The sequence below is a fragment of the Hordeum vulgare genome, chromosome 1H, assembly GCF_904849725.1.
Source record: "Hordeum vulgare subsp. vulgare chromosome 1H, MorexV3_pseudomolecules_assembly, whole genome shotgun sequence".
In the NCBI taxonomy this organism is placed as follows: domain Eukaryota; kingdom Viridiplantae; phylum Streptophyta; class Magnoliopsida; order Poales; family Poaceae; genus Hordeum; species Hordeum vulgare.
Window position 1 is genome coordinate 73,035,443 of NC_058518.1, and position 72,089 is coordinate 73,107,531.

At 44.9% G+C, this 72,089-nt stretch overlaps 2 protein-coding genes, 2 long non-coding RNA genes and 2 pseudogenes across 8 annotated transcripts; 1 reads left to right on the top strand and 5 right to left on the bottom strand.

The window, feature by feature from the left end:
- Positions 1-9,419: 9,419 nt before the first annotated feature.
- LOC123396709 lies at positions 9,420-14,905 on the bottom strand (annotated as a pseudogene).
- Positions 14,906-23,338: 8,433 nt separating this feature from the next.
- Positions 23,339-26,181, bottom strand: LOC123396719. Its single transcript, XM_045091575.1, has 3 exons — positions 25,735-26,181; positions 23,755-23,863; positions 23,339-23,623 (listed from the first exon to the last, which is right to left on the bottom strand). The coding sequence occupies exons 1-2, from the start codon at positions 26,179-26,181 to the stop codon at positions 23,771-23,773; spliced, it is 540 nt and encodes a 179-aa protein (XP_044947510.1). The 3' UTR covers positions 23,339-23,623; positions 23,755-23,770.
- A 253-nt stretch (positions 26,182-26,434) lies between these two features.
- Positions 26,435-27,959, top strand: LOC123396730 (putative surface protein SACOL0050). The gene is made up of 2 exons (XM_045091584.1): positions 26,435-27,544; positions 27,641-27,959. Exons 1-2 carry the CDS (start codon positions 26,435-26,437, stop codon positions 27,770-27,772), a joined length of 1,242 nt encoding a protein of 413 aa, XP_044947519.1. The 3' UTR covers positions 27,773-27,959.
- A 1,082-nt stretch (positions 27,960-29,041) lies between these two features.
- LOC123424821 lies at positions 29,042-30,902 on the bottom strand. Its single transcript, XR_006621745.1, has 3 exons — positions 30,349-30,902; positions 29,476-30,030; positions 29,042-29,325 (listed from the first exon to the last, which is right to left on the bottom strand). It is a non-coding gene; the product is annotated as an uncharacterized LOC123424821 (long non-coding RNA).
- Positions 30,903-31,402: 500 nt separating this feature from the next.
- On the bottom strand, positions 31,403-35,830 carry LOC123424827. 5 transcript variants are annotated; one of them, XR_006621752.1, is made up of 5 exons: positions 35,675-35,830; positions 33,184-33,298; positions 32,675-32,764; positions 32,402-32,600; positions 31,403-31,844 (listed from the first exon to the last, which is right to left on the bottom strand). It is a non-coding gene; the product is annotated as an uncharacterized LOC123424827 (long non-coding RNA). The 5 variants fall into 5 exon arrangements; XR_006621746.1 differs by having other exon boundaries at positions 32,402-32,764; positions 33,184-33,256; XR_006621749.1 differs by having other exon boundaries at positions 32,402-32,764; positions 33,184-33,264.
- LOC123424812 lies at positions 33,807-35,678 on the bottom strand (annotated as a pseudogene).
- Positions 35,831-72,089: the final 36,259 nt, after the last annotated feature.

Here is a 72,089-nt window from a genome sequence, read left to right on the forward strand (position 1 = left end):
ATGGGTCTACGATGGTCACTCGCGACGACGGAGACGTACGCTCGTCGCTTGCGTCGGAAGAACATGAAGGCGCCCCGGCTTGCTATTGTGCAGTTGGAGCACGAGGAGAAGGAGGCACTCGAGGAGGCGGCTCGAGCTACGAAGTTGAAGCGGCAACAGGATAGGGTCGTCTGCCGGATGAAGGGGTTGATCATCCTCTCTCACTCTGACTTCGACAACTGTGACGACCAAAGCTCCACCTCCTCCTCCGACGACCAATATCCTCCACCAGCCACCGACGCCCACACATGCATCGACGACCGGAAGGGGAAAGAGCCGATGAGGAAGTGAATTGTTGCTATCTTCGTAAGTAATTTCTGGTTATTTATGTCTCTAGTTAGAACATATCCATCGTATCTGGGTTATGTGAACTTTGATTAGTTTTGGAGATTATGTGCAATTTTTTGGTGATTGTAATATGCATATCTAGTTCCTTTCATAGCGTGTGCAATGATCTACGTAATTTATCTTCATGTCACATGAATAATATGGATATATGGTATCAAATATGAGGAGTGCGGATGTCGAGAACACAAATTAACACTACTAGGGAAAACCCTGGTAAGTAACGTTAGCAGTAGCGTAGCGCTTCCGTGTCCAGCGCTACTGGTAACTATGTTTTTATTTTCAAATCTAGGAATTTTTTTGAATATGTTTTGATTTGTTTTTATGTTTTATTCTAATTTTCATTTCAAATTTGACATCTAATTTTCATTTCAAATCTTTGAATTATTTGGAATTATTTGATAATTTAATCTCTAAGGCCCTGTTTGGAACCATAATAGATTATAATAATCTGGTTTATGAACATAGATTATATAAACTGGTTTATAAAAATAATCTAGGTGGGCATGTTTGGAGGCCAGATTATATAAACTGTAAACCAACTTTTAAATTGTGCAATGACATGTTTGCCCTCTGTTTTTTTTGCGATGGAAAAACGGTGCGGTGGCAGTACCTTGTAAATAGCTCAAAGTTAATAAGGGTAACATGTCTTTATTAATCCATAATCTGATTTTAGCTGGGTTAGAGTAGCTTATGAGTTTTTAATAATCTGGTCATCTAGTTTTTATAATCTATAGTATAAACTGCCCTGTTTGGAAACATAATAGCTTATAAAAACCAGATTATATAAACTGGATGAATCCAAACAGGGCCTAAATCGTCTAACTTCCCGGTCGGTCACCCATCCTCTCAGTGCTTCAGCGCGAGCACGCTTAACTTCCTGGTTCTTTTAATATTGCACTTGTTGTTTTCCTAACAATAGTAAGTTATCAATCCTATTAACCCTTAGGTCTTGATGTCACATGATTTAATTGTTTGAAATCCAAATAATTATTAAAATAAACAAACTAAGTAATAATAATATTGAATTTAAATTGAAAATAATATAAGTATAAAATTTATTTTGATTTTTCTAGAAAAAACTTCTTTTTACCATAACTTTTTTTACATTTGGAATTTTGAGCATCTGGCAAGCCCCGGTGAAATCGAACCCCAATTTTTCTCTAGATTTTTTTATATATTAAACATTTTTTTCCAATGTCGTATGCAAAATGTATGGCCGTTTTACGTTTTTTTCTTCAAAAGTTTTGAAAAATGGTCAAAATTCATATTTTAAATTTTGTATACCAACTAGGCACTAAAACCTAACTACATCTCAAAGGATTTTATTTTTTTGAAGATTTTATCATTTTTTGATTTTATGCAAAACTAGAAAAGGCGGTCCATGGGGTGTGTGTTAAAAATAGCAGTAGCGCTGCATTTTGGGCAACGCTACTACTAAGTGAGGCACTAGCAGCAGCGATGCTGCAAAACAAAGCGCTACCGCTAAACACTTAGCAGTAGCGCTGGATTTTGGGCAATGCTGCTACTACAACTACAGTCGGTTGCGTCGTCTGGTCCCACATAGTAGTAGCGTTTTTTTTTATAAGTAATGCTACTGCTAAGTGTTTGTAGTAGCGCTTGACCGGATCAGCGTTACTGCTAATTTGCAGCAGCGTTTTTGTTTTTCCAGCGCTACTACTAAGGTCCTGCCTATAAAGTTTTTCCTACTAGTGTAAGGAGTGCTAGGTAAGTGCCATGAAAGGGTTCGAATGAGTCCGCGGATGTTTGAGGTGTTGGATTTATCAAGCGTGGCTATAGATGGTCTAAGAGCAACTCCAACCGTGCGACACAAACGGACGCATGTTTGTCCTCCTTTTGTCCGTTTGGGTCATCATGTCCGCCCTCTTTTGCAAATGGGTCGGTCGTGCGTCAAACACACCGTCCCATTGTTCATCCATGCGGTCGGCGAGCATCCATTTTGCTTCATATTTGAACATTATTTTTATTTTATTAAATGAATTTTAAATACATACATTTTTTACTAATTCTTCACAACGAATATAAGACCAAAGAAAACAAGAACCATAATTAGAAATTTGAAAAGATGTCCAACATCCTTAACTACTCCTACTAGTTGAACTAAGATCTTTTCTGTTTCTTCATTGTTGATGTATGGATTCTTGAGCACAACGTTTTTCTACTACGATGTTAAAGAATTAGACGTTGCTTTTCCTTTGGTCTCTTATTTAGTCTCGTTTATACCTTCAATTCTAGATAAAAGAGCATGAACATCTAGCAAAATTCGTGAGATCAATTGATCGATGTATTCTCCTTCCCAATAACAAAAATTACATCCATTTTACACACAATATTTAGCAAATAATAAGCTACCGAAATTGCATCGAATCATCAAAGAGCAAAAGGCACGAAAACCACACCCCATCGTTTTTGCACTTCACAAACGTCCAACCGGGATGTTCCGGCATCAAGAAATGCGTCGGACAACCTGCAACGAGCATTCGTCGCACTTTATGAACGACAAAGATGAGCCAGCAACCTTTTGGGCCGACGCCGAGCCAGGGCGGCGGCCGACCGTGGCCTTGCCGACGAACCTGGGATGGGTCAGACCCGAGCGGCTAGAGGCGGATTGAGCACCTGCATGTGGCACCGAGGGATTGCCCGGACCTGGTGAACCGGCACCCGGTCAGTCCATGGCAAGCGCAGTCCGCTGGTGACCGGATTCATCAAATCCCGCCGGCAGGATGCGCAAAATTTTGCCAAATCCCACCGCCGTTGTAGATCCACCAATAGGACTCCCGCACCGAGGCGAAGGAGGCACCCCGCCGGTGGATTTGTTGCTGGAGAGCTAGGGTGGCCGGGGGAAAATGAGATCGCCGGCCTAGGGTTGTGTGTTTGCGGACGACGGGTGGGCAAAGGGGATAACAAGGAAAGATTGTGACGCCGACTAACGGGTCAGGAAAAGGAGCACATGGAAGAGGCATGTGTCCGTAGCGACGCAAATAACATCTAAATTTATGTCTAGAATAGGTCGCGAGCAGACGAAAAACGGATGCTCGTCTATTTGAATCGACGCATTGGGCCTGTTTTTTTATCGGCCACGGTATAAACGGAGACGCGTGGATGAAGTGGACCGGCGCGTTGGAGTTACTCTAATTAAGGCCGCTTACAAACCTCACGTCGTACACTAAAACATTGACTTAGTGATTTTGAGCATTAAAATGTTATTGATGCGGCGTCGTAAAGCAAAGTTGTTGATACGCGTGTTGGAATAAATCGATATAGGAGAAAAGATGGCACTTTGACATTTTGGAGTTTGGAGTTTGGATGGCATGCAAAGTCTACCGGTTTTCTTTTTCTTTTTTGAGCCAATGCAAAGTCTACCAGCTGCGTCTTGTTTTCTTTGTCCCTATTAAAGGAAACAAGAGTTCCTTTCATGCGTCCATCTGTTGTTCTGAGAGCATCTTCAACAGTCGCGCTTCGCGCCGCGTTCAAAAAATATTTTTACAGTGCGCGCGCCGGCTGGTTTAGCGCAGGGATAGGCGTTGGCTCCAACAACCGCGCTATAATGCAGCGCGCGCCGCGCTCCAGCAGTGCCAAAAAATGCAGCGCACGCAGCAGGCACAAACCACATATACATTTCAAAAAATAGTGAGAAAAACGATCAAACAAACAAAATAAATCAATAATAAATAGTTATTACAACTCAAACAAATAGTTTCTCGTTCAGTACAAGCGCCTGAACGGGGGGCGCGGGCGGCGGCCGCAGCGGAGACAGGCCGGGGAAGCGCAGGCGGGCGCGGGCGGCGACGGCGGCTCGGGGATAGGCCGGGGCAGCGCCGAACAGTGGCGCGAGCGGCGGCGGCGGCGCGGTCGGATGGGGGCGGTCGCGAGAGTGCAGAGCGAGCGCAGAGAGTGCACAGCCAGCGCAGGAGAGAGCAGGAGAGAGCGCAGAAGAAAGAAGGAGCGAGCGCGGGAGAGTCGCGCGCGCGGGAGCCGGCGCAGCAAATAATGAACGCGGGATTGCGTTTCGGCGAGCGCGCTCAATTGAAAATGGCGCGCGCGCTGTTTTTACGCGCCCGCTGGAGCTGCCACTGCGTCGCGCGCGCTAAATACAGTATTTTTTGCGGCACGGCGTTTGTATAACGCGGCTGTTGGAGATGCTCTGAACACGCAGACACGGGTGACAACGGAATAAGAACAGCATTCTTAAACCTGGACGGATAGTTTTCGTACTCGCACCGTCGCACAAGAACGTCTCCCACATCAGGCCATAAAATGTAGTCTATGACATAGAAAAATTATTACTTTTTTAGGGAGTAAAAACACGTCCAATCGTAGAAAAATAAGTGATCGAAAAAAAATGTTTTGATCATGAAGAAAAAATTGTCAATACGAATTGGTCGGATGGTTTCCCTATTGAACCGTATGATTAGCGCACCGATGGCTATTGGATCACAACGACGGCACGGGCAAAACCTTCAACGCATCGCCGTTACAGCCTTGGCAGAGCTCGAACGCAACACCAGCGACATCTAGCGAGCTCCATTACAGCCTCGTCGGAGCTCCAACTTAGCACCGACGGCTCCAGCAAAGCTTCATTGCAACTCAGGCCGAGCTCCAACGCAGCACTGATGGCTCCAACAAAGCTCCGTTGCAACTCTGGCCAAACTCCATTGAAGCCTCGATGAAGCTCAAACACAACACCGATAACTCCGATGAAGCTCCGTTGAAACTCCGGCTAAGCTCAATTGCAACACCGGTTATGCTTCCGTCGGCCCGTCGTTGTTCATTGCAACACCGACGATGTAGTGATCACCCTTGCTGCAGCGGCGGTCGTCGTCGCCCCCTCCGGTTTGTAGCGGCGCCGCTGCTAGGACCACACAATAGAGAGAGACATGCACCTCGCAGTAAGATGTCGTCTCCTAAAGACAAGTGAGGTCTTCTTCGGTACAACCCCCCTCCCCTAAACGTATAAGGGTAGTATGGTCATTGCATGTTCCGTACCTTATACGTCGCGCCGTCCGCCCGCCCATCGTACGCCCGTCCGCCCGTCGTACATACGCCACGTCACCCACGCGTTGGCGGTTTGGCTGAGAAAAAAATCTAACTTCGTCACGCCGACTCCGCCGCCGCGACCTCGCCGACGTGCCCCCCCCCCCACACGTCTCCGACGACGCCGCGAGTCCAGTACACGTCGCCTCCGCCGCCGACGTCTCGTCTCCGCCGCCGCCGGTACGCCGCCGTACACATCTCCACCGGCGACGGGACCTCTCCCTCCGCTTCGACGCCGGCGGTTGCAGTGACCGACGTGGCACCGACGTCGAACGATGTCGATCAACCCTTCGACGACGGACATTAAGTTTTTTCATTGAGTCCATACAATTTTTCACTATTTCATTGTACATTGATACAATACCAATTTCACTATTAATAGATCAAGACAACACCGGATATGCTGGCGATGACTCTAGTAGTGATGATGAATCTTCGTCATTGAATGCAAATAAATCACTCGGACACAACTATATGAGTCAGGATGAATCATATAGTGGTAATGTAAGTGTTGTGTACGTTGACTATAAATAATGAAAATATAAGTTATTACATTAACACTTACAATTGCTATTGAATTTAAATAGGTACATGCTAATGATGACAATGACGATTATGACAGCGATGATCAATCTTATGCTGAAAGTGGAACCCAGGTATGTTTTAAATATGTTGTTGTATTATTACTAACGTACAAATTGTATTATCACTTACACTTTTGAATCTGTACAGAGAAATACCGATGGTGACGCTGAGACAAGAACCTTACATGATGACAATGATGAGAATGATGACAATAATGAGGATGATAACAATGATGAGGATGGTGATAATGATGAGGATGATGATAATGATGAAGATGATGAGAATGATGACGATGATGAGAATGCATCTACTGAAGGAAATATGAGCGAAGTAAGTTATATTACATGTTCAAATTACTCATGAAAACTAACATATCAAAAGACTGACGAACATGGTGATATGTCTTATTTTGCAAGGGGGTGTTGATGGTTCTAATGGGAACGATGAGCATTTTGGCGATCTTGATTTTGACCTTGACATCAGCTATGATGAATATCAGCAAGAGACATTGGATAGGCATTGGGAAGTCATGGCCAAGACATTCAGGTCGGAAGGAGAGGCGTACATGTTCTATAACCAGTACGCCAAAGATCGTGGATTCAGTATCAGGAGGGACTTGAAAAGATTTGGAAAGGGTTCCCAAAAAGTTTTACGCATGAGGAGGTATCTCTGTTCCAGGCCAGGAAAACGACAGGCAAAAATTTTAACCATGGAAGGCCGGACCTGCAGACTGAGACCGGAGAGTCGATGTTTCTGTGAAGCCCATTTAAAAGTGAAGCTTGATAGAAATAGTGGACTTTGGTATGTCAGCAGTTTCTTCGACGATCACAGCCATGTTCTTGCAAAACCGGACGAAGTCCCTTTCCTACGGTCTCACAATGTAATCAAAGATTTCCAGAAAGCAGAGATTTTAGCTATGGCAGGAGCTGGGATAAGAAAGCATAACATTTTTGATAACTTTGTCAGTAGGTACGGTTCGTACGCTAAGACAGGGTTTGGAAGGACGAAATTGTATAATATGTGCTACAGGGAGAAGATGAAACTGCTTGTCCAAGGTGATGCTGACACTGCTATAGGAATCATGTTGGCTAGAAAGGACAAGGATCCAGATTTCTTCTTTGAGCATACCGTTGACGCTGAAGGTAGGCTGAACAACCTGTTCTGGTGCGATTCACAATCACGTCGGGATTATCTTGACTATGGTGATGTCACTGTGTTCGACAGTACGTACAAGATGAATAGGTATAGAATGCCATTTATCCCTTTTGTTGGTCTCAACAATCACCGTTGCACTACGGTTTTTGCATGCGCCATTGTTTCAGATGAGACTGAAGGTACGTATGTTTGGCTGCTACAGACGTTTTTGAAAGCTAACTGCCAGAAGAAGCCCCAGTCTGTAATTACTGATGGAGATGCAGCGATGATAAGGGCTATCAGGAAGGTGCTTCCTGACGTGTGGCATCGTCTATGTTCATGGCATATTGAAAAAAACATGCACAAACACCTCCATCACAAGTCATTGAAGGAATTCAGGTCACTCTTGTACTACGCCACCACACATGCAGTTTTTGAGGAGAGATGGGCCACGTTTGTTCAGAAATGGCAGACGGAGAAAACAAAAACATGGCTCCATAGGATGTACAGGAAGAAGAAGCTTTGGGCTGCATCATATTTGCATAGTGGGTTATTTCTTGGTATGCATAGTAATCAGAGGAGCGAGAGCCTGAACTCATGCATGCACCTACATCTGGACTACGGTATGACAATTGTTGATATGATTGTACACTATGAGAATTGCATCATGCGCCTGCGCGAGAATGAATCACATGACGATTGCGTGGCCTCACAGACTCTACCAGTAGCAGTGACTCAGTGTAAGACCATTGAGGTGTTTGCTGCCAAAGCATTCAGGAAGGCAAACTTTTACATCTTGCAGGAATATTTAAAAAAGGTACATCAGCTTGAGGTAATTGATAGATTAAGAGGAGCAGACAGTCACAGATTCGTGGTTGCTTGGAAAAATAACAGGGATCATAGGTTTAATGTGGACTACGCACCAGGTAACTCTGTAGAAACTATAAAGTGCAGTTGTCGAAGTATGACTCGCAAAGGCCTTCCTTGCAAGCATATTCTTCATGTTTTGAATGCACTCAACTTACCTACAATACCTAAGTGTTGTATCCTGTGACGGTTCACGAAGAAAGCAAGTTCTGGATTGCCCGTGAAGCGCACCAGCAATCTGTTTTCATGGGGTTGGACGGGTAAGGAGGCCAGAGCTAGATATAGTACGTTGAGCAGTGTATCTGCTAAAGCTGCTCATATCGCATGTCATAACCCATTCTTATTCGACAAGATGCTGGCAGCAATGAAAGAAGTTATAGCGAATAAGGACATCTTGAATAATGAAGAACCCAGTCAGCAAAGTTTTGTGAGTAATGATGAATTTCAGCCTAAGCAGAATCATATTCTTATTCGTGATCCAGTGAAGGTGTCCACCAAAGGGGCACCTAAACAGAATATTAGAGGTCAGGGTAAGAATGCTCCTCAGGTGACCAAAAATGGAAGACCAAAAGCATTTAATGAGAAAAGCGGACGTCTATGTAGACTATGCAGACTTCCAGGTCATAACAAGGCCACTTGCAACCAAAATAGAGAGTACGTATATATTTGTTATTTTACTTACGTTGTTTCGTTTTGGTAATTATTTTCTTATAACCTATAATTTTTTTCATGCGGTAATTGGGGTTGAAGACAGAATTGGTGTTATTGTAATCTTTAGAATTTTATATCTACAATAATATTGTGTTACATAAGACAATATGTAGATGTTTTTCTTGTTATTTAAGATAATACATATTTTATATAAGACAATACTACGAGCACTTCAGCAGACATCGATTGTGCTATTTTAAAAATGCAAAAAATGCATGTACCGACGCCATGACGGCACTGTGTGTTCTGGGTGAAAACCCGTCGCATCGACCGCATGCGCCAACGTCACGCGGGAGCAGTTAACCCCGTCGCGCCGACTATGCGGGGCCACCGACCCCGACGTTTCTGGGCAAACGAACGTCGCGCCGACTGCATCCCCTGACGCCACGAGAACGCAGAATGACGTTGGTTTTTCGTGCAAAAAAAAGACGTCGCTCGGACTGCATGCGCCGACGTCGCGCGGGGGCCGTTGACCACGACGTTTTTCGAGCTAAACCCGTCGCGTCGACTGCATGTCCCGACGCCACGCGAACGCAGAAAACGTCGCGCCGACTGTATGCACCAAAACATAGCACAGTTGATAGAATTTTCAACAACAAAGCGTAATATTTAAACACAAAATATGATAAAATCATCTACTCCCGTAGTAAACTCAAACACGCATGAATCTCCTCTGATGTCATCTATTTCTTTCTCCTTGCAATCCTAATAACTTTGTCTTTAATTTCCTCAAGTGTGTTCTTCAAAGCAAAAATCAATTGCCCTATCATTAGCTCCCTCGAACCATCAATTGATCTCTGCAAAGCAACACACAAATTATTTTAGTCCACTATAAATGTTCATAGTAAAGAGTACTAATATTAATTTTGTACCTGTGAAAAAGATCGATGTCATGTATCGCCATTCCAATTTTTAAAGCAATGAAGAACAAATAATCCACATGAGTTCCTGATACATGTAATTAACAATAAATAATTATGCATCACACACATATAATACATCAACGTTATATTCAACTACATACTCACCCATCTTCTTGTTGACTACATACTCACCCATCTTCTTGTTGAGGTATGTCGTAGGTTTTAATAGGCCATGTGGATACATTCGGATACTGCACAGATCCGGTTGCATTTGCTTCTGCAATATCTGCTCCAATTTCTCTTCTCTAAAAATAGCAATAAAACACAAGAAACTTTCAATAAATAATGTAAACACACGATGGTTCCGCAATGCAAATATGTATTAGAACCTACCAAGTCCTCAACGAGTTTTCTAGTTGTACTGTCAAGTTCTTTTTCCATCAACGAGTCTAGAATCTGGAACTCTTCCTTTTCCTTATGCATGACGACCGTAACCCAATGGGTGTTATCCTTGTTAAGAGCCATATAAGTCTGCATAAATAAATAAAAAGAAAATATTAACGAGATCAATGCAACATTTTTAATAGTAGTGCATTATTTGTATACATTACAACCACAAGAACATACCTTAGGTGCTTTGAAATACTCGTTCATACACCTATTTACGGGTTCATTAGAATTTGACACTTTTTGATACTCATTACCGTTTACATTCTTATCCTTTCTCTATTCAAGCAGCCACGTCACTCTCCAAGTAGGTATTATGTATCGGTCGTCTTTACCTTCCTCCAACAAAAAAGATGAGTATGCAATCATAACCTGAAAATAATATAACAAATGTAATAATTGTACTTTGTTGTCAAATATAATGTTAAAAATATGAATAACTTACATCGCCGCTTATCCATTGGCGGTTCAGAATCTGACAAGCTCTCTCTGCAGTCAAAGCGTCGGTCACACCATCATTGAAAATTTGTGTAGCTTTATGTTTCTTTGAGCGCTCACATGCGCGTACAAACATAACACTCGATTTTATTACATCGACGTCAGCACTACTTTTCTTACCATCTACTTTATTAAATAATTCTGCAAATCACAAGTTAAAATTAGTAAGCGCAACTCTACAATAAACTTTGTTCTACGAAAATAAAATTGATTCGTAACAATCTTACTCGCTTTGGCAGAAAGTTTTGCATGCTTGATGGGTTTAACAACAACAAAAGGAGACTTTATGGCTCTTGATGCAGTGCGTTTACGTTTGCCAATCCTCTTTTCCACTTGCTCATCTACTCCATTGTAATGACCCGATTCATGTGATGAAATTTCATTTGTATCTAAAGACGTGACCGCCTTCTCATGTGATACCTCAGGTACTTCGATAGGATCACTCCAATCACCCTTGAAATCTAGAGTGCAATAATAAGGTACATTACCTTCGTCATCGTCCTTTTGCTTATTAATTTTACCTTGAGAAGGTGTGCGATAGTTGTTCTTATCAGACTGATAAACAAACTCCTTATGACCAAATGCACCATCATTTGTAGATTCATTAGTGTCATCATATAGATTCTCTTCTTCTTCCTCCATGTGACCGGTTCTATAGAACACACCAGTTTTGTTCATTTTCTCAATCATCTTCTAAAAAAAATATTTATTAACAAGAGTTATTTAAGTGAATGAAATACATTATGCACGATAGTAAAATAGTGTTGCGTCGTTACCCGTGCGCATAACTCTGGCAAGCGACGCATTTCCTTGCGTATTTCCTTCAGCTCATGCCAAATGCGGTCCATAACATTACTCGCGGAAGCCTCTGATGTGTTGCTCTCTTTCTTCTTTCCACTAACAGTAGATTTTTTTAGTACTTGATTTTTTATTTTTTCAGCTTGTTCTTGAGCAATTTTTTTCACCCTATGCTCATATGTAATATTGTCATCAATCTACAAAAACAATAATTAGAGATTGATAATTATACATCTAATTTAGACAATAAGTCAAACCATGGAAATGTAACATTAAAAAATAAATTTAGAGAATATGGATTACCATTCCAACACCACGACCCTAACCATAGTCGTATTTGTCTCTTTTCTCCGCGACAGGTTCCGTCCAGTTCCTCATCAAGGGGCTCATAAGTGACAACGGATCATATTTTGGACCTATAATTGGTTGTACTTTCTCCCAATAGGCATACTGCAATACACCAAATAATTTAAATAATATATATCATACTGCGGTTGTACTATACATGAGTAATAAATCGAATAATACATACCTGCAAAAGGGCAAGGTTTCCATGTGGCCATTCCCTCACACGGCCATCCTGTAGAACCTTTCCAATCTCCGAAAGAAAGAATTTCAAAGTAAAATCGTTCCAGTTGAACTTACTTATCATCCTTTTGTCCTTAACTAAGGCATAATATTCCTTCGGAATATATTCATGGGAGATTGTGCGATTACTATTCCTAACAAAACTAGAAACGTCATCCGGACAAAGTCATCATCCGTGTTATCATTCTTCACAATTTTATTCATAAGATCATCAATCATGATCTTACCCTTTTTTGTGTCCACAAAACTAGTTGGTATTCTTTTCATACTTTTTTGTCCTTCTATTCTAATAAAACCAACTACATCAACTCCTTAATTTTTCAATCCAAAAATAGATAACACATCATCATACCCTATTGAAATAAGGCCTTTACTACCAGCTGACTCTTGAACCATGAATTTTTTTATGCTGATTATAGCCTTGGATCAAAAAGTGAAGTAAAAATTCACGCATCTTAACGGACGACATTTGTAACATGCCTTGCAAATCCGTTTCATAAAACGTAAATTTTTGACTTGCTCAAAGTTTATCAACAAGACTAACTCACTTCTCAACAGAACATGGAATCACACCGTCGAATTCCATCCTTCATAATTTAAACAATTTGTCACGTACGATGCAATTTACTTGATATTTAAATAATAACATGAACATTATAAACATACTTACCCAATTATAATGCCAATGAATGAAGAACGGACGGACGAACGATGAAGGCCGCGGCGACGCACTGACGTACGGTCAATGCCGACGGCGACGGAAGGTGAAGAACGACGGCGGACGGACGGACGACCGACGGCGGACGGATGGTGACGGTGATGGACGGCGACGCGCGAACGGACGGGCGACGGCCACGGTGACGGAGTTGTGATGGCGCGGCGTCGGGAGGGATGGAGGGCGCGAGATCACGTCGGGTGCAGAGCGAGGCGTCGGGGGGGGGGGGGGGGGTGGGGTGGCGAGACCACGTCGGGTGCAAAGCGAGGCGTCGGGGGCACGGCGGCGGCGAGATCACGTCGCTGTGTCTAGGGTATGCAACGTCGCTAATCCCCGCCGTCGTGGGAAAACAATATCACGACGTCGGGTGTCTTTTTTTTATTTTTTTTCCATATGAATATTTGCAAGTCTCCTACATGAAATCTTTCCATATGAATTTGCAAGTCCCTTGAATGAAAAAATTTCAATTTTTTTCCACGCTTCACGGTGAACTTGACAAGGCGGCACGTCAAATTTTAGAATTTTCTGACAATCCGTGCTTTTTTTATGAATTTCCATTCAAAAATCGGCACAAACAAATGTCGGACGTGACGCAACGTGCGTTTGGTCTCCGATTTCGTTGAAATTTTGCGTGGCATCATTGCATGTCCATTCTGAGGTGCCGGCAAAAGTTGGGTGAATTTCTTGAATGCATGCATGTACTTCATGTGCAACCCATGGGTGTTGGTATGGACGGAAGGGGTGCTACAACGCCATCTTGCAACTACCCTTCATGAAAAAATTTCATTTCTTTTTTCACGCTTCACGATGAACTTGACAAGGCGGCACGTCAAATTTTAGAATTTTCTAACAATCCATGCTTTTTTTTTGAATTTCCATTCAAAAACCGGCACAAACAGATGCCGGATGTGACGCAACGTGCGTTTGGTCTCCGATTTCGTTCAAATTTTGCATGGCATCATTGCATGTCCATTGTCAGGTGCCAGCAAAAGTTGGTGAATTTCATGAATGCATGCATGTACTTCATGTGCAACCCATGGGTGTCGGTATGGACGGAAGGGGTGCTACAACGCCATCTTGCAATTACCCTTCATGAAAATTTTCATTTTTTCCACGCTTCACGATGAACTTGACAAGGCGTCACGTCAAATTTTAGAATTTTATGACAATCCGTGCTTTTTTTATGAATTCCATTCAAAAACCGGCACAAACAGATGCCGGACGTGACGCAACGTGCGTTCGGTCTCCGATTTCGTTGAAATTTTTGCGAGGCATCATTGCATGTCCATTCTCAGGTGCCGAAAAAAGTTGGGTGAATTTCATGAATGCATGCATGTACTTCATGTGCAACCCATGTGTGTCGGTATGGACGGAAGGTGTGCTACAACGCCATCTTGCAACTACCCTTCATTAAAAAAATTCATTTTTTTTCACACTTCACGATGAACTTCACAAGGCGGCACGTCAAATTTTAGAATTTTCTGACAATCTGTGCTTTTTTTATGAATTTCCATTTAAAACCGGCACAAACAGATGCCGGACGTGACGCAACGTGCGTTCGGTCTCCGATTTCGTTGAAATTTTGCGTGGTATCATTGCATGTCCATTATCACGTGCCGGCAAAAGTTGGATGAATTTCATGAATGCATGCATGTACTTCATGTGCAACCCATGGGTGTCGGTATGGACGGAAGGGGTGCTACAACGCCATCTTGCAACTACCCTTCATGAATTTTTTTCATTTGTTTCCAACCTTCACGATGAACTTGACAAGGTGACACGTCAAATTTTAGAATTTTTTGACAATCCGTGTTTTTTGTATGAATTTCCATTCAAAAACCGGCACAAACAAATGCCGGACGTGACGCAACGTGCGTTTGGTCTCCGATTTCGTTGAAATTTTGTGGGTGGGGATCGCCGCCCGACGGCGACGCGGGACGCCCTCGCCACTACCACCGCCGCCTGCCGGCAACGCCTGATGACATCGTTGTAGTTCTTGCCGTCCCAGAAGGCGTGCCGGCAGTGGGTGTTGTAGTGGCCGCCGGGGTGGACCCGGAGCTGCTCCAGCGTCGCGGGGTTGGTCAGCGTCGGGTAGCCGTCCTTGCAAATCCGCTAAGGTTTTGTAAGGCGACAGCTCGGTGGGACGAGGAGGCGAAGTTGAAAAGCTCCTGCATGAGCGGCTTGTCGAGGCTTTGGGCCAGTTGCTCTTCGGCGCGCCGCCGCCGCCGCCGTCGGAGCTGCTGCCGCCGGCATGGTCCATCGCCGGGTCGTCGGAGAACGGGGGAGGGAGGAAGAGAGCTACGGGGCGACGGGGATCTACGGCGGAACGACGAAGAGCGGGGTAGAGAAGGAGAGCAGGGGAGCGACGGGTGTGCCGACGAGCCGCGGGACGACGGGTATATATAGCGCCGCGACGGGAGGGGAGGCGACGGGGCAGCTGGCCGGCGTAACTCCCCCGGAGTGAATGCGCGTCGCCTTGGGAGCCGTCGAACCAACGGGCCAGCGGCGACGACCTCGAGAAACGACGCGACTGGGTTCCGACGACGGGGCCGCCATTAATGGCGTCGCCTCGGGAGCCGTCGAACCAACGGGCTAACGGCGGCATCTGACGACGCTGACGCGGTGGTTAATGGCGGCGGCTTCGGAAACCGACACGGCGAGCTGGCGACGCGGTGGTTTAATGGCGGGGGCTTGGGGAACCGACGCGGACTGGCGACGCAGCGCGGGATTAATGGCGACGGCGTCGGGAACCAACGTGAACTGACGACGCAGCGCGGAATTAATGTCGTGGTCTCGGGAACCGATGGATTGACCGCGGTCAGACCGACGTGGCGACGCCACGTCGCAGCGGGGTGGGACGCGGGTACGACGAGTATACGGGGCTCCTGTACGTCGCCGTTTCGTCAGCTGGCGCCCGTCGGGCTGACGCGCGTACGTCGGGACGGGGGGAAAAGACAATCCTGCCCTTTGTTACGAAGGGGTATCGTTTAATCTCAGCCGTCTTTGTGTTTAGGGGGGGGTCGTACGGAAGAAGAAGTGAAGACAAGTTGCAACAAGGACGCCTTCGCACTACCGGCACTTAGCACGGGGGCTCTGCCCATGACCATGGACGCTGAAACAGTACTCATGAGAGTTGTGAGGACCTCCTTCTCAATCTTGCAGCACCGTGATTTTTTGCAGCGGAATGCAGCGGAAAAAGTCCATTTTAAGACGAAATAAATCCTTAAATCAACATCCCGATCGATTGTACCCTGAATTGTACTATCCCGGTCTAAATCAAACCCTGAACCGGGATTCATCTGATGGCCCGACATGTTCTAATTTTTTTGTTCAAAAATAAAAATTTCGGAGGACATACACCACGATTGGGCCGATCCATCAATTTGTACCACGAGATAAAAAAAAGATAGCAAAATCTAAGGACTACTGAAGAAGGGACGGAGCTCCCTTGTAGGCAATGGGGTCCCCATTAAACTTTTTTTTAAGCTTCCTCATTGTACTGAAGTGAAGATTCGAACACAAGACCTCCTGCTTCAAAGTGCGAGCTCATAGCGATTACATCAGACAAGTTTTCTTGCTTACATAGTAGCGCCCCTAGAGAATTGTATTCGCTCCCTTTCTCTACCGACGAGAAAAAAAAATTCCTTTACATCATCACAGGTTTCACGGCTCGTTCTTCTACCAAGCATCGGGTATTTGTTTGCATATAGGTCCTGGGCCATGCATGAGTTAGTCGTTTTCTAATGGTCCGTTCATAGTATTCACACCCTGGTTGACTCCACCAACAACTTTTAATTTGGTTAGTGGACATTGACCTGGATGCTTAGGAGCTGCGTTTTCTTTGTCAGCGTGCAGTGTAAGGTTTTGAAATGTTTTGAAATGTAGAATGTTGTTGAAACTAGTGAACAATTATACGAACCACACTTTATAAATATATGTGTTGAACAAGTTTTGAATATGCATCGTACATTTTTAATATACGTTGAACAATTTTCAAAACATAGGGAACACTTTCTAATGTACAATGAACATTTCAATAACACACAATAAACTTTGTATAATATAGGGAAAAAGAAAAAGTTAAAATAAAAAAGAAATCATAAAGAGAAAATAATATAGATATAAATAGAAACCGAAAATAAAAAGAAAAACAAAAGGAAAAGACAACCGAAAAAAGATAAATTTAAATGAAAGGAAAAAAACCAGAAAAAAGTAAAAGGAGAAATAAAACGAAAGGAAAAAGAACCAGAAAATAAAAAGAAAATAAATAAATAAAAACAATAGGGAAAAAGAACCAGAAAAGAAAAACAAAAAAAAAGTAAAAGGGAAAAAGAACCAGGAAAAAAGAAAAAAGGGAAATAAAAACGAAAGTAAAAAATAATTAGAAAAGAAAAAGATAAAAGATAAATAAAACGAAAGGAAAAAAGATGACAAAAGAAAAGAAAGATAAATTTAAATGAAAGTAAATAGAACCAAAAAAAACAAAGAAATAAAAACGAAAGGAAAAAAGAACCAAAAAAATGAAACAAAAAAAAACCAGATAAGAAAAACAAAATAAATAAATTTAAATGAAAGAAAAAAAACCCAGAAAAATGAAAGAAAAAATAAAAATAAAAGTGAAAGGAAAATATAACAAGAAAATAAAAATGTCGCCTCCTAAAGACCAGTTGCAACAAGGACGCCTTCGCACTATGGGCACTTAGCATGGGGCTCTGGCTCAGCCTGGACACGATCCGAGCCGATCCGGTCCCGGTTCGAGCCGACGTTTGGACCGGCCGCTGACGGTCCGGTTCGGACCGGACCGAGCAGCGTCGCGGTCCTGTCTTCAGGGACCAGATCGGCAATGGCCAAGCTTGGACCAGACCGAGAGGACCCTGAGGACCGGCGAAGACATGGACCGAGCGCGCTCTAGAGCTCGGGCGACGGCTCATCAAAGCTAGAGGGAGCACAGCTCATCGAAAAGATGTTTGGGGGATTGAGAAGAATCAGAGAAAGCTACATGACCAAAAAGAACACCTAAGGGGGCTCATCGGCAACGAATGTGGCACGACAGCCGATGGACGGAGATGAAAGAGACGATGGTTGATGCGGCGATGTAGGACCTCCCTCGTCAATTTTTTATGGAGATGATAGATCCAAATGAAGCAGGTCTAGTGGACATGATTTCCAGTCCAGAGAGTCCTTGGCTGCGCAGAACCACGAACGGCGGCCACCCCGATGTCGACCACCAATGCCATGCCTGGGCCACCACGTCCTCGTCACACACCTCACGGCTCACACACCATCACCGCGACCCCGGCAAGCCCCAGCCATGCTCCGGCCACGTCCCCGCCATGCTCTCTTCATGCTTTCGCCATGCCACTGGAGCTTCGATTGGTCCGCTCGATCAGGCCGAGCTTTAACCGGACCGTCTCGAAGAATTTTCGGTCCTGTTTTCACGGACCAGACCGGTCGATTTTTTTACCGAGCCTGCCCGGACAGAGCGAGCAACGAGCCGGTCCGAAAGACCGCTCGTCTCGTCCAGGCTGAGCTCTGGCCATGGCGACGGACGCTGTAGCAGTGTTCATGGGAGTTGTGGGGATCTCCTTCTCAATCTTGCAGCACCGCATTTGTTTGCGGCGGAATGCAGCAGCGGTGGGCTCCAACGGCGGGATACACAGGGATATGCTCCGGGGGCAATCTTTGATTTGTAGCAACGGGGATTGACATGAGGGGCCATCTCTTCTCTATCATGGGAGCTTGGGGAACGTGAGAGAAGGGAAAAAGAAGGGAAGAAGATGAGTGGGCGAGAAGGCTTCAGCAAAAGATAAGGTAAAACTGGTTGTTGAGCTGCACTGTCTCTGGCCGGGAAAAAAAATCCTGAACTGCGTCCGTTGCGTCCGTTACAGTACTTCCAATGGGACGCATACCTCCCCGATGCGCTAGGCCGGCCCGTTGCCAATGTGGTAACCCCACTTGGGCCGGAGAAACCGTTTTTTTTTTCTATGTTAAAACTGAACAAAAGGTGCGCGAGGAGGGGCTCAATCCCAGCATCTCCACGTACAGAGAGCAGCCCTCCAACCACAACGACAAGCGCACAGATGCGTTTGCAGCTTCTTTTGCTTTATTTCTTCTTTGTGAAGGTAGCGGAATCCCCCACTTTTGGGAACTTCCATAAGCTTCCCAAACCGATTTTTCTTTTCTTGAAACGGTTTTTAACTTAACTTTACCACTCTTTTTTCCATTATGTGTTTTCTTTTTTTACCAAATGCCTGGACTTTTTACAATTCGTGGTTTTGTTTTTTCAAATATGTGAACTTTTTAAAAATCTATGAATTTTTTAGAAATTGACGAACTTTTTCAAAGTTGATGAACTTATTTTTAAAACACGGTGAACTTTTTACAAAATCAGTGAACTGTTCTGATGAATTTTTTTTCAAACTCGATGAACCTTTTTCAGATTGATGGATTTTTTAAATAGATGATTTTTTTTCAAAATCCTGAACCTTTTATAAAATTCGGCAAAATTTTAAAAAAATTATGAACTTTTTCCAAAAATTGATGACCTTATTTTGGAAATTGACAAACCTTTTCTGTTTTACTCCATCCGTTTCAAAATATAAGACCTTTTAGAGATTACACTAGAAGACTACATACGGAGTAAAATGAGCGAATCTATATTCTAAAATATGTCTATGTACATCCGTATGTAGTTCATAGTGCAATATCTAAAATGTCTTCTATTTAGGAACGGAGGGAGTACCATTTTTTTATTTTTCAAAATCAATGATTTTTTTTGCAAATGCATAAACTTTTTTTAAAGTCAACGTTCAATGCCAAGTCAACATGTCAAGGCATCTACTCAATGAGTTAGTTAACTATGCAACGTCCCATTTGTTTTTTCAACCGGTCGCACTGAAGCACCTCGAGCTGCTCGTGTTTGGTTGGCTGACCCAATGCGGTGCAACAGTGAGCGTCCGAACTGTTCTTGCCGTTGAAGCCGTCCTACAAGGACCCCCCCCCCCCCCTCCCCCTCCCTCAGCCAACGCACAAAAAAGAAGGTGGGAGTGGATGTTTGATTTTTCTCCAAAAGTACAGGATAGGAAACTTTGCAGGGGATTGGAAACGATCGATTCCTACGTCTCGAACGCAGTTACAACACAAAAGCCCATAGGAATCGATTCCTACAATGTTTCCTTCAATTTTCCATATGAATTAAACAGGCCCTAAATATATGGAAGCTGCTAGGCGTTCACCGGTGGATCCGTAGCAAATATCCACCATCCGAATAGCCGTCCGATTACGCATGCGCAGCCGTCCGATTTATCAATTGGGTCGCCTCCTTCGGTCAAATACAACCTGAAACAACAGCCCAGTTGCAGAAACAATAGCTTTGTTGCAAAATAACTTTGGACCCAGCAATTCTTGAAACAACGGTTGAGTTGAAGAAACAATTGCTTTGTCGCAGAATTTTTTTCTTCGTCTTTGTACAGCAGCGAATTTTTTTTGCAACAAAGGTCATGTTGCAGAAAACTTTTGCAACATAACGCTTGCATAATTTTTTTCCTCATCTTTCTGCAACATAGGTACTGCGGAAGAAAATTTTGCAACAAACAACATGTTACAGAAAAACTTTTACAACATAGGTTAGGTTGCAGAAAACTTTTGCAACAAGATATTTGTTCCAATTTTTTGAAACAACGATCAAGATGCGAAAACTCGTCGTTGCGCCTACTTACACTAACTTCCGTGCGGGCGTTAGGACCCGGTCGTCGCGTCTGCTTCCGACAACCCAGGCACGGCGTCAGGAACCAAAGGGACCCGATCCCCTGATGACCCGACAGAGCTGGAGCGAGCGACATAGCCTTACAGAACCGTTGGTGACCAGCGCAAGTCCAGCGATAGATAGCTAGAGCACCTCCTTGAGCAGGCGGGAGTAGCTGAAAAAAAAGGAAAAAGAAGAACTGACAGGCGCCAAGCAAGAAGAAGGATAAGGCCGTCAAGAAGTCTTCCGTCTACGTGGTCTATTGGATCAAAAATGATCCAACGGCTCTACGTCTGACTGACGCGAAAGCGCGATCTTTCGACTGAAAGGTAACATTTTCCTAAATATATTGTACATTTCTTTTAAATTTGTGAATTTTAAAAAAAGAAACAAAAATGAAAAATGGGAAAGCGAGCAGAAAACAGAAAAAAACAGTAAAGAAAACAACTGAAAAAAGAAAACTGGTTCGCATAAAGATAAAAGCCCGCGCTGGAATCTTCCAGAACATTTTAGAGCCTGGACCACCCTCCAATCTCAAGGCGTAAAATGGGCTGGCCCAAAGCAATCGCTAGCGCGCTCCTCCTATGGCGAGAACTTGTCGCAATAAGCGTCGAATAATAATTCTGCAGTGTATCCCTCCATGTCGTGGCTTGATCAGCTTCGATGATAACTTTCTCTGTATTTTTCTTTTTTCTCTTGTGGAAAACTACTTAGCCCACGTGTGTTAGGTTAGTCTATTGTGGTATGGCCATTTCAGTGGCCTTCTGCGCCCATAGGTAGAGCACATGCATCCATACAAGGTCTCAAGCTGACATCATCACATTGGTTACTAAATTCAAACTTTTGGAAATATTCATTTCACAATTTGTTGATTTGATTAACAATGTATATTTACTGATGAGTTCTTCTGAAAGAGGGATTTAAAACAAGATCTTATGTTCAGTGGCGGAGCTAGACAAAAATGAATGGAAGGGGGGGGGGCGAAACGTAAAATACAAGGGTTTAGGAAGCCCAAAGCTAAAAAAAATCTCATCTAAGCCTTCACATATTTTTTTCTTCACAAATTGGTCCAATGTTGGGGGAGCCACAGGCCTCCCAGGACACTACATAGCTCCGCTGTTGCTCATCTTGCCATGTTTTCAGTGACCGTTTTTCATTCTCGCTAATTGCCAGGATTTCACCTCGGCTGTCATGTTTCTAGTGAATAGCTGCAACGATAATTGAGTATCCTTAGCAAGCTCAGATGGCTAGGTTTTGTGTGGTGAAACCAATCCATAGAGTTCAAGTTCTAGACTGGACTCGGTACTAGTGCCTGCATTTTTCTAGATTATTCTAGACTTTCCAGCTATATTCGTACCGTGGGAAAGAGCATTTCCCTCGACTACGAGGCACATGCATATATTCATAGAGATGAATATATGTGAGCATCTGCAAGTATACAATATCCTTTAAAAATAGTATTGTATGGTTTTAGACATTGCCAATTTTTAGAGTGAGTATTTATTAGTTTAATCCAATTTGAAAAAAAAGCATCTCCTTTCCCTTTGTCTCTCTCGCCATAGCAAGGCAAAAGGGAGTCACCCTCGCTCCACCACGAGCCCATGGGTCCATGCCTCCTTCGTCACCTGCCTGGCCTGGCGACGGGAGGAGGTGGAGATCAAAATCAATAGGACATGTCAGCCAACGGGACAGAGAGAAAGTGAGGCGGTGTGTAACCCATACGAGTGCATATCAGGTCCTCCCTTGATACAGGGCCCTGGGCCGCTGGATCTCAAAGGAGCTAGTGTACCTGCATGCAATTCTTGGATTATTGAAGGGCATTGTCCAAAAATGTTCAGGGTCCCTTGGGAGCCCATGGATCCGAGATCCAGCGGCCCCAATAGCTTATATCACCAGAGCATCTAAGCCACTTGAGCACCTGATATTTTCCGTAAGAATGAAGTCCTTATTACAACCTCAAATTAACACCAAGGTATAAAACACAACCCCGAACGACGAGATCGTCTAGTTTACAACCTTGAACTTTTATAATCAGAGAGGAAACAACCCTACGGTGGTATTTTATAGGTTTTGACTAGTAGTCAACAACCCAGCCAGCGCCAACTCACCTGCATCCTCCTCTGGTCAAATTTCGGACAAAAACAAAGTGATAAAAAAAACTTGAAAATAAAATCTCAAAAGTGTAAGCAAAGCTCATATTTAATCTGAGAAAGTTTCAACATTTTTGGTCGAGCAGAAAAAACTAGAGCAAAAATTCAAATTCGGAGCCATTTTGGGTCAAATTTTGGCCCACAAAAAGTTCTCCAGAAACAAATTAAAAAAAATGTCAAAAATCCACACGACCCTCATATGAATTCTGGGAAAGTTGTAACAAATTTTACTGAGCAGAAAAAATACAGCAGAAGTTCAAATTTAGAGCCATTTTGGGTCAAGTATTGGCCCCAAAAAAGTGTCCAGAAAAATTTCAAAACTTTCTAAAAATCCACACAACCCTCATATTAAAACTGGGAAAGTTACACCAAATTTTGCAAAGCATAAAAAAGTTATAGCAAAATTCACAGGCATTTTGGGTCAACTTTTGAATTTCCGCTCTAATTTTTTTCTGCTCGGCAAAATTTGTTGGAACTTTCCCAGATTTAATACAAGGGTTGTGTGGATTTTTGAGAATTTTTCTGGACACAGTTTTTTGGTCAAAATTTGACCAAAGGAGGACGTGGCGGACGAGTTGACACTTACTGGGCTGTTGACTGGTCAAAACAGTCAAATACCACCTCATGGTTGATTTATGTCCGGTTTTGAAAGTTCAGGGTTGTAAACTAAACGGGTTCGTAGCTCAGGGTTATATTTTAGACTTTGGTGGTACTTTGAAGATGTAATATGGACTTCTCTCTTTCCCTAGCTCGTACAACCAGTCGGGTAGCACTTGCATACAGGGAAAAAAATAGGGCATGACGTCCGAGGAATAAGTTTACTAGTAATTGTGTACGTTCATAAGCAAATTGAAGATTTATACTATTTGAATCTGAGTTTACATTAAAGGAGAGGAGGTGTGTGATCCGTCCCAAAGTAAGGCAACAACCATGAAGAGTATAACTTGCATCCAAACATCACAGTGACTCGCCAGCTCTGTTAAACGAAGCGATCACGTGCCGCCATATTTCACCCTTCAGCGCTTCTCAAACATTAGCTTGAGGCTCAGCGATGCCAATTTGTAGCTTCAGGCTGTTTCGTGTCCTGGAATAAGCAATGAAGAACGTTACAAACTCAAGAGTAATATTTCAGGATAAGCAAGGATACTGGGTGCACCATGTAAATTCTGTTTCCAGATGACAGCAAATGCACAGTGTAAATGATCAGGTTCATACCTGCAAAGTAAAGGAGCTACGTTGTGTGCTTTACTCCGAAATGAGAGGTAACATTATGTTCAAGCAGCTTCAGGCTTGCAGCATTCAGATCCACAGGAAGATTAACCTTCTGCAGTTCTGCGGTGTAAAAGTGCAAATTGCTCAATCTGTAGCCAGATATTAATTTTGCCTTATAAGAGTCTATTTCAATACTGAAGACACGAACACTTGTTGAAACAAACAAAATCTACTGCAGTTTATTTCGAGAAGTACATTTATGTTTCCAATGATCTTGTTGCACAAGGAAATCACATCGCTTTACCATGTATATACAATCTAGTACAATATACATCCTGTATGACTATACTAACTTTTGTTCCAAGATAATATAAAAACCATATGTCCAGCTACCGGTTTGCATAGCCAGTTCATGTGCTCACGGTTCTTAGGCTATGCAAGTTATCTTCTTTCCAAATAGTACTAACTACTACTCCCTCCGTTTCTAAATATAAGTCTTTCTAAAGGTTCAACTAATGGACTACATACGGATGTATATAGACATACTTTAGAGTATAGATTCATTCATTTTGCTTCGTATGTAGACACCTAATGAAATATCTTAAAAGACTTATATTTAGGTACGGAGGAAGTACTTGGAACTAGTAATGTTGTCAAGGAATATGGAGTAATATCCTTGCTCTGCAGTTACAACATCATTATATTTTAGGGAACTGCCCAGTAGGCAAGGATGCTGCTGCACAACTCACTGCTCTGCAATTGGATTTGTTGACAACATTGAGTCCTGTGTGTACGTAATTCATATAAGGCCATACCTGATTTTTATTTTGCTTTTCAATAGTCTCCTCTAACTGATGATTTATTGTATCTCTTTCCTGAGATGCAATTTTTCTTCGTGCTAGGGAATGGGCATCTCTTCTAGAAAGGTTTATACTTCTTTCGGTGCCCATGCAAGAGGAAGGTCTTCGCAAAATAGCTAGAGACGAGCTGCTCAGGGTGGACAATAAGTGGTGATGCATCATCATTTTTTCGAAACGGAGGCAAAAAAAAATGACTCATCGATTAATTAAGAAGAAGAGAATTGCCCAGTTAATTTACGGAAAACCGGGCTAAAACCGAGTGATGCATCATCATTGATCATCAACATTTTGGTAAGCCACCCGTTGCCTAAAAGGAAGCCTATATATATGACCTTCATGCAATTTGTAAATGTTCTTTTGTAGCATACCTGATTTGTTCTCTGTATTTTATGATACTATACTGCATCATTTTTGTAGTATAATGATTACACCTTGATGTATGAATTCTTCTAGCTCAGTAGAACCTGTTAATAACGACATCTACAGTTATGCTTCGAACGAATTTCCAGAAGAAAGGTTTCAAACAAATGGTTTGTACTAGGCTGTCAACTTGTGACGGATGCATCAATCTGCTACTTTCAAAGCAATTATCATTTACTCCCTCCGTAAACTAATATAAGAGCATTTAGAACACTACTTTAGTAATCTAAACACTCTTATATTAGTTTACAGAGGGAGTAGGTAATTGTGATACAGGAGCTACGAAAATTTTCCTAAAAAGTCCAATACTTTAAGTCAGTACATCCAATAAAATAAGGAAACTCATACAAGTGTACCGTATGAACTGTGATCCATATTTGCTAGGGTGGGGAACTGTGCAAGAAGGCTCTATTAGGGATTCTCTCTCTTGAAAACTGGATTAGAACCAGTCTATGCACATCTCTGCTGATTGCTCACTGCACTAGTGAAGACTGGTTCCAGTTTGTGAAAATTGCAATGAACATCTAACAACTTTCTCACCAGCGTTGGGCACTATCAGCCACTGACCCTTCCCCCCATAACATTAAGTTGATTACAACTAGTTTTAGTCAGAACTTGGACCTTACACTCTGGATTAATTTCCAGTGAGCTTGTTGCATATGGAGAGGAAGAGGGAGAGAGGGAGAGAGGGAGAGAGATGAACCTCTGGTGGTGTTGGTGAGGGCGTGGAGCGATGGGAAGAGGCGGATGCGGAGGGATGCGGCGACGGGCAGGCCTGGAGCCCGTCACGGCGGCGGCCTCGCAGGCTGTCTCCTCCTGTCATGGTGAGGGACCGGCGCCAGTCCCCCGCCCACAGCGCCTGGCGAGCGATGAGTGTTGGCCGGGAGATGTCGCCGGCGGAGCGGAGGAATGGCTGGTGCCTGGTGGATCCGGCGGAGAGGGCGGCGGAAGGGCTGGTTGATCCGGCGGAGCGGAGGATGAAGAAGGGTTTGACCTGTGGTTGGGCTCGGGTCGGATTATGAACCGGCACGGAGCCGGTTTGGTCGAACCGGCACGCACGAAGGGCCCACCCGTCATCGGCGCGGCTCGGGAAACATAACCGGCCAGCGGCCACCCCGGCCCGCCGCCCCTGCGCACCCACACCGGCCATCGCCGTGAGCGGAAGAGATGACCCGGTGCCGGTGGGGGAAACGAGAAAAAAAAATCTCTGTTGGGCCGCGAGAGAAAGAAGCCCCATGGGCTGCTTGTAGTGCCTCTCGGCGGCCTCGGTCGCCCGTCTTTAAAATCACCTCCCCTTCCCCTTCCCGCTCCTCGCAACCAACCGAGAGCTCCACCACCGCCTCCCCACCAACCCTGCCATCCTCCCCTCCCCTGCAACCCCGACCACGAGCAGCCGTCCGACGATGGACCAGGAAGCCGCCTCCTCCACGGTGCTCCGCCTCCTCCGCCGCCTCTGCGCGGCCGCGCCTGGTCCCGGCGGTGCCTGGAGGGAGGAGCTCATGGCCTTCCTATGGCGCCTATGGAGCCGGCTCCAGGCGTGCAAGAACCTGCACCGCGCGGCGCCGGTGCCCGTCGCTGACACCCGCACGCTCGACGGCGACCACGCGCAGGCGACCGAGGACGTGAGCAAGGACGCCGAGCTCGACATCGACGTCATGAGCAAGAACGACGGCCAGGCGGAGCTCCGCAAGGACGGCGACGACGCGCAGGCGACCGAGGACGACGACGACTACTTGGCCAAGAAAGAGGGCGACGACGCCGGCTACTTCTCCTGCGAGACCGAGGACACCGAACACGATGACGAAGGTTACTTCTCCTGCGAGACCCAGGACGACAAGGAACGCGCGTTCGGCATCCAGTCCGACGACGCCCGCAGCACGGAGCGCGCGCTTGACATTGAAGTCGCCAAGCTCAAGAACGGCCAGGACACCCACCTCGCCAGCGCGGCCGACCTCAGCAAGGGCAAGAACGACGGCCAGGCGGAGCTCCGCAAGGACGGCGACGACGCGCAGGCGACCGAGGACGACGACGACTACTTGGCCAAGAAAGAGGGCGACGACGCCGGCTACTTCTCCTGCGAGACCCAGGACACCGAACACGCTGACGAAGGTTACTTCTCCAGCGTCAACGAGGAAGACGCCGACGCCGACGCCGACAGCAAGAACGATCGCGCGTTCGGCATCCAGTCCGACGACGCGGACGACAAGGAGCGCGACGTCATGGGCAATAACGCCGAGCTCGACGGCCCGGCCGTGATCGGCAACAAGAAGGGGTTCGGCGTCTGCTCCCAGATGGAGGTGCAGAAGGCACCTGCTCTGGCCCCGTGGGGCTCTGCTCGTGCGGGTCGAGCTCCTGCTCGTGCCGTTGAAGAGGAGGACGACGACCGCAGAGCCATCCACCTCAAGTACGTGGAGCTTTGCGCCTCATTCAAGGGCAACAAAACCTATTGCTTCTCCTGTTTCATGGAGAGCCAGCAAAAGAAGCCTGCCGAGATCGAAAAGAGAATGGAACAGGTTGGAATTCCAACTTGTTTAATTTCGCCTGCAACCAAAACTGCATTGTTTTCTGTCAATTCATATTGCTTTCTGTCTTTTCTTTCTTATCATCAGGCCACGAAACACATGGATTCTTCTCACAAGTCAAGCTCAAATCCTCGCAAGTGCAAAAAAAAGGGCTGCTTTGCCATGTCAAGAATTTCACAAGACATCGGCCACCACGAGAAATTCGCACATGGACTCTAGTTTGATCGATCCATAGTAGTAACTTCTCGCCAGTGAAATTACGCTGATAGGGTAGAACGTGATCGCAATGTGCTTCACTGGGTTAGAATGCGGCCCTGATAACTTTTGAACTGTAAATTTTCAGTTTCATTTTACTTGTTGAACGTGGAGAATTTTATGGATGAATTCGACCTCTGTATATACTTCTTCTCTTTGTTTTGTTTTTATTATGAATAATACACTGCATTGCATTGAACAGAGGGAAAACCACCAAATACACAAGTCAATTAACACCAGAAAAGGGAGAAATTGTATCTCCTTGGCGGATTGGTATTGTTGGTTTGAACAATTCAGAAAATTGGAAATTAATTTGCATCAAAGGGGAGACCATTTCCACAAATTTCATGGTTGTTTGCACCCAAGCTTCCTTAAACATGAGCTTTAACATGACCTCCCTGAGATCTCTTGACCAACTCAACAAGCAAAAAAAAATAGAAGTTATAACAGCAGCACCAATATCTTTGTAATAAGCTACAGACTCTACATGGACAATGTCATACTTAACTTGCGATTTTCCTAATTAAATAGAAGTAAAACAATTTAATTAGGAAGTTAGACATCAAGATTTCATGATCAAAGGCCCTGTTAAAGAAGGTAAAATCACAGAAATGAATTAACATGGCTGCTACAAAACAGAAAGAAGTATGTCTTTCCGTTAAAAATAGTTAGCTGCTAGTACTCCCCTTCTCTTCTGTACTTTGCTCTGTCACTCCTTTTACAGATGGTTGGTCGCCGCTCTTAGGCGCTTTGTTCTCTGCTTGTGGTGGGTCTCCTAGTAACCAAGAAACTGCATTGTTTCAAGCATCTTTTCTTTGCTGAAAACGTAAGGAGGGGACAGCGTGGACACTCCAAACAATCAGGATATACATTCACAATTTGACATTGCCATGCGTTCCGAACTATCTTTGCTTTCTCAGCTCATTCTCTTCTCTTTCTTCTCAGGTCCTCAAGCACATGAAGCATTTCCACAAATCAGGCACGGATCCTTTCAGGTGTAGCAGTCGTGGGTGTTATGCCATGGCAACAAACGCCCAGGATATCGGACACCACCAGTACTATGCTCACGGGCTTTAGCTCGATCGATCGAAGGAGATAAGAATCGCATGGGCTGGAGGAAGAAGATGTGACGGAGCTCTAGGCTCATCAGATGTGATAGATTTCTGTCTTTTTTTTTACCAAAGGCAAAAAATTGAGTAGTTAAATGCACTGCCTCTAGTGCCATGTGGAACATTAGTACAAATCATGTAGTAAATTGTGCTTCTGGAACAGTTACACAAGTGTAAATTGCGTCTCTCTTTCATTCCATTACAAATTTTAAAAACAGAGAAATGCATCCATTGCGAGCTCCCATCGCTGAAGTGATTTGCACAGCTTCAAGTAGTGCCAGGGCTTCACAACGTAGAGGCTCCGGACAACACTGACTTCTCCATCACTACCCTCGTCATAGGACATATCATCATCACTCTCAAAATATGGTGTTTCATCTCCATCACTTTCATCTACTTCCTCCGTTCCTAAATATAAGACATTTTAGGAATTGTACTATAAACCACATACGGATGTACATAGACATATTTTAGAGTATAGATTCATTCATTTTCCTCCGTATGTAGTCTTCTAGTGAAATACCTAAAAGGTCTTATATTTTGAAATGGAGGGAGTACCTTACATGTTTCTGGGACAATAAAACTGTTTAGCACATTGCAAGTCTTTCCATTTTCTTCCCCAAGCATCTTCTTTCTTTTGTTCTCCTTGAATTCTTGAGCATATTTTCTGTACTCAATTACCTCATCATCATCTGCGGAACTGTTGCTCTCTGTTGGAGGAACATCATAATCACTGTCACTATCACTATCTGCACTAGCCACAAATGATTTTTAAGGCCTGAAAACTGGTAGTTTTGACACCTTGCCACACTGCTGAATTTCCTCTGTTTCCTCTCTCTGAACATGCCATGTTTCTTCTCTCTGAATATTCTCTGTTTGCTCTGTTTGTCTTGCCTGAATGTGCAGTGTTTCAGTCTCTAAACTTGCTTGTTTTGCTGATAGTTGTTCCTTCCAACCACTTGCTTCTGAACTAACATCTCTAGGCACAGTAGCATAGATATCCAGTACACCAGCATCAGTGACATGACTTGCCATCATCTGCACTGATTTTGCATGCCTTACACCTGAAGGAAATCTGACAGAGAGATAATCCAATGGATCCATGCCTTACACCTGAAGGAAACAATGCAAAATAGCAATCCCAAGTTAGTGATTATTCTATTACATATACTGAATTCTTTTCAAAAATCCATCTTTTGGTTCAATTCGTTTAAAACCCTAACTGAAACTAAGCATATGTACACAGATTACAAACGGTTCAACTACAAAAGTGCTTAAAACAACGGCATGTTCAACAAATTTAATTTGCCCCCACGATCATGTAAACCCTAGCCGCAAATCAAACCCCCCAAACCCCCAGATAACAGCCACGAGCGTCTCCTCAATACAGTAAAACACGTGATTTCCTTCCTAGGGAGGAAGCACACTGACCTGATGGCCGCCGTCGGTGAGATCCTTCAGGGCATGCCGGTGCTCCTCACCATCGCCGTCGTGGTCGCTCAAATCGCCGGCGGCGTCGCCTGTAGAGAGGGAGAGGGAGAGAGGAAGGAAAAAAGGTGGGCACTCGATGGAATCGAGATGGTCTGGTCGCAACTACACCGAGTCCACCAGGTCCAAGCCTACATGGCACCGGCCCCTTTCCACGTCCGCAAAACAGCCGTCCCAAACCACCAGGAGAGTCGTCAGGGGGTGCTTTGCCCGGTTTGTGCAGATTTAGGGGATTAAGTGAGCCAAAATTGAGTCCAGGGGGTGATGTACTCCAAATCTGGGAGTTCAGGGGGTTATATACATTTAACTCCAACGTAGGCCACTGACAGACCGACTCGACATCTCCTGGAGCCAACTCTGTCTGGCAGCTTCAGGTTTGAAATTTGATGGATCGTCATTCTCGAAAGAAAGAAAAATGATGGATCCAGCTCCAGCTCCACCTTGTTCATTTCTGACAATGAAACCCATCCACCTAAATTCAGCGAATCAACGAAGAGTAAGTGTTTGATCTTCAGAAATGCTTCTCAACATGAGCTTGAGCCCGATGTCCGCTTCTCTATGTACTTCAGCCTACAATTTGCACTTAAAAACTATAGCTTATTAAATATCTTCACATGCTGGCCAGACCATTTGCTGCATATCTCAAGCATCTCCTGCAGCCTTGCGGCTCCTGTGGCAGAGGCTTGATAAAAGACCAGGCAATCATCAGCGTACAGTAGGTGTGACGGCCAAGAAGCATGGAATCGAACCATGATAACCTTAGCTAAGTAGCTAGGCCCTTTCTACTTCAAGAAACTGATCAGTCCTTCCGCAGACAGAAGGAAAAAGGGAGAAATTGTATCTCCTTGGTGTATTCCTCTTGTTGGCTTGATAAATTAAGAAAATTGGACATTAATTTGCACCGAGGAGGCGAGGAGGAGACTGCTTCCACACATTTCATGACTGTTTGCGCCCAACCTTCTTCAAAACGGAGCTTTAAAATGATCTCCCCGAGATATACCCATTCCAATCGATCATACGCTTTGGCCATATATTCACGCATATATATAGTAAATGTTAATTATTCTCTTCTTCCTCCCCTTGAGCACAGCACGATAACAAAATTGTTTTGTTCCTGCCTTTATGAAGAGCCCAATGTTTCTTAGCTCTTTGTGTGTAAACTTCAGTCAACTTGCCCATTAGGCCTTCATATTGTACTGTAAGCTGTTCCTCTGTAGCACCGTGCTGTTCTTGATTCCTTTGTAGTTCAATCTGCCAAGGCTGTTCTTCTACCTCGCTGAATGATGAGAAATGGAATGATTACGTTGAACCTGCAACTTATTGTAACTTGGTCTCCAGTCTCAATACAGTGATTGACTTGTCCTCACAGCTCCTCCTTGCGCCATCTTCTCAAGGTGCATTTCTGAGAAGGTGCCACAACATCCATCTAAAACAAACCCCTGGAATATAAATACATTCCTCAGCTTCTACAATAAAAACAGATAGCTCATATACAAAGACAAGATATGCTCTTCTGGATATTTCTACACTGCATATTATAGAGCCGATACCTTAGTTGCTGGTATCATGCAAACTTAGGAAGCCAAGTGATGAACTTATCTAATGTCGGAGTTAGGTCCATATATCTGTTTCAATAATTTAGGTTCATACGTAGACTACTCTTGTTTATACTCTACATGTAAAGAGTATAAGACTCCCTCAGTCCCTTAATGTCAGACTATTTTTTACATTAGTGTAGTGTCAAAGAACGTCTTACATTATGGAACAGAGGGAGTAAGTACTAATGGGCAAATGGTATAGTAACACCAGTCATGTGTACATACAACTTTCACTGGAAAAACTCTAGAAGAAGAAATTTAGAAGTTAGAACAGTAGCAGCGATGTTTTAGCTTGCCAATTGCTCAAGAACTTTTGAGGATGGAAAACTCGTCTTCAGGCAAACACAAGTCACCAGAAGGTTTTGTCAAGTTACCGGATATATATAGTTACCACTTACAAGTCTAGCCCAGCGCAATAACAAAATTGTTTTGTTCCTGCCTTCATGAAGAGCCCAATGTTTCTTAGCTCTTTGTGTGCAAACTTCAGTCAACTTGCCCATTAGGCCTTCATATTATACTGTAAGCTGTTCCTCTGTAGCATTGTGCTGTTCTTGACTCCTTTGTGGTTGAACCTGCCAAGGCTTCTCTTCTACCTCACTGAATTGATGAGGAATGGAATGATTATGTTGTACTTGCAAGTTACTGTAACATGGTCTCAAGTTTGACAATACAATGATTGATTTGTCACCACAGCTCCTCCTTGTGCCATCTTCCCAAGGTCCCAGTCAGCCGGTGCCACGGCATCCATCTACAACAAACCCCTGGAGAGAAAAAAAAATCATTCCTCAGCTTCTACAACAAAAACAGAAAAATCATTACAGAAAAGCAAGATATTATTATCTTCTGAACATTTTCTACACTGCATACTATAGCCGATACCTTAGTCACTGGTACCACAGAAACTTAAGAAAGCAAGAGTTAGTCCATATATCTGTTTAGATATCTTAGGTCCATATGTCAACTGCTATTGTTTATATTCCAAATGTAAAGGGTATAAGGCATAAGTATTACTTGGGTAAATGGTATGGTAACAGCAGTCGCGTGTACATACAATTTCCACTGGAAAAACTCTAGAAGCAAAACCTTACAAAGTTACAACCATAGCAGTGATGTTTTAGATTGTGAATTGCCCACGAACTTTTGAGGATGAAAAACTCGTATTCAAGCAAACACAAGTTACCAGAAGGTTTTGTCAAGAAGCAGAGAGCATACTTCCAGGAGGTAGACACTGTTGAGCTGCCGGAGGAGGAAACCTGAAAAACTGACTGGTGCTCAGTTTTCACTTGCTTTTTGAACTCTAGTATAGATGGTATTAGCATCTCAAGATGAGACCGATGGGTCTAGAGTCAACTTAGAGCATACCTGATATACAATTATCACTTATCAATCTAGCTAGGATAATGCCCTTGCATTCTTGTTCTTCCATCAGTCCCATGCATGTACCTTGAGCTAAATTCTCTAACGAACTTGGAAGCACATCTTTAAGTCTTGGTAGAAATCATTTAGCATGTCCGAATTCGAAATCTCTTTTGGTTTTATGAAACTTACAAGTTTGTGCGGTTTGCACATGTGACACATGAGGATTGGCTATGCATTGCTATTTCAGTTTTCAGAATATCTTATTAACCTCTCCTATTTTTCAAGGAAAAAAAGGAGTACAAATTGTTGAAAGAAGAAATGAAAAGATGCACACCAAAAAGATCATAATGAAATATTTACCTAAAACATGTGGTTATGTGAAGAAAAAAATTGTGGTTCTATTGTATAGCTAAATGAAGAAAGTTAGTACCATAGATATGCATGTACTCTGAAACACAAATATATTGAGCAGCTCAGAATATAAAAGCCATTTAAAATATAGCACACAAGTTATGAAGAACAGATACGGAACATGCCTCCGTTTTCATAGCATTTGCCCACAAATTTGGGTATTTTGGTCAGCGCAACCCTATGGGACAGTTTCTAATAGCATTCAAAGCTAGCTACGTACATAAACATAGTATGTTAACTATTTGTATTCATCCTCGTGAGATTTGGTGTTATCCATATGGGATTTGGCCAATTACACCAAAGCTGAGGTACAATTTCTTCTCTACTGTCATTTTCCAAGTTGAGAATACCTATATCCCGGCGATTATTCTTATAGTCCGAAACATATGTCTCATCATCTGTGAAATAAACACAGCTTTTCTTCAGTTGTGGATAAGCTTGCGCACTAAGGCATTGCGACTGACTACGCCCAAGAAACAACACATGATCATGCAAGCCATTTACTTCCACAAGTTTTTTTGCTGCCATATCAGCTTCATATAACAATATTTTCTCAGTGTGGATGAACAGCTCTTCTGTGACTTCAAATCTCCTGCTAACTTGAAATAGATCACCCCATGGATCCTGAACAAAGTATGTGTACCCATCCGTCTTGTCATTCTGCAACTTGTCTGCGATAATATTCCTTGTGATGGTAGCACCGGTCAGATCAAAAGTATAGACTCCTCTGGTTGTTGTGAATGCGTACAATAGACCATCCATGTGGATGCACTGTTCATAGCTCTGACCTGGTAGCGGGGTCCATTTATAATCACCTACCCTTGCAAACGAAAGATATCGCTCTGGATTGTGGATGATAACCACAATGTAGCTTCCCGTGGGTGGAACAGGAAACACAAATGCCCTGAAGTAGAGGCAGTCAGAAAACTCACTCGGATCATCGTTCGGTGTTAGATCCCACATCTTATTCTTATTAACTGCACCGGCATTGTCCAAGATCGGCTCTACTTGCTCAATGGTGATCGCCGAGGGGAGGGCAATCTGTTGACCGGTGATGGGATTGAGAAGGTGAAGCTCGGATTTCTCATCAGCAGTAACTAACCAGCCATGGGAGGACCCAATGAGATGCCTACTACGGATAGGTGGATCCGGAAGAGTAAGCTTGTAGACACACTTTTCTGCAAGACTGTAGAGACAAGCTACGTTCTCACCATCGGATTGGGAAGCGTAGAGGAGGCAAGGTGTCTGGAGCCGCTTATATTGCCCAAGCTGGTTATGTAGAGTACTATAGGCAGAGTGCCAGAAGGAGCACACAGAGCCTGCACGAATGAGGTCAGGAATCTCCAGGAGGGCAAAGATATCCATCAATACATCCAGCGGCAGCTCCGGCATCAACCACGGTCTGGGTCTCCATCAGCGGCGGCTCCGGCAATGTTTCCACCACGGTCTCTGTCTCCATCAGCATGAATGGCGGGTTTTTTCTGAATTTCCCTTGTGAACTGGGAGTAGAAGAAAGAGCCAGCAGCGTACGCAAAGTTCTCAAGTCTAGCTGCAGTAAGCTCATCATCCTGACTAAGCTGCACGCCCCCATTGGAGAAATTGCAAAATCGGATCTTCTGAATGGTGAATCGCTTCCGCAGCTATCAACCCTACACCTTCAGTTCAACCTAGCAGGAACCGACGGCAGGGAGCACTTATATAACAGGAAGCTCAACCCACCTACCGAAGCCTCAGCTCAGCTCTAATTCGAGTAGGAGATGAGTCCGAATCCAAGAACGACGGAAAATTTGGACTGGAGACTACGGGAGAAAAAAAAAGATTTGGATTTGGAATCGGACTACGCTGCTCAGACGGATCCCAATCCCGTTCCCGCGACGACATGAAAGGGAGAAGGAACAAACCAGAAGAAGTGTAGCGTAGCAGCACGATAGCGCACAAGGCGGGTGGGAGGTGGCGGCGAGATGGAGCTTGGCGTTGCGCAGCTGAACTGGGGCTTGGCGTCGGCGGCGAGATGCGCCGCTGGCTGCCTTATTCGGGATAATTCTGTTGGGAAAAAAATAAATCAAACCCAACGGGACTTAGCCGTGTCAAAATTGACAAAAATGACCTCTGTGGCGAAAGAACTCACAAAGTACACCCGAACGTAAAAAATTCATCGGTCTGACCCTTTTGTGTGGCGCCCGACACCTAGGCGCCACACTACACTGTGTGACGCCTAAAGTCGTCGGCACCACACGTCCCGACCATCTGACAGGGAGGGCCCACCCACCACGCAGTGCGACGCCTAAGTCTCAGGCGTCGCACACTGTAAAGTGGGGCGCCGAAGGCTTAGGCGCCACACTGTTACTTATCCAGCCACGGGCCAGCCCCCCTCCCCCATCCCCCCTCCTCATTCCCCTCCCCCATCCCCTCTCCCACAGTGTGTTCAAGTTGCCTCTTCGTCAAATCCCTCTCCAAATCATCAAATCTGAAGGTTTGGACCGGTCATTTGTTGTCCAATCTCTCCTCTAAGGTAATCCCCACCTATTCCCTCATTCTCATCCAAACAAAAGTCTTTTGTGGTTATTTTGTTGCAAATTTGAGGAAACCCTAGTTTTTCATGAAATATGGGATGTATATGATATTGTTGTATTTGTTTGTATGTTGGGATAAGGGGTATGATGGGGTTAGGATTAGGGTTGTTTGGATGTTTGCATTATGGTTGTTTTAGGGTTAGGCTAGGGTTAGGATTAGGGTTGTTTGGATGATCGCATTATGGTTTGTTAGGGTTATGATAGGGTTAGGGTTAGTGTTATGGATGTTTGGAAGTTAGGAATAGGGTTTATTTTTAGTAAGTAGATATCGTAGTATTTGGATGATTGCTTATAAAAAATATTGTATGTTGTGTTATTTAGGGATGGGAAGAACATGTGTTTATGTTCATCACGTGGACAAGGATGCCTTTTTAAAAGGCAATATTGATCCGGACCCGGATGAGCTTGACATGGTGTTCGATTTCTGTCCTAGCTATGTTGAATTGTTGGAACAAGTCCAGAAGGATTTGAATTGGATGGACCCTAGTGATGTAGTTGAGTTTGATGGTAGGCATAATATGGGATTCGGAATACACATTTGTTGGAAGACCATGCGTGTCAACTCTGAGCAACGTTGGCTTGCATACAAGGATACGGTGGCCGAATCACTAGACAAGGCTCTAGAGTTATTTGTCATCAAAACAAATGTTCCTAACTTGCAGTTGGATTTGAACCGGGCTGCCTCTCCGATTGTTGAAGCTAGTCCTTCACGCATCAACGAAGAGGCCAACATTGAACCTCTTTCAGCACAACAATCTTGTATCCAACATGAACCATTGCTAGAGGCTAATGATGAGCACGATGATGATGAGAATGATGGTACTGTTCTTCATGACAACAACCTTGGTGATTTGGACAAATATAATTTGCAAGAGACAATGGACCATTCTATTCCGTACTCACGTGGCTATGCATCTGAGTCTGACGACGAGGGTCCCGATGAAGAAGTTGACGAGGAAGGGTTCACGGCAAAGGAGGATGAAGCTTTCACGAAGGTATTAGGGCGGGATCTGTTGGGGAACGTCGCATGGGAAACAAAAATTTTCCTACACGCACGAAGACCTATCATGGTGATGTCCATCTACGAGAGGGGATGTGTGATCTACGTACCCTTGTAGACCGTACAACAGAAGCGTTAGTGAACGCGGTTGATGTAGTGGAACGTCCTCACGTCCCTCGATCCACCCCGCGAACCGTCCCACGATCAGTCCCTCGATCTAGTGCCGAACGGACGGCACCTCCGCGTTCAGCACACGTACAGCTCGACGATGATCTCGGCCTTCTTGATCCAGCAAGAGAGACGGAGAGGTAGAAGAGTTCTCCGGCAGCGTGACGGCGCTCCGGAGGTTGGTGATGATCTCGTCTCAGCAGGGCTCCGCCCGAGCTCCGCAGAAACGCGATCTAAAGGTAAAACCGTGGAGATATGTGCTCGGGCTGCCGTGGCAAAGTTGTCTCAAATCAGCCCTAAAACCTCCGTATATATAGGGGGAGGAGGGGGGAGCCTTGCCTTGGGGTCCAAGGACTCCCAAGGGGGTCGGCTGAACCTAAGGGGGGAACCCTCCCCTTCCAAACCGAGTCCAACTAGGTTTGGAAGGAGGAGTCCTTCCCCCTTTTTCCACCTCCTCTTTTTTTTTCTCTTTGATTTTTCTTCCTATGGCGCATAGGGCTCTCTTGGGATGTCCCACCAGCCCACTAAGGGCTGGTGCGCCACCCCCAATGCCTATGGGCTTCCCCGGGGTGGGTTGCCCCCCCCGGTGAACTCCCGGAACCCATTCGTCATTCCCGGTAACTCCGAAAACCTTCCGGTAATCAAATGAGGTCATCCTATATATCAATCTTCGTTTCCGAACCATTCCGGAAACCCTCGTGACGTCCGTGATCTCATCCGGGACTCCGAACAACATTCGGTAACCAACCATATAACTCAAATACGCATAAAACAACGTCGAACCTTAAGTGTGCAGACCCTGCGGGTTCGAGAACTATGTAGACATGACCCGAGAGACTCCTCGGTCAATATCCAATAGCGGGACCTGGATGCCCATACTGGATCCTACATATTCTACGAAGATCTTATCGTTTGAACCTCAGTGCCAAGGATTCATATAATCCCGTATGTCATTCCCTTTGTCCTTCGGTATGTTACTTGCCCAAGATTTGATCGTCAGTATCCGCATACCTATTTCAATCTCGTTTACCGGCAAGTCTCTTTACTCGTTCCGTAATACAAGATCCCGTAAATTACACTAAGTCACATTGCTTGCAAGGCTTGTGTGTGATGTTGTATTACCTAGTGGGCCCCGAGATACCTCTCCGTCACACGGAGTGAAAAATCCCAGTCTCGATCCATACTAACTCAACGAACACCTTCGGAGATACCTGTAGAGCATCTTTATAGTCACCCAGTTACGTTGCGACGTTTGATACACACAAAGCATTCCTCCGGTGTCCGTGAGTTATATGATCTCATGGTCATAGGAACAAATACTTGACACGCAGAAAACAGTAGCAACAAAATGACACGATCAACATGCTACGTCTATTAGTTTGGGTCTAGTCCATCACATGATTCTCCTAATGATGTGATCCCGTTATCAAGTGACAACACTTGCCTATGGCCAGGAAACCTTGACCATCTTTGATCAACGAGCTAGTCAACTAGAGGCTTACTAGGGACATTGTTTTGTCTATGTATCCACACAAGTATCGTGTTTCCAATCAATACAATTATAGCATGGATAATAAATGATTATCATGAACTAAGAAATATAATAGTAACTAATTTATTATTGCCTCTAGGGCATATTTCCAACAGTCTCCCACTTGCACTAGAGTCAATAATCTAGTTCACATCACCATGTGATTTCAACAAATCCAACACCCATATAGTTCTGGGGTCTGATCACGTCTTGCTCGTGAGAGAGGTTTTAGTCAACGGTTCTGAAACTTTCAGATCCGTGCGTTCTTTACAAATCTTTATGTCATCTTATAGATGCTGCTACTACGTGCTATTCGGAAATGCTCCAAATATCTACTCTACTATACGAATCTGTTTCACTACTCATAGTTATTCGGATTAGTGTCAAAGCTTGCATCGACGTAACCCTTTACGACGAACTCTTCAACCACCTCCATAATCGAGAAAAATTCCTTAGTCTATTTAGTTACTAAGGATAACTTTGACCGTTGATCAGTGATTCAATCATGGATCACTTTCTGTACCTCTCAACAGACTTTGAGTCAAGGCACACATCAGGTGCGGTACTCAGCATGGCATACTTTAGAGTCTACGGCTAATGCATAGAAGACGACCTTCGTCTATTCTCTTTATTCTGCCGTGGTCGGGTTTTTGAGTCTTACTCAAATTCACACCTTACAACGCAACCAAGAACTCCTTCTTTGTTGATCTATTTTGAACTCCTTCAAAAACTTGTCAAGGCATGCATCTTGTTGAAACTTCCATTAAGCGCTTTCGATCTATCTCCATAGATCTTTGATGCTCAGCGTTCAAGTAGCTCAATCCAGGTATTCCTTTGAAAACTCCTTTCAAACAACCTTATATGCTTTACAGAAATTCTACATTACTTCTGATCAACAATATGTCTACCACATATACTTATCAGAAATTCTATAGTGCTCCCACTCACTTCTTTGGAAATACAAGTTTCTCATAAACCTTGTACATACCCAAAATCTTCGATCATCTCATCAAAGTGTATATTCCAACTCCGAGATGCTTGCACCAGTCCATTGAAGGATTACTGGAGCTTGCATACTTGCTAGTATCTTTAGGATCGACAAAACCTCCTGGTTGTATCACATACAATGTTTGCTCAAGGAAATCGTCGAGGAAACAATGTTTTGACATCCTACGTGCAATATTTTATAAATAATGCAACAACTACTAACATGATTCTAACAGACTTTTAGCATCGCTACGAGTGAGAAAGTCTCATCATAGTCAACTGTTTGATCTTGTCAGAAACATCTTTGCGACAAGTCGAGCTTTTCTTAATAGTGACTTATCACCATCATCGTCTGTCTTCCTTTCAAAGATCCATCTTTACTCAATAGTCTTATGATCATCAAGTAGTTCTTTACAAAGTCTACACTTTGTTTTCATACATGGATCCTCTCTCGGATTTCATGGCTTCCAGCCATTTGTCGGAATCTGGGCCCACCATGGCTTTCTCCATAACTCGTAGGTTCACTGTTGCTCAACAACATGACCTCCAAGACAGGGTAACCGTACCACTCTGTAGTAGTACGCGACCTTGTCAACCTACGAGGTTTGTAGTAACTTGATCCGATGCTCGATGATCACCATCATCAGCTTTCACTTCAATTGGTGTAGGCGCCACAGGAACAACTTCCTGCGCCCTGCTACACACTGGTTGAAGTGATGGTTCAATAACCTCATCAAGTTCTACCACCCTCCCACTCAATTCTTTCGAGAGAAACCTTTCCTCGAGAAAGGACCCGTTTCTAGAAACAAACACTTTGCTTCCGGATCTGAGATAGGAGATGTACCCAACTGTTTTGGATATCCTATGAAGATGCATTTATCCGCTTTGGGTTCGAGCTTATCAGACTAAAACTTTTTCACATAAGTGTCGAAGTCCCAAACTTTCAAGAAACGACAGTTTAGATTTCTCTAAACCTCAGTCTATACTGTGTCATCTCAACGGAAATATGCGGTGCCCTATTTAAAGTGAATACGGTTGTCTCTAATGCATAACCCATAAACGATAGTGGTAATTCTATAAGGGACATCACAACATGCACCATACCAAATAGTGCATGGCTATGACGTTCAGACACATCATCACACTATGATGTTCCGGGTGGCATGAACTGCGAAACAATTTCCACATTGTCTTAACTGCGTACCAAAACTCGTAACTCAAATATTCATTTCTATGATCATATCGTAGACAGTTTATCCTCTCGTTACGACGAACTTCACTCCGAAACAGAATTGAACTTTTCAATATTTCAGACTTGTGATTCATTAAGTAAATACTCTAGTATCTACTCAAATCGTCATTGAAGTAAGAACATAATGATATCCACTGCGTGCCTTAGCACCCATTGGACTGCATACATCAAAATGTATCACTTCGAACAAGTTACTATCTTATTTCATCTCAATGGAAACAAGGCCTTGCTCATGTGGTATGATTTGCATGTCACTAGTGATTCAAAATCAAGTGAGTACAAAGATCCATCAGCATGGAGCCTCTTCATGCAATTTATAACAACATGACTCAAGCGGCAGTGCCACAAGTAAGTGGTACTATTATCATTACCTCGTATCTTTTGGCACCAATATCATGAACATGTGTAAGACTACGATCGAGATTCAATAAACCGTTGAAGGTGATTATTCAAGCAAATAGAGTAACCATTATTCTCTTTAAATGAATAATCGTATTGCAATAAACACGATCCAATCATGTTCATGCTTAACGCAAGCACCAAATAACAATTATTTAGGTTTAACACCAATCCCGATGGTAGAGGGAGCGTGCGACGTTTGATCATATCAACCTTGGAAACACTTCCAACACGTATCGTCACCTCGCCTTTAGCTAGTCTCCGTTTATGTCGTAGCTTTCATTTCGTGTTACTAATCACTTAGCAACCGAACCGGTATCCAATACCCTCATGCTACTAGGAGTACCAGTAAAGTACACATCAACATCATGTATATCAAATATACTTCTTTCGACTTTTGCCAGCCTTCTTATCTACCAAGTATCTAGAGTTGCTCCGCCTCAGTGACTGTTCCCCTCATTACAGAAGCACTTAGTCTCAGGTTTGGGTTTAATCTTGGGTCTCTTCATTAGTGCAGCAACTGTTTTGCCGTTTCACGAAGTATCCCTTCTAGCCCTTGCCTTTCTTGAAACTTAGTGGTTTTACATACCATCAACTATTGATGCTCCTTCTTGATTTCTACTTTCGCAGTGTCAAACATCGCGAATCGCTCAAGGATCATTGTATCTATCCTTGATATGTTATAGTTCATCACGAAGCTCTCACCGCTTGGTGGCAGTGACTTTGGAGAACCATCACTATCTCATCTGGAAGATTAACTCCCACTTGATTCAAGCGATTGTCGTACTCAGACAATCCGAGCACACGCTCAACGATTGAGCTTTTCTCCTTTACTCTGTGGACAAAGAATCTTGTCGGAGGTCTCATACCTCTTAACAAGGGCACAAGCATGAAATCACAATTTCATCTCTTTAGAACATCACTTATGTTCCGTGACGTTTCAAAACGTCTTCGGCGCCTTGCTTCTAAGCCATTAAGTATTTTGCACTGAACTATCGTGTAGTCATCAGAAACGTGTATGTCGGATGTTCACAACATCTACAGACGACGCTCGAGGTGCAGCACACCGAGTGGTGCATTAAGGACATAAGCCTTCTGCGCAGCAACGAGGACAATCCTCGGTTTTACAGACTCAGTCCGCAAAGTTTGCTACTATCAACTTTCAACTAAATTTTCTCTAGGAACATATAAAAACAGTAGAGCTATAGCGCAAGCTACATCGTAATACGCAAAGACCATTAGACTATGTTCATGACAATTAGTTCAATTAATCATATTACTTAAGAACTCCCACTCAAAAAGTACATCTCTCTAGTCATTTGAGTGGTACATGATCCAAATCCACTATCTCAAGTCCGATCATCACGTGAGTCGAGAATAGTTTCAGTGGTAAGCATCTCTATGCTAATCATATCAACTATACGATTCATGCTCGAACTTTCGGTCTCATGTGTTCCGAGGCCATGTCTGCACATGCTAGGCTCGTCAAGCTTAACCCGAGTGTTCCGCGTGTGCAACTGTTTTGCACCCGTTGTATGTGAACGTGAGTCTATCACACCCGATCATCACGTGGTGTCTCGAAATGAAGAACTGTCGCAACGGTGCACAGTCGGGGAGAACACAATTTCATCTTGAAATTTTAGTGAGAGATCACCTCATAATGCTACCGTCGTTCTAAGCAAGATAAGGTGCATAAAGGATTAACATCACATGCAATTCATAAGTGACATGATATGGCCATCATCACGTGCTCCTTGATCTCCATCACCAAAGCACCGGCACGATCTTCTTGTCACCAGCGTCACACCATGATCTCCATCATCATGACCTCCATCAACGTGTCGCCATCGGGGTTGTCGTGCTACTCATGCTATTACTACTAAAGCTACATCCTAGCAAAATAGTAAATGCATCTGCAAGCACAAACTTTAGTTTAAAGACAACCCTATGGCTCCTGCCGGTTGCCGTACCATCGACGTGCAAGTCGATATTGTCTATTACAACATGATCATCTCATACATCCAATATATCACATCACATCGTTGGCCATATCACATCACAAGCATACCCTGCAAAAACAAGTTAGACGTCCTCTAATTTTGTTGTTGCATGTTTTACGTGGTGACCATGGGTATCTAGTAGGATCGCATCTTACTTACGCAAACACCACAACGGAGATATATGAATTGCTATTTAACCTCATCCAAGGACCTCCTCGGTCAATTCCGATTCAACTAAAGTTGGACAAACTGACACTTGCCAGTCATCTTTGAGCAACGGGGTTACTCGTAGCGATGAAACCAGTCCCTCGTAAGCGTACGAGTAATGTCGGTCCAAGCCGCTTCAATCCAACAATACCGCGGAATCAAGAAAAGACTAAGGAGGGCAGCAAAACGCACATCACCGCCCACAAAAACTTTTGTGTTCTACTCGAGAAGACATCTACGCATGAACCTAGCTCATGATGCCACTGTTGGGGAACGTCGCATGGGAAACAAAAAATTTCCTACGCGCACGAAGACCTATCATGGTGATGTCCATCTACGAGAGGGGATGTGTGATCTACGTACCCTTGTAGACCGTACAGCAGAAGCGTTAGTGAACGCGGTTGATGTAGTGGAACGTCCTCACGTCCCTCGATCCGCCCCGCGAACCGTCCCGCGATCAGTCCCTCGATCTAGTGCCGAACGGACGGCACCACCGCGTTCAGCACACGTACAGCTCGACGATGATCTCGGCCTTCTTGATCCAGCAAGATAGACGGAGAGGTAGAAGAGTTCTCCGGCAGCGTGACGGTGCTCCGGAGGTTGGTGATGATCTCGTCTCAGCAGGGCTCCGCCCGAGCTCCGCAGAAACGCGATCTAGAGGTAAAACCGTGGAGATATGTGGTCGGGCTGCCGTGGCAAAGTTGTCTCAAATCAGCCCTAAAACCTTCGTATATATAGGGGGAGGAGGGGGGAGCCTTGCCTTGGGGTCCAAGGACTCCCAAGGGGGTCGGCCGAACCTAAGGGGGGAACCCTCCCCTTCCAAACCGAGTCCAACTAGGTTTGGAAGGAGGAGTCCTTCCCCCTTTTTCCACCTCCTCTTTTTTTTCTTTTCTCTTTGATTTTTCTTCCTATGGCGCATAGGGCTCTCTTGGGCTGTCCCACCAGCCCACTAAGGGCTGGTGCACCACCCCCAATGCCTATGGGCTTCCCCGGGGTGGGTTGCCCCCCCGGTGAACTCCCGGAACCCATTCGTCATTCCCGGTACATTCCCGGTAACTCCGAAAACCTTCCGGTAATCAAATGAGGTCATCCTATATATCAATCTTCGTTTCCGGACCATTCCGGAAACCCTCGTGACGTCCGTGATCTCATCCGGGACTCCGAACAACATTCGGTAACCAACCATATAACTCAAATACGCATAAAACAACGTCGAACCGTAAGTGTGGAGACCCTGCGGGTTCGAGAACTATGTAGACATGACCCGAGAGACTCCTCGGTCAATATCCAATAGCGGGACCTGGATGCCCATATTGGATCCTACATATTCTATGAAGATCTTATCGTTTGAACCTCAGTGCCAAGGATTCATATAATCCCGTATGTCATTCCCTTTGTCCTTCGGTATGTTACTTGCCCAAGATTTGATCGTCAGTATCCGCATACCTATTTCAATCTCGTTTACCGGCAAGTCTCTTTACTAGTTCCGTAATACAAGATCCCGTAACTTACACTAAGTCACATTGCTTGCAAGGCTTGTGTGTGATGTTGTATTACCGAGTGGGCCCCGAGATACCTCTCCGTCACACGGAGTGACAAATCCCAGTCTCGATCCATACTAACTCAACGAACAACTTCGGAGATACCTGTAGAGCATCTTTATAGTCACCGAGTTACGTTGCGACGTTTGATACACACAAAGCATTCCTTCGGTGTCCGTGAGTTATATGATCTCATGGTCATAGGAACAAATACTTGACACGCAGAAAACAGTAGCAACAAAATGACACGATCAACATGCTACGTCTATTAGTTTGGGTCTAGTCCATCACATGATTCTCCTAATGATGTGATCCCATTATCAAGTGAAAACGCTTGCCTATGGCCAGGAAACCTTGACCATCTTTGATCAACGAGCTAGTCAACTAGAGGCTTACTAGGGACAGTATTTTGTCTATGTATCCACACAAGTATTGTGTTTCCAATCAATACAATTATAGCATGGATACTAAACGATTATCATGAACTAAGAAATATAATAGTAACTAATTTATTATTGCCTCTAGGGCATATTTCCAACAGGATCACCGGACACCATTGTCCGAGGATCTTAGCCTTGCGGATGAAGCCGTGGTTGACGGAGGCGAAGGCATATTGTTTGGAGTTAGGCCACCTTCTCACCAGAACAAACATGGGAAGAATATTATTTTGCCGGGGTCAAAGTTCCAAAGATTCCTTGAACTGAAGATGCAGTTGGATGTGTTGGAAATATGCCCTAGAGGCAATAATAAAATGGTCATTATCATATTTCCTTGTTCATGATAATCGTCTATCGTTCATGCTATAATTGTATTAACAAGAAACAGTAATACATGTGTGAATGAATAGATCACAATGTGTCCCTAGGAAGCCTCTAGTTGGCTAGCTCGTTAGTCAATAGATGGTCATGGTTTCCTGATCATGGGCATTAGATGTCATTGATAACGGGATCACATCGTTGGGAGAATGATGTGATGGACAAGACCAATCCTAAGCCTAGCACTAGATCGTATTGTTCGTATGCTAATGCTTTTCTAATGTCAAGTATCTTTTCCTTCGACCATGAGATTGTGCAACTCCCGGATACTGTAGGAGTGCTTTGGGTGTATCAAACGTCACAACGTAACTGGGTGACTATAAAGGTGCACTACGGGTACCTCCGAAAGTGTCTGTTGGGTTGGCACGAATCGAGATCGGGATTTGTCACTCCGTGTGACGGAGAGGTATCTCTGGGCCCACTCGGTAGAACATCATCATGAGCTCAATGTGACTAAGGAGTTAGTCACACGATGACGTGCTACGAAACGAGTAAAGAGACTTACCGGTAACGAGATTGAACAAGGTATAGGTATACCGACGATCGAATCTCGGGCAAGTTCTATACCGACAGACAAAGGGAATCGTATACGGGATTGATTGAATCCTTGACATCGTGGTTCATCCGATGAGATCATCATGGAGCAAGTGGGAGCCACCATGGGTATCCAGACCCCGCTGATGGTTATTGGCCAGAGAGGTGTCTCGGTCATGTCTGCCTGTCTCCCGAACCCGTAGGGTCTACACACTTAAGGTTCGATGACGCTAGGGTTATAGGGAATTATTGTACGAGGTTACCGAAAGTTGTTCGGAGTCCCGGATGAGATCTCGGACGTCACGAGGAGCTCCGGAATGGTCCGGAGGTAAAGATTGATATATAGGACGGATGGTTTTGGACACCGGAAGTGTTTCGGGCGTCACCGGTAATGTACCGGGACCACCGGGACCACCGAAGGGGGGCAACGACCCCGGGAGGCTAGATGGGCTAAGTGGGGAAGGGAACCAGCCCCTAGGTGGGCTGGTGCGCCCCCCACCCAGCCCATGCGCATCAGAGAAGGGGGGGGGGAGGGGGGAACCCTAGCATAGGTGGGCCTAAGGCCCACCAGAGGGGTGCGCCACCCCTCCTCCCTGCCCTGGCCGCCGCACCCTCTCCCATCTGGGGCTGCCGCACCCCTTGGGGGTGGGAACCCTAAGGGTTGCGCCCCCTCCCTCTCCCCTATATATAGATGAGGGTTCGGGGCTGTTTGACACACCGTTTCATCTCCCTCTCTCGGCGCAGCCCTGCTCCTCTCCCTCCTCCTCTCTGCCGGCGCTTGGCGAAGCCCTGCCGGGAGACCTCGTCTCTCCACCGACACCACGCCGTCGTGTTGCTGGACTTCTTCCCCAACCTCTCCCTCCTCCTTGCTGGATCAAGGTGCGGGAGACATCACCGGGCTGCACGTGTGTTGAACGCGGAGGTGCCGTTGTTCGGCACTAGATCGGAATCGCCGCGAGTACGACTCCATCAACCGTGTTCTAGCAACGCTTCCGCTTAGCGATGTTCAAAGGTATGAAGATGCTCTTACCCCTCTCTCGTTCCTGGTCTCTCCATAGGAAGATCTGAACATGCGTAGGAAAATTTTGAATTTATGCTACGTTACCCAACAGTGGCATCCGAGCCAGGTTTTCTATGCGTAGATTCTATGCACGAGTAGAACACAAAAGTTGTGGGCGATGGTTTGTCAATTTGCTTGCCCTTACTAGTCTTATTCTTTTCCGGCGGTATTGTGGGATGAAGCGGCCCGGACCGACCTTACACGTACGCTTACGTGAGACTGGTTCCACCGACAGACATGCACATCATGCATAAAGGTGGCTAGCGGGTGTCTGTCTCTCCTACTTTAGTCGGATTGGATTTGATGAAAAGGGTCCTTATGAAGGGTAAATAGCTTTGGCATATCATCATTGTGGCTGTCACGTAGGTAAGAAAGCGTTCTTGCTAGAAGCCCAAATCAGCCACGTAAAACTTGCAACAACAATTAGAGGACGTCTAACTTGTTTTTGCAGGGTTTGACATGTGATGTGATATGGCCAAAGTTGTGATGTTGCATGTATGATGTATGAGATGATCATGTTATTGTAATAGGTTTCACGACTTGCATGTCGATGAATATGACAACCGGCAGGAGCCATAGGAGTTGTCTTAATTTATTGTATGAGATGCAACGCCATGTGCTTACTATTTTTACTTCATTGCTAACGGTTAGCCATAGTAGTAGTGATAGTAGTAGTTGGCGTGATGACTTCACGGAGATACGATGATGGAGATCATGATGATGGAGATCATGGTGTCACGCCGGTGACGATGATGATCATGCGATGCCTGAAGATGGAGATCGAAAGAGCAAAGATGATAATGGCCATATCATGTCACTATATGATTGCATTGTGATGTTTATCATGTTTTACATCTTATTGCTTAAAACGACGGTAGCATAATAAGATGATCCCTCTTAAAATTTCGAGAACGTATTCCCCTAAGTGTGCACCGTTGCGAAGGTTCGTTGTCTCGAAGCACCACGTGATGATCGGGTGTGATAGATTCTAACGTTCGCATACAACGGGTGTAAGCCAGATTTACACACGCGAAACACCTAGGTTGACTCGACGAGCTTAGCATTTACAGACATGACCTCGAATACAAGAGACCGAAAGGTCGAACATGAGTCGTATGCTTGAATACGATCAGCATGAAGTTGCTCACCATGGTGACTAGTCCGTCTCACGTGATGATCGGACACGGGTTAGTCAACATGGATCATGTATCACTTAGATGACTAGAGGGATGTCGATTTAAGTGGGAGTTCATACTTAATTTGATTAAATGAACTTAATTGTCATGAACTTAGTCTAAAAGTTGTCTTTACAAATATTGTAGATGTCCAACGTCAACCTCAACTTCAACGCATTCCTAGAGAAAAACAAGCTGAAAGATGATGGTAGCAACTATGCGGACTGGGTTCGCAACCTGAAGCTCATCCTTGAAGCAGCTAAAAAGGCTTATGTCCTTAATGCGCCGCTAGGTGACCCTCCCGCTCCCGCAGCAGCCCAGGACATTGTAAACGTCTGGCAAGCGCGGAGTGATGACTATTCTCTGGTCAGATGTGGCATGTTATACAGTTTAGAAACGGGGCTCCAAAGATGTTTTGAGCAACACGGGGCATATGAGATGTTCCAAGAGCTGAAGATAGTTTTTCAAGCTCATGCCCGTGTCGAGAGATATGAAGTCTCCGACAAGGTCTTCAGCTGTAAGATGGAGGAGAACAGTTCTGTCAGTGAGCACATACTCAAAATGTCTGGGTTACACGGTCGTCTGACTTCACTTGGAGTCGAACTTCCGGATGATGCTATCATTGACAGAATCCTCCAGTCTCTCCCACCAAGCTACAAAGGCTTTGTGCTTAACTACAACATGCAAGGGATGGAGAAAACCATTCCCGAGTTGTACTTGATGCTCAAGTCTGCAGAAGTAGAAATCAAGAAGGAGCATCAAGTGTTGATGGTCAACAAGACCACTAGTTTCAAGAAAGGCAGGGGTAAGAAGAACTTCAAGAAAGACGGCAAAGCTGTTGCCGCGCCCGGTAAGCCAGATGCCGGGAAGAAGAAAAAGAACGGACCCAAGCCTGAGACTGAGTACTTCTACTGCAAGGGAAAAGGTCACTGGAAGCGGAACTGCCCCAAATACTTAGCGGACAAGAAGGCCGGCAACGTTAAAGGTATATGTGATATACATGTTATTGATGTGTACCTTACCAGCGCTCATAGTAGCTCCTGGGTATTTGATACCGGTGCTGTTGCTCATATTTGTAACTCAAAGCAGGAACTGCGGAATAAGCGGAGACTGGCCAAGGACGAGGTGACGATGCGCGTCGGGAATGGTTCAAAGGTCGATGTGATCGCCGTCGGCACGCTACCTCTACATCTACCGTCGGGATTAGTTTTAAACCTTAATAATTGTTATTTAGTACCAGCTTTAAGCATGAACATTGTATCAGGGTCTTGCTTAATGCGAGACGGCTACTCATTTAAGTCAGAGAATAATGGTTGTTCTATTTATATGAGTGATATGTTTTATGGTCATGCTCCGCTGGTGAATGGTTTATTCTTGATGAATCTCGATCGTGATGTTACACATATTCATAGTGTGAGTACCAAAAGATGCAAAGTTGATGATGATAGTCCCACATACTTGTGGCACTGCCGCCTTGGTCATATCGGCGTTAAGCGCATGAAGAAGCTCTATACTGATGGACTATTAGAGTCTCTTGACTTTGAATCATTTGACACATGCGAACCGTGCCTTATGGGCAAGATGACTAAGACTCCATTCTCAGGAATAATGGAGAGAGCAACCGACTTATTGGAAATAATACATACTCATGTGTGTGGTCTAATGAACTTTGAAGCTCGCGGTGGTTATCGTTATGTTCTCACTCTCACCGATGATTTGAGTAGGTATGGGTATATCTACTTGATGAAGCACAAATCTGAGACGTTTGAAAAGTTCAAGGAATTTCAGAGTGAGGTTGAGAATCAACGTGACAGAAAAATTAAATGTCTACGATCTGATCGTGGAGGAGAATATTTGAGTCACGAGTTTGGCACACACCTAAGGAAGTGTGGAATCGTTTCACAACTGACGCCGCCTGGCACACCACAGCGCAACGGAATGTCTGAACGTCGTAATCGCACTTTATTAGATATGGTATGATCTATGATGTCTCTCACCGACTTACCGCTATCATTTTGGGGATACACATTAGAAACTGCAGCATTCACTTTAAATAGGGCACCGTCTAAATCCGTTGAGACGACACTGTATGAACTATGGTTTGGCAAGAAACCTAAGTTGCCGTTTCTTAAAGTTTGGGGCTGCGATGCTTATGTGAAGAAACTTCAACCAGAAAAGCTCGAACCCAAAGCGGAGAAATGCGTATTCATAGGATACCCTAAGGAAACTATTGGGTATACCTTCTATCTTAGATCCAAAGGTAAAACCTTTGTTGCCAAGAACGGATCCTTTCTAGAGAAAGAGTTTCTCTCGAAAGAAGTAAGTGGGAGGAAGGTAGAACTTGATGAGGTGATTACACCCCCTCTCGAACAGGAAAGTAGCGCAGCGCAGGAAGTTGTTCCTGTGGCGCCTACACCGACTGAAGAGGAAGTTAATGATGATAATCATGAAGCTTCGGATCAAGTTACTACTGAACCGCGAAGGTCCACAAGGGTACGCTCCGCACCAGAGTGGTACGGCAACCCTGTGATGGAAATCATGTTGTTAGACAACGGTGAACCTTCGAACTATGAAGAAGCTATGGTGGGCCCAGATTCCAACAAATGGCTTGAGGCCATGAAATCCGAGATAGGATCCATGTATGAGAACAAAGTATGGACTTTGGTGGACTTGCCTGATGACCGGCGAGCCATAGAAAATAAATGGATCTTCAAGAAGAAGACTGATGCAAATGAAAATGTAACCGTTTACAAAGCTCGACTTGTCGCAAAGGGTTTTCGACAAATTCAAGGAGTTGACTACGAAGAGACTTTCTCTCCCGTAGCGAAGCTGAAATCAGTCCGAATCATGTTAGCAATTGCCGCCTTTTATGATTATGAAATTTGGCAAATGGACGTCAAAACAGCGTTCCTTAACGGGAACCTTAAGGAAGAGTTGTATATGATGCAACCAGAAGGTTTTGTCGACCCTAAGGGTGCTAACAAAGTGTGCAAGCTCCAGGGCTCCATCTATGGGCTAGTGCAAGCATCTCGGAGTTGGAACATTCGCTTTAATGAGGTGATTAAAGCGTTTGGGTTCATACAGGTTTACGGAGAAGCCTGTCTGTACAAGAAAGTGAGTGGGAGCTCTGTAGCTTTCCTTGTACTATATGTGGATGACATATTATTGATGGGGAATAATATAGAGATGTTGGAGAGCATAAAGGCCTATTTGAACAAGAGTTTTTCAATGAAGGACCTTGGAGAAGCTGCATATATATTAGGCATCAAGATCTATAGAGATAGATCGAGACGCCTCATAGGTCTTTCGCAAAGTACATACCTTGACAAGATATTGAAGAAGTTCAATATGGAAAACTCAAAGAAAGGGTTCTTGCCAGTTTTGCAAGGTATGAGATTGAGTAAGACTCAGTCGCCGACCACGGCAGCAGATAGAGAGAAGATGAGTTCTGTACCCTACGCTTCAGCCGTGGGCTCTCTAATGCATGCCATGCTGTGTACCAGACCTGATATAAACCTTGCCATAAGTTTGGTAGGGAGGTACCAAAGTGATCCCGGTACGGAACACTGGACAGCAGTCAAGAATATCCTTAAGTACCTGAAAAGGACTAAGGAAATGTTTCTCGTTTATGGAGGTGACGAAGAGCTCGTCGTAAAGGGTTACGTTGACGCTAGCTTCGACACAGATCCGGATGACTCTAAGTCTCAGACCGGATACGTATATGTGTTGAATGGTGGGGCAGTGAGCTGGTGCAGCAGCAAGCAAGAAGTCGTGGCAGCATCTACATGTGAAGCGGAGTACATATATGCTTCAGAAGCGGCTCATGAAGGAATTTGGATGAAGGAGCTCATCACCGACCTTGGAGTGGTTCCAAGCACGTCGGGTCCTATGACACTCTTCTGTGATAACACTGGAGCTATTGCCATAGCCAAGGAGCCCAGGTTTCACCGGAAGACGAAGCACATCAAGCGCCTCTACAACTCCATCCAGGACCATGTCCAGAGTGGAGTGATAGATATTTGTAAAGTACACACGGATCTGAATATTGCAGACCCGTTGACTAAACCTCTTCCACGAGCAAAACATGATCAGCACCATAATGCTATGGGTGTTCGATACATCACAATGTAACTAGATTATTGACTCTAGTGCAAGTGGGAGACTGTTGGAAATATGCCCTAGAGGCAATAATAAAATGGTTATTATCATATTTCCTTGTTCATGATAATCGTCTATCGTTCATGCTATAATTGTATTAACAGGAAACAGTAATACATGTGTGAATGAATAGATCACAATGTGTCCCTAGGAAGCCTCTAGTTGGCTAGCTCGTTAGTCAATAGATGATCATGGTTTCCTGATCATGGGCATTAGATGTCATTGATAACGGGATCACATCGTTGGGAGAATGATGTGATGGACAAGACCCAATCCTAAGCCTAGCACTAGATCGTATTGTTCGTATGCTAATGCTTTTCTAATGTCAAGTATCTTTTCCTTCGACCGTGAGATTGTGCAACTCCCGGATACCGTAGGAGTGCTTTGGGTGTATCAAACATCACAACGTAACTGGGTGACTATAAAGGTGCACTACGGGTACCTCCGAAAGTGTCTGTTGGGTTGGCACGAATCGAGATCGGGATTTGTCACTCCGTGTGACGGAGAGGTATCTCTGGGCCCACTCGGTAGAACATCATCATGAGCTCAATGTGACTAAGGAGTTAGTCACACGATGACGTGCTACGAAACGAGTAAAGAGACTTACCGGTAACGAGATTGAACAAGGTATAGGTATACCGACGATCGAATCTCGGGCAAGTTCTATACCGACAGACAAAGGGAATCGTATACGGGATTGATTGAATCCTTGACATCGTGGTTCATCCGATGAGATCATCATGGAGCAAGTGGGAGCCACCATGGGTATCCAGACCCCGCTGATGGTTATTGGCCAGAGAGGTGTCTCGGTCATGTCTGCCTGTCTCCCGAACCCGTAGGGTCTACACACTTAAGGTTCGATGACGCTAGGGTTATAGGGAATTATTGTACGAGGTTACCGAAAGTTGTTCGGAGTCCCGGATGAGATCTTGGACGTCACGAGGAGCTCCGGAATGGTCCGGAGGTAAAGATTGATATATAGGACGGATGGTTTTGGACACCGGAAGTGTTTCGGGCGTCACCGGTAATGTACCGGGACCACCGGGACCACCGAAGGGGGGCAACGACCCCGGGAGGCTAGATGGGCTAAGTGGGGAAGGGAACCAGCCCCTAGGTGGGCTGGTGCGCCCCCCACCCAGCCCATGCGCACCAGAGAAGGGGGGGAAGGGGGGAACCCTAGCATAGGTGGGCCTAAGGCCCACCAGAGGGGTGCGCCACCCCTCCTCCCTGCCCTGGCCGCCGCACCCTCTCCCATCTGGGGCTGCCGCACCCCTTGGGGGTGGGAACCCTAAGGGTTGCGCCCCCTCCCTCTCCCCTATATATAGATGAGGGTTCGGGGCTGTTTGACACACCGTTTCATCTCCCTCTCTCGGCGCAGCCCTGCTCCTCTCCCTCCTCCTCTTTGTCGGCGCTTGGCGAAGCCCTGCTGGGAGACCTCGTCTCTCCACCGACACCACGCCGTCGTGTTGCTGGACTTCTTCCCCAACCTCTCCCTCCTCCTTGCTGGATCAAGGTGCGGGAGACATCACCGGGCTGCACGTGTGTTGAACGCGGAGGTGCCGTTGTTCGGCACTAGATCGGAATCGCCGCGAGTACGACTCCATCAACCGCGTTCTAGCAACGCTTCCGCTTAGCGATCTTCAAAGGTATGAAGATGCTCTTACCCCTCTCTCGTTGCTGGTCTCTCCATAGGAAGATCTGAACATGCGTAGGAAAATTTTGAATTTATGCTACGTTACCCAACAGGATGCATATTCTGTTACGCATTATAGGCCACACAAAGTTGTTCATTCAAACATGAAGTTGCGTTACACGGTTGCATGTGAGGATAGAGGGTGTCCTTGGATTGTCCGTGCAAGACCATGGAAAGGAGGGCCAGGATGTAACATTGTCAGTTGTATGCCTCACACATGTCGAGGCAAGAGGGTTGATGGTAACCTTTTGTCGCAAAGCCATAGACAACTCACCTATGAGTTCATCACTTATAGGCTTTCCAACTCCATCTCCTCTCTTCCTACAATGAGCATAAAAAGCGTACAAGACCTTGTGAAAGCCCTCTTTCACTACGAGGTGAAATACGGTAAGGCATGGAAAGCAAAGCAAGCCGCATTCAAGATGTTGTATGGTGATTGGGAGCAAGCATACAACCGACTACCTAGGTTGTTGGGAGCTATTGCCGCCACTAACCTGGGCATGGTTCATGTGGTCGAGCCATATGGGGAGAAAACAAGGATTCTCAATGGAAATAGGGTCCGCGTATTTGGCCGTGCATTTTGGGCATTTGAGCAATGTGTGGGGGCTTTTCAGCACTGTTGGTCGGTCATCTCCATCGATGGCACGTTTTTGACCGGACAATTCAAGGGCACTTTGTTGGTTGCAATAGCAAGTGATGCCAATAACCGATTGATGCCTTTGGCTTTTGCTTTGGTTGAGGCAGAGAACAATGTTAATTGGGAATGGTTCTTGCATATTTTGAGAACCAAAGTATTACCGTTTGAAAGGGAAATCTGTGTCATATCAGATCGCCATCAAGGCATACTTAACGCGGTTGACATTGTCATTCCCGGTCATGCTCCTTTGCATCATCGATGGTGCATGAGGCATTTCTGTGCAAACTTCTACCGGGCATGTGGTACCAAGGAGTTGGCAGATGATCTTCAAGATTGTTGTCAAGCATTTTCGGACAAATGATTTGCAAGATTGTACAACGCTTTGCTTGCAAACAAAAAACTTGATGCAGGTGGGCTTGAGTTTCTCAACAGGCACATTCAACTTCGGTCCAAGTGGGCACGAGCTTATGACGAAGATGGCCGAAGATATGGTCAAATGACAAGTAACATGGCAGAATGCTTCAACCGGGTGTTGAAGGGTGTCCGTGCGTTGCCGGTGACGGCAATAGTTCAATACACATTCGACAAGTTGAGAACATACTTTCTAAAGTACTCGCAAGAAACGGATGATCAGACTGCGGGAGAGAACAAGAAAAAGTACAAGTACTAGTTTTCATCAAAGGTTGACAAATGGATGGTATTTCAATCACGGAAGGCTGACTCCCAAATGGCTACGTTGTACAACAACGAGGATTGGACATACCAAGTGAATGAGACCGGAGGAACGACAAATGATGGCCAGCAACACGGAAACAGAGCGTTCAAGGTATCTTTATCGTTGTGTGATTGCTCTTGTGGGAGGCCAAGGTTGCTTCATCTCGCATGGTCGCATTTGTACACGGCAGCTCGCACTAGGAATGTGGACGTCAACCATCCACTAACTGTGAGGGAGTTTGAGTTCTCGATCATGACCACGAAGCATACATGGGCTCCTATATATTCACGGTCACGACAACCTAAAATGTTGGATAGGCGCCGCAACTTCTTGCCCTGTTTCTGTTAGATTGAAAGATAAATGACATATATAAGGTACCATATGTTTCATTCATCGGCAAAATCTTAATAATGACACAACACCCTTATGAAAAGTCAAAGTGAAGATTCTCCCTTTTTTCCTCCAGGTGTCTTGTCTAGAATAGCTTCGGTTTCATCAGCTTGTTTCTTGACCTCTTTGCGCTATGATCACAAGAAAATGACATGTAAGGCAAGTGCATATGTGTACTAGCGTTCATACTTAACATAGGGGAGCACACTTACCACAAAGTTCAGGACAGAGGCGAAGGAAGTTTGGTACCCTTCGCAAATTAGCCTGTTGTGTTTGCCATGGGCAAGTGCATCGTACTCAGTGGGTTCTTCCAATATGTCCTCCTCGTAAGCCGATGGACAAATCTCGACACGAGTACTCTCCTGAAACCATCTTACGTAGTTGTTGAACGCAAGCGGACAATGCTCGCGGGGCTGGGTTCCTTGCGTACTCGTAGCTGCCTACACACTTTGCTCGAACATGATGACATAGTTCTTATGATGCTTGTGCCAATCCTTGATCTTTTGTTGCCTCCTCCTATCCAACCTGCTTTTTACAAAACCCATCGGTAGCTCGCTCAACACTAAACACAAAACCCATCAGTAATTCTTTATTGTGCATGATTTGTTACCTGTGAAGCTGTGTGTCAGTGTCCACCCACTCCGACGGGTGTGGCTGAAACAACCCAAATTGATGCATCACACGATGCGGGAGATGAAACTCAACCGCCCAATTGCATATAAGGGGACAACGCATTAGCCAAAGATGTTTTTCCTGCAGGCATATTGGATTGAGCTAGAACATGTGTGCATCACTAAAGCTTGGCCCGACACCATATGGCTGCCATTCCACCTACAACACAATATAAAAGGCACAATTCATTTTACTCACAACAAAAGCTGGGAGTCAACTCTGAGATGTTTACCTGCTCGGCGGTAAGCGAATCCATCTCGTTGGTGTATTTCTTGTACAATAGATTCACATCGCTCGCCACCTCCGATACCACGTCCCACTTGTAAGCCCAGGTAGGAAGCTGTATAGGGTTCCCGTGGTCATCCCAGGAATTCCACTTTGCGGCTTTAGGGCGTCCAACAGGAAGGCGTTCCCAGCTCCGTATCGAAAGTAGGAGCATACAACCACCAACTCCACCGTCCTTTGTGGACCTGCGACAAGCATCGTCCAACTACAAGTAACAACAAACATGGATCAGTTTAGTAGAAAAGTATAACAGAGAGTACTTACTATTAACAATTTATTACCTGCCGATACAAGTAGGCCAGTGCGGCAGAGCCCCAACTGGACTTGTTGTCGAAAACAGTCAATGCCTTCAGCCACATCCATGGAGCATTCTTGCGAGTGCCGTCAGCGAAGATAGTCCTAGAGATCACATACCACATGTACATGCGAGCATAAGTCTGGATGACCTCGTCATTTGCGTCCTCAGGACAATGAGCAAAGTTGACGACAATCCAAGTGAAAGGAGCGCCAGCCGGGACTCTATCTTTCTTCCCTCCATCTTCTACCTCCGGCTCTGCAGGTGACATACCAATAAGGGCCTCCATTTGTTGCCGCCATCCCTCGGAATCAATGCTCATATAAAGAGGCTTCCCCTCGATCGGAAGTGCGGTGATCATGGAAACATCTTGAAGAGTCACTGTCATCTCTCCGGTCCGGAGGTGAAAACTATGGGTCTCCGGCCTCCACCGATCAATAAGTGCAGTGATTGCCACAACGTTCAGGTTGGGCGTTGACCGACTCACAAGCCGAATGAATGGAAGGAGTCCTGTCATCTCGATATATGGTGTGTACCGCTCATTGTACTACATTACAGTCGATGCCCCGTGAGACCGGATCTTCAAGGGTATAAGCTCCTGCAAACAGATAGGAGTGAGTGGTATCATTACAGTTTCATCTTATTAAATAAATACATGATTTTTCAACATATGATCTACTTACCATTTCCTTCTCCGACATCAAATAGGCCCGGTGTTCAACGTCATAAACATCATTCAAAAGCCACACCATCCTACATATCACAAAAAAAACTTATGAATGTACTCATATTCAAAAAATACTCATATGAATCTACTCATCTACTAATCCACTCATCCACTCATCTACTAATCCACTCATTTACATATTACTAAAAAATACTCATATGAATCTACTCATCTTCAAAAAAATACGCATATTACTCAGATCCTCATAAAATCCACGCCATCTACTCATAGGAATAGTAATAGAACACAACTACTCATCTAGGATTAATAAAATAGGACTAACTCCTCATCTACATTTTAAATCCAATCAAAATATGAATATCAACCTAACTAACCCAAATCTGAAAAATAACCAATTCCATTTGGATAGATAGATGGGAAACAGAAGAGATTACCTCGTAGACAAGCTTGGGGGATCAATCCACGGAAGAAATCACCAAATCTGAAGCATTTAGAAGAGGGGATTTGGATGAGGAGAAGAGCCAGCCGCCGGTTTGAATGGGAGGGGAATGAGGAGAGGGTGGGGGAGGGGGTTGGGCCATGGCTGGATAAGTGGCAGTGTGGCGCCTAAGCCTTCGGCGCCGCACTTTACAGGGTGCGACTCCTGAGGCTTAGGCGTCGCACTGCCTGGGGGGTGGGCCCTCTCTGCCAGGTGGTCGGGGCGTGTGGCGCCGACGACATAGGCGTCACATAGTGTAGTGTGGCGCCTAGGTGTCGGGCGCCACACGAAAGGGTCTGACGCGTGATTTTTTTTTGCTTTCATGTTCACTTCGTGACTTCTTTCGCTCCAGGGGTTATTTTTGTCAATTTTGCCCTGAACGTGCAATCGCGCGGATATTCCCCGATCGAAGTGGCCGTTCGCATTCCCACACAGGTGACTACGGGGCGCGGTGTAGTGGCGGGCCCGATGTCATTATTTTTAGGTGAAAATTGCCTGCATCATCGTTCATCTCGTTTGAAAGCTCCGCATCGCCCTCTCGCTTCCCATTTGGAATGACCCCTCTGCTCCTTCCTTCCCATCCCGCTACAACGACGATCTGCGTGGGGCTGCGCTGGTGGTTTGGCCGGAGATTCGCTGATGCGGGAGGCCGTCCGTGGGCGTGGCGCGCCATCGGCTACACACAGAGGTAAATCCCAGCATCTCTTTGCGCGCATCTGTTCCAGATCTCGGTTGGGACGGCGAGGTTATGGTTTAGGTGGTGCGACGGGCGATTGGATGGCGAGGTTATAGGTGTGCGAGCACGAAGGCTATGCAGCGCGTCCGCGGGCACCACATGCCCCGAGGCCGTTGAAGGAGAGGGCCAGGGGAAGGGAGAGGGGCTTGTAGCAACAACAACAGATGAGTGTCGAGGTGGAGAGCTTCGAGGAGCTCGGACTCGTGGAGGAGGTGTTGATCGCGATGCGGGAGGCTGGCATCACGAATCCCACTGAAATCCAGTGTGTTGGCCGCTTCAAGGAGCTCGTTCTCGAGGAGGAGGTGTTGTCCACGACGCGGGAGGCTAGCATGATGAAGCCACTGAGATCTAGCACGTCGACCGCTGAGGTTTCTCACGATGGAGGTGTCCGTTTTTTGTTTTTCCGTGGAGTTGCCTGAGTCTACACTGGCAGTTGTTTAGAAATTTAAATGCAGTTGCTTAGTTTTTGTTTCGTCCAACTGCATATGTGAAGGGGGTAAAGGTAGTTATTCGTGTCGACAGTTGCAATGTGGAGTTGCTTGAATCTCCACATGCAGTTTTATAGAAATATGAGTGTAGTTGCTTAGTTTTGTTTTTCATCCAGTTGCTGATGGGAAGGGGGTAAAGGCAATTCTTCGTGGTGACAGTTGCAAGAAAATAGGGCAGTAGTTGCTTTTTCTAACATCCAGTGGGACTGTATTTTGGAAGATGATTTAGTGGTTGGTCGATTTTTTGTTGGTTCATTTCACATTTACTGTTCATGAGTAGCACACATTTTTGTCCTTTTGTCTTTTTTGGTTTGATCTGGAGCGATGTGATGAAGATGTATATGTGGTTTGGTTTGTGATGTTGGTTGTTTTTTGTGTATCGTTGCCATCATGTACTGGTGAATATCAGGCTAATAGCAAGTAGAAGATGAGATGTGTGGACATAATTTTAACACAACAGTGATAGTGAAGTCACGTATTTTTTATCTAGGAAGCAGATTGTGTGCTTTTATATCTTGTGTTTTTCCATCAACATGACACTTTTTTATGTCTTTTGTGTGTTTTTGTTTTACAGCATGACACAAAAGAGCAAAAGGATTGCGAAAAGAATTAATGGAGAAGAGGAGGAAGCCCAAACGCCAGACATTGTTGGTCGCAAGCGTGGAAGGGCGAAACAAAATCCTGTCCGGGGTGGACGGGCGGGGAAACGGGGCATCGATTCTGCCCCTTGTGATGAAGAAGGGGGGCATGCGAAACGTGCGAAGAAAGGTGGACACGAGGTATTTTTTAAAAAACTTGAAATCGCTAGGGTTGACAAGCATCACATGTGTGGGGTATGATAATATGATCGTAGGTTGAAAAATCATCATGTTAGTTTTTATTTCTATCTTCATCTTATTTGGGACAAGAAGCGTAGTAGTTTCCTAGCACGGTAGTAGCAGTTGCCTAACACAGGAGTAGCAGTTGCTTTGCAATGTAGTTGTAGTTGCTCAGTTTATCATGCACAGTAGCCTATCCTTACTTTTAGTTTGAATTCTTCTGTATTTTTTGTGGGTTGGTAGTAGTGTGCCGACACCAAGGAACGAGACGTCACCTTCAAGACTATTCATGCGAAACAGTTCTCGCCCCGATACAAAATGATGTCATTGGTGAGATAAGTTTTGGCGGCGTGATGCAAACTGGAACAAGAACAATGAAAGGAGATCTTGTGAGGTTTGTCATGAAGTGTTATGACTCAGAGTTGTCTCAACTTGTCATTCCCGAGAGGGGGAAGATCGAGTCGACACATCCAGTGTTGAAAGGATATGGGGGTTGCCAAGGGGTGGAAGAAGGTTGTGTACGAAATGGAACCCGACACAGTTAGGTTGTTCAATGAGATGTACAACCTTTCCACAGGGCCTACGCCATCATTAACCACATGGTGTGATATGATAAGGGAGATGGGAGCTGTTGTTGACGATAAGTTTTTGAGTGCATGGTTTGTCATTGTTTTCAGTTGTTTCCTTGCGCCGACAACCACTTAAAGGTGTCCCCGCGTGCCTACACAGTTGCCTTGAATCCATGCAACATCGTGAATTCAGATGTCTGCCAATTCGTAGTCGACCAACTTAGGATTGCTTTCATGGGGCTGGGAGACAAGACGAATACCACATGTTGTTGCTTATTCCACCTAGTGGTAAAATGATCTAGATCCCCCTTCTTTTTCGGTTCATTGCTTTTTTATTCTATCCCTTTTTCCATAGTTTTTTTGTGAACTAACATATGTATGTGCTTTTTCTCTTGGTGTCTGAAACATCTCCTTTACCTCGACTCGCTCGATGTGGACTATAGGTCAATCAACTAGAAATTTGTGGATGCGAGTACGTGATAACCCACAAGTGTAGGGGATCGCAACAGTTTTCGAGGGTAGAGTATTCAACCCAAATTTGTTGGTTCGCCAAAGGGGAAGCGAAAGAATATTCTCAAGTATTAGCAGCTGAGTTTGTCAGATTCAACCACACCTGAAAGATTAGTGTCTGCAAGCAAAGTATGAGTAGCAAAGTAGTATGATAGCAACGATGCCAGAAACAGATCTGTTGACGGTAGACTATTCCTAACTGTTGTATCAATGGCGCCAGTAGGTTGCACGTGAGCGGGTAACTATTCTTCCCCGACAACAGTGTCGGAAAAGGATCTTGCAACAACTAACAGCGAAGTATCAAGGAACAACAGTAGCAGCAACAGAGTAACAACAGTAACAACAACAGTAGCAGCAAAGTGACAGCAGTAGCAATAGTAGTAGCAAAGTGGCCCAATCCCTTTTGTAGTAAGGGACAAGCCTAGACAAAGTAACGTAGCAAGGACCAGTAGTAAAAGACTCATAGGCAGTGGATCGGTGATGGATGAGTATTACGGATGTGATTCATCATGTAATATCTATAACACGGAGAGATATGTAACTAGCTCCCGTTCGTCAATCTAATGTAGGCATGTATTCCATATGTAGTCATACGTGCTTAGGGAAAAGAACTTGCATGACATCTATTGTCCATCCCTCCCGTGGCAGCGGGGTCCTAATGTAAACTACGGGATATTAAGGTTCTCCTTTTAATAAAGAACCGGACCAACGCATTAACACTTGGTGAATACATGAACTCCTCATACTATGGTCATCTCCGGGAGTGGTTCCGGCTATTGTCACTCCGGGGTTGCCGGGTCATAACACATAGTAGGTGACTACAACTTGCAAGATAGGATCTAAAACACACATATATTGGTGACAACATAATAGATTCATATATGAAATCATGGCACTCGGGCCCTAGTGACAAGCATTAAGCATAGCCAAGTAGTAGTAACATCAATCTAGAACATAGTGGATACTAGGGATCAATCCCCGTCAAAAACTAACTCGATTACATGATAGATCTCATCCAACTCATCACCGTCCAGCAAGCCTACGATGAGATTACTCACGAACGATGAAGAGCATCATGGAATTGTCGATGGAGGAAGGTTGATGATGACGATGGCGACGATTTCCCCTCTTCGGAGCCCGGAACGGACTCCAGATCTGCCCTCCAGATGAAGAACAGGAGGTGGCGGCGCCTCCGTATCATAAAACGCGATGAAACCTTCTCCCTGACTTTTTCCGGGCAAGACGGAAGATATAGAGTTGAGTTTGGGGGCGGTGGAGCCACGTGGGACCCACAAGCCCTCATGGCGCGGCCAGGGGGGTGGCTGCGGCCTGTGGGTTTGTGGCCCACTGGTCCACCTCCTCCGATGGATCTCTGCGCAGGTATTTTTCTTTTATTCCAGAAAAAATCTCCGTAAATTTTCAGGACATTCCGAGAACTTTTATTTCTGCACAAAAACAACACCATGGCAATTCTGCTGAAAACATCGTTGGTCCGGGTTAGTTCCATTCAAATCATGCAAATTAGAGACCAAAACAAGGGCAAAAGAGTTCGGAAAAGTAGATACGACGGAGACGTATCAACTCCCCCAATCTTAAAGCCTTGCTTGTCCTCAAGCAATTCAGTTGACAAACTGAAAGAGACAAAAGAAAAACTTTGACGAACTCTGTTTGATCTTGTGGTTGCAACAATGTCTAACTCATATCCAGAGTGTGAGTAAGACACAAGAAAACCACATAAGCAAATGACATCTAGGTCTCACGGTAAACTCATATCAATGGCATAATCAACTAGGGAGCAAATAATAATAAGTCTCAAACGTCAACACTTCAATCAAAACAACATGAAGCAGTACGAATAGATGGTATCTCGCTAGCTCTTTCTGAGACCGCAAAACATAAATGTAGAGCACCTTCAAAGACCAAGGGCTGACTAAACATTGTAACTCAAGGCAATGAAGATCCAGTCATAGTCATACTCAACACAGTTAAAAGAAAAGCATAAAAATGACACAGGTGCTCTCTAATTGGTGCTTTTGTAAGAGGAGGATGACTCAACAGGAACATAAATAGACAGGCCCTTCACAGAGGGAAGCATTGATTTGCACAGGTGCCAGAGCTCAAGCTTTGAAAACAGAGATAATAATTTTGGGTGGCATGCTTTCATTGTCAACGCAATGACTAAGAGTTCTCAACATTCCCATGCTACACATGCTATAGGCGGTTCCCAAACAGAAAAAGTAAAGTTTTGACTCCCGCACCACCAATCAATCACACTCCACGGCTAGCCGAATCCTCGGGTAACGTCCATACCAACATCAATCCTGGGGGAGTTTTGTTTGCAATTATCTTTTTGATTTGAGTATGGAACTGGGAATTCCAATTACCGACCCCTTTCTCGTGAATGATAGTGAATAGACACATATCGAGGATAACACGCCTAGCATGGAAGATGCCAATAGCCCCCTGTCACCACATGAGCGGTTCGGGCATGCAAAACAGATTATTTCTTGAAGGTTTAGAGAGTGGCACATGCAAATTTACTTGGAATGGCAGGTAGATACCGCATATAGTTAGGTATGGTGGACTCATATGGCACAACTTTGGGTTTATGGAAGTGGATGCACAAGCAGTATTCCCGCTTAGTACAAGTGAAGGCTAGGAAAAGACTGGGAAGCGACCAACTAGAGAGCGACAACAGTCATCAAAATGCATTGAGATTAACTAACATTGAGTGCAAGCATGAGTAGGACATAAATCACCATGAACATGAATATCATATAGGCTATGTTGATTTTGTTTCAACTACATGCGTGAACATGCGCCACGTCAAGCCACTTAGAACATTCAAAGGAGGATACCATCCTATCATACTACATCATAGTCATCTCAACATTCATGTGGGCAACCAAGACAAACCATTATAAGCTCCTAGCTAAATGAGCATGGCATAAGCAACTATGATCTCTAAGTTGTCATTGCAAACATGTTTCTCTTACAACAAAGCTGAATCATGCATGATGAGCTAGTCATATTTACAAAAACAAAATAGATCGAGTTCATACCAGCTTTTCCAGGCTCAGTCACTTTATCATATATCGTCATTATTGCCTTTCACTTGCACGACCGAACGATGTGAACAATAACAAGTGTGCTTGTGCATTGGACTAAAGCTGGAATCTGCAGGCAAACACAAAGGGGAAGACAAAGTAATATGGCTCTTGATAGCTAAACACGTATGCATGCGAGAGCCACTAAACATTGTAACCATGATCTTCTACCTTGACCCAAAGAAAAAGAAAACTATTTACACGGGAAAGCTCCCAACAAGCAAAAGAAGAAAATAAAATCTTTTTGTTTTTTTCTCAAACTAGACAGACACACGAAAAGAAAACGAGAAAAAGAAAATAAACTAGCATGGATGATACAGTGGCAAAGTGTGAACACCGGCTAACAAAGTGAAAGCATAAGCAAGAATGTAAAGTCGGTGAGAACACGTACTCCCCCAAGCTTAGGCTTTTGGTCTAAGTTGGTCTACTCCCATGGAGAGAAATAACCAGCTCCGGGGTACTCCGGAGTGGACTGAGGATGCCACTGCTGTGTGAGCTCCTCCAGCTCCCATTGATAAACTGGCGTCTGGTACTCGACTGGTGGCTTGGGCATGGGCACCTGTGGTTGGGCTAAGCCCTAATATGCGCAGATGTCCGAGGGCATAATAATGTACCTGCCTGCATGAAGATTGAACAAAGAAGGAGCAGGCAAAGTAATAGTCTCATGAGTACCCTGACTAAATACCAGGTTATAAATCATCCTTCTACTTATATCTCTATCAATAAAGTCATGGCGAATCATGCTATCCTAATATAGATATCTCTCGGGAAGAAGAATATCTTCTTCCTCCTCCAGTCTAATGGGTATCTCAAAGTGTTTGGAAAGACGGGTACCATAGATACTTCCATAGACAACACCTTTAGAACGGTTCATGTTCAACCGTTGAGCTACTATAGCGCCCAAGCTATAAGTTTTATCGTTATAAAGGGCTTCGCGCAAGACCGCAAGATCTCGGGAACTAAGTGACCCATCTTTCCCACGGCCAATCAAACATTTTCCCACAAATAATGAGAAGTACCGAAGCACAGGAAAATGAATGCTAGCAGCTCTAGCGCAAGACACTCCTCTCTCCTCTCCTACAGCAATTGTATCGATGAAAGCTTCCAAGTCCCGTGGACGAGGTTCATGAATATCCCCAACGTAAGGTAATTTGCAAACATTGCAAAAATCCTGGAGTGACATGCGCTGGGGGATATCATAAAGTTTAAACTCAACCATAGGAGGATTCTTCCTCGGATATAAGTTAAAGCTTTGTACGAAGATATTAGTAACGCGGAGGTATTGCGGACACTTATCTTCAACGAAGGCGGTAAGGCCTGCGTTCTCCACCAAGTGATAAAAGTCCTCATAAATTCCAGCGGCGCGTAAGAACACGTCGCTTGGCCATTCGCACGCTCGAACTTCTGCGACTCGAGGGACCAAATACTTGGGCTTCTTCTCACTCCCATCATCCTTGGGGTCATGGCTTGAAGAGCCTCTTAAAAACCTCCTCATCTTTTCCCTTTTCTATCTCTGAAAATTTCTGAAATTTCTAGCGATTCTAAGGAAAAGTGAATAAGGCCTAACAAAACTCATAGCAACTACCCCCACAAGTGCCTAGAGGCCATATTATGCATCAAAACTACTTGGGACCAGCTAGAATTAGCATGCAAAGCTCAAGAACATGGTCACCAAGGCAGCAAAAATACGCGGAGTATAAGGCACTAGAGCAAAAACTAATTATACCAATGGAGGAGTCACTTACCAAGGAGTAATTTCCCCAAAACAGTTCGGAGAATGGTGATTTGAGCAAAGAGATCGAAAATCCCATCAAGAGGAGCAAGAACACGGATTTGAGCTGCGAAACAATTTTTTCTGGAGGTAGGAGAAGGAGATAAGAGCAAGAAGGAGTGGAGGGGGTACTTGTGGGCCCCACAAGCCTGGGTGGCGTGGCCAGGGGGTGCCCGCGCCCCTAGGGCTTGTGGCCAACTGGTGTGGCCCCCAGACAAGCTCTTCGTCTCAGTATTTTTCAAAAATTCCAGAAAAAATCATACTTGATTTTCACGGCGTTCGGAGAACTTTTATTTTCGGGGTACTTTTCTACCAGACGCTAAGACAGAAAACAGGGAAAACTAAACTAAATCTATCATTTTTCTTCTAAGGAACCTAAAGTGAAAGCTTGGAACAGAGGTTTGTGACTCCTCGATTCATCCATCTCATGGTCATCGAAAGAAATCCGTCAATGAGGTTGATCAAGCCTCCTCGACAAACTTTTTCGAATCGCAAAAGAGAACTGAGAATTTTCGAATAGTCACTAGGTTACCTCAATGGGGATATGTATTTCCCCAACAAGCAAATCATACTTCATCTTGACACGAGAAATAGGGCATTCAAAGCTCCCAATAAGAATCGATGAAGTTTTTTTTGATAGCATTGATGCAATGTACTCGATATTGTTTCTTCGGAAAGTGCACCGTATGCTCATTACCGTTGACATGGAAAGTGACATTGCCTTTGTTGCAATCTATAACAGCCCCTGCAGTGTTTAAAAAGGGTCTTTCGAGGATGACAGCCATGGCATCGTCCTCAGGAATATCCAAGATAACAAAGTGTGTTAAGATAGTGACATTAGCAACCACAACAGGCACATCCTCGCAAATGCCGATAGGGAAAGCAGTTGATTTGTCGGCCATTTACAGAGAGATTTTAGTGGGTGTCAACTTATCCAGTTCAAGTCTACGATAAAGAGAGAGAGGCATAACACTAACACCGGCTCCAAGATCACATAACGCAGTTCTAACGTAGTTGCCTTTAATGGAGAAAGGTATAGTGGGCACACCGGGATCACCTAGTTTCCTAGGAGTTCCACCCTTGAAGGTATAATTAGCAAGCATTGTGGAAATCTCAATCTCTTATTGGTCACAATATCTTTCATGTACTTAGCATACGGAGACATCTTGAGCATATCTGTCAAACGCATTTGTAGAAAGACAGGTCTGATCATTTCAACGAAGCATTCAAAATCCTCATCATCCTTTTCCTTGGATGGTTTGGGAGGAAAGGGCATAGGTTTTTGAACCCATGGTTCCCTTTCTTTACCATGCTTCCTAGCAGCGAAGTCATTCTTATCGTATCTCATAGTCTTATGCTGTGGGTTATCAAGATCAACAGTAGGTTCAATCTCCACATCCTTTTCATTGCTAGGTTGAGCATCATCATGAACATCACTACTGATATTATCACTAGGCTCATGTTCATCACCAGATTGTGTTTCAGCATCAGAGACAGAGGCATCGTTTGGACTCTCAGGGGTAGTAGCAATAGGGTTGCTAGTGCTAACTCCTTGAGAATCTTGTTCAATTCTCTTAGGATGACCCTCAGGATACAAAGGTTCCTCGGTCATTCTACCGCCTCTAGTGACGACTCTGACGGAATTGTCATTCAACTCATTGAGCAAGTCATTTTGAGCTTTAAGTACTTGTTCTACCTGAGTAGTGACCATAGAAGCATGTTTACTCAGAAGCTTAAGGTCATTGATATTTCTGTCCACACAAGCACTTAAATGGCTAAGCATACGAGCATTCTGTTCCAATTGTCTGTTAACATAATCATTGAAACTCTGTTGTTTGGCAACAAAGTTATCAAATTCATCCATGCATAAGCTAGCAGGTTTATCAAAAGGAATATCACTCTCATCAAACCTACGTAGAGAATTTACTTCTACTACCTGTATCGGGTTATCGAGACCATGTATCTCTTTGATAGGTGGTAGATTTTTGACATCTTCAGATTTAATGCCTTTCTCTCGCATAGGTTTCTTGGCTTCTTGCATATCTTCAGGACTGAGGAATAGAATACCTCTTTTCTTCGGAGTTGGCTTAGGAGGTGGTTCGGGAATAGTCCAGGCATTCTCATTGCACAAGATGTTATTCAATAGGATCTCAGCTTGTTCTATAGTTCGTTCCCTAAAAACACAACTGGCACAACTATCTAGGTGGTCTTTGGAAGCATCGGTAAGTACATTATAGAAGATATCAAGTATTTCATTCTTCTCAAGAGGGTGATCAGGCAAAACATTCAGTAGATGGATGAGCCTCCCCCAAGCTTGTGGGAGACTGTCTTCTTCTGCTTGAGCAAAGTTGTATATTTCCTGCAAGGCAGCTTGCTTCTTATGGGAGGGAAATATTTTTCAGAGAAGTAGTAGACCAGATCCTGGGGGCTACGCACACAACCAAGAGCAAGAGAAGTGAACCAGGTCTTAGCATCATCCTTTAGCGAGAAAGGAAACCGCTTCAGGATATAGTAGTGGCGGATCTTTTCCTCACTAGTGAATAGGGTGGCTATATCGTGCAGTTTGGTAAGATGGGCTACAACTGTTTTAGACTCATAACCGTGAAAAGGATCAGATTCGACCAGAGTGATTAACTCAGGGTCAAAAGAGAATTCATAATCCTTATTAGTCACAAAGATAGGCGAAGTGGCAAACTTCGGGTCGTATTTCATCCTAGCGTTCAGAGATTTTTCTTTCCACTTGCGTAGTAAATTCTCAACATCATAGCTATCCTTACACGCAAGAAAGTCCTCAACTATCTCTCCCTCCATAACATAGCGCGTATCAGGCATAAGAGGCAATTCAGGCATAGTAGTAGGTTCTACTTCAATAGCATCATCAGTTTTAGAAGTATCATCACATCTAGCAGCAACTCTAGCAATTTGTGCATCAAGGAATGCACCTAGTGGCAAAGCAGTATCAAGCATAGCATCATCAGGCATAGTATCAAGCATAGCATCATCAGGCATAGTATCAAGCATAGCATCATCAGGCATAGTATCAAGCATAACATCATCATAAGCATCATGGGCAGCAGAATTAGCATCATCAAGCACATGCGACATATCAAGATTTCTAGCAGGAGGCGATGTCGCAAACTTACTCAAAACTGAAGGTGAATCAAGTGTAGAGCTAGATGGCAATTCCTTACCTCTCCTCGTAGTGGAAGGCATGATTTTAGTTCTTGGATCTTTCGAATTCCTCATAGTGACCAGCAGACGTCAATCCCAAGTGACTTAGAGAATATAGCTGTGCTTCCCCGGAAATGCCGCCAGAAAAAGGTCTTGATAACCCACAAGTGTAAGGGATCGCAACCGTTTTCGAGGGTAGAGTATTCAACCCAAATTTGTTGTTTCGCCAAAGGGGAAGCGAAAGAATATTCTCAAGTATTAGCAGCTGAGTTTGTCAGATTCAACCACACCTGAAAGATTAGTGTCTGCAAGCAAAGTATTAGTAGCAACTGTTGGGTAACGTAGCATAAATTCAAAAAATTTCCTACGCATGTTCAGATCTTCCTATGGAGAGACCAACAACGAGAGAGGGGTAAGAGCATCTTCGTACCTTTGAAGATCGCTAAGCGGAAGCGTTGCTAGAACGCGGTTGATGGAGTCGTACTCGCGGCGATTCCGATCTAGTGCCGAACAACGGCACCTCCGCGTTCAACACACGTGCAGCCCGGTGACGTCTCCCGCACCTTGATCCAGCAAGGAGGAGGGAGAGGTTGGGGAAGAAGACCAGCAACACGACGGCGTGGTGTTGGTGGAGAGACGAGGTCTCCCGGTAGGGCTTCGCCAAGCGCCGGCAGAGAGGAGGAGGAAGAAGTGCAGGGTTGCGCCGAGGGAGAGGGAAAACCGTGTCCTCCAAAGGCCAAAAGTGCCCACTATATATAGGGGAAGGGGAGAGGGGGTGCCACCCCTAGGGTTCCCACCCTAGGGGGTGCGGCAGCCCTCCCAGATGGGGAAAGTGGCGGCCAGATGGGGAGGAGGGGTGGCGCACCAATCTGGTGGGCCTAAGGCCCACCTAAGTTAGGGTTCCCCCCTCTCCCCCCTTTTCTGGTGCACATGGGCTGGGTGGGGGCGCACGCCGGCAGAGAGGAGGAGGAAGAAGTGCAGGGTTGCACCGAGGGAGAGGGAAAACCGTGTCCTCCAAAGGCCAAAAGTGCCCACTATATATAGGGGAAGGGGAGAGGGGGTGCCACCCCTAGGGTTCCCACCCTAGGGGGTGCGGCAGCCCTCCCAGATGGGGAAAGTGGCGGCCAGATGGGGAGGAGGGGTGGCGCACCAATCTGGTGGGCCTAAGGCCCACCTAAGTTAGGGTTCCCCCCTCTCCCCCCTTTTCTGGTGCACATGGGCTGGGTGGGGGCGCACCAGCCCACTTAGGGGCTGGTTCCCTTCCCCACTTAGCCCATCTAGCCTCCCGGGGTCGTCACCCCCCTTCGGTGGTCCCGGTGGTCCCGGTACGTTACCGGTGATGCCCGAAACACTTCCGGTGTCCGAAACCATCCGTCCTATATATCAATCTTTACCTCCGGACCATTCCGGAGCTCCTCGTGACGTCCGGGATCTCATCCAGGACTCCGAACAACTTTTGGTAATCTCCTATAACAATTCCCTATAACCCTAGCGTCATCGAACCTTAAGTGTGTAGACCCTACGGGTTCGGGAGACAGGCAGACATGACGGAGACACTTCTCTGGCCAATAACCATAAGCGGGGTCTGGATACCCATGGTGGCTCCCACTAGCTCCACGATAATCTCATCGGATGAACCACGATGTCAAGGATTCAATCAATCCCGTATACGATTCCCTTTGTCTGTCGGTATAGAACTTGCCCGAGATTCGATCATCGGTATACCTATACCTTGTTCAATCTCGTTACCGGTAAGTCTCTTTACTCGTTTCGTAGCACGTCATCGTGTGACTAACTCCTTAGTCACATTGAGCTCATGATGATGTTCTATCGAGTGGGCCCAGAGATACCTCTCCGTCACACGGAGTGACAAATCCCGATCTCGATTCGTGC

Excerpts from the sequence above, each read along its gene's own strand:
- LOC123396730 (XM_045091584.1), top strand. The coding sequence starts at position 26,435 with ATGGACCAGGAAGCCGCCTCCTCCACGGTGCTCCGCCTCCTCCGCCGC. Across the intron at positions 27,545-27,640 it reads TCGAAAAGAGAATGGAACAG|GCCACGAAACACATGGATTC; the intron begins GTTGGAATTCCA and ends TCTTATCATCAG.
- LOC123396719 (XM_045091575.1), bottom strand. The coding sequence starts at position 26,181 with ATGGCCGGTGTGGGTGCGCAGGGGCGGCGGGCCGGGGTGGCCGCTGGC. Across the intron at positions 23,864-25,734 it reads CCTCACCAACACCACCAGAG|AAGGTTAATCTTCCTGTGGA; the intron begins GTTCATCTCTCT and ends GCAGAACTGCAG.